This window comes from Ovis aries, chromosome Y (assembly GCF_016772045.2).
Source record: "Ovis aries strain OAR_USU_Benz2616 breed Rambouillet chromosome Y, ARS-UI_Ramb_v3.0, whole genome shotgun sequence".
Taxonomy (NCBI): domain Eukaryota; kingdom Metazoa; phylum Chordata; class Mammalia; order Artiodactyla; family Bovidae; genus Ovis; species Ovis aries.
The window spans coordinates 24,591,059-24,663,147 of record NC_082741.1 but is presented as its reverse complement, the minus strand read 5'-3'; positions in this window follow the sequence as shown (position 1 = coordinate 24,663,147).

Sequence of the window (72,089 nt, the reverse complement as noted above, 5' to 3'; positions counted from 1 at the left end):
ATGGCTTTCCTGAAGTATGTGAATTCTAACTTGTTTTTTCACCTCAGAGAGGTGTGTTGATGAAGTCACGATGCACAGAGAACATGGCCGTTCTCACAGATTCCCTTAATAAAATCATGATGTACTTAAGGAGCTGGGGGTATTTTTTCCATGGGAATAAATATTTTGATGAGGAACTCTTTAATTCTTTAGAAAATGTTAATTACCATAATCAAATTTGTTTGGAATATTTGTAGTCTTTCCTTTGGTATCAGAAGATACTGCAGCCCTGACAATAAGGCAGGGTTTTCCAACCAAAAGCCTGAAACAGAGCAGCTCACCACACTCTAAAAGCACATTAGAAAAGTGGTAATTTGCTATTCAAATCAGTGAGCATTATACCCAAGTGAAAGAATGGCTAAAAGAGCTTGAAGAACATCACTAGAGCCTGCTAAAGGAAATCAATATGGGATTAATGGTATGAAAGGTTAGAGTAGATGAAACTTGAATTATAGTAATGGAAAATATAGTAAAAGTTTCCTAGCATGTGGGCAGAATGAGAAGTCTCCTCAGAAACTAACACAAACAAAACAAATCTACACATTCTTTCAGAAAATCCAAATGGCTTCAGAATGAAATATAAAGGTGCAGGAGAGATAGCTAAGAGCTTAAGTGGATATATGGATACTCGAATTATTTGACCAACATGATGTTTCATAGGCTTTTCGGCATTCACACCACAAATGTGAACTCTGATGGCTGGGATACCCTTATCTCTCATCCTGCTGAACTATTGCCTAGAATATTTTTATTCTGTGATAGATTTCTTCTAATCAGTATCATTCTATCACGTTTTGAAAAATTAGTATTTTTGCACTTTCAACATGCAAATTATATTTGCTTGTTGCTAAATATATGTAACTAACTTCTCTGCTAAACTCACTGGTTTTTGTTTGTTTGTTTGTTTGTTTTTTGCCCTTTAAGGTCTTATTTATGAATTTATTTTTCCATTTTATTTATTTTTTTCTTTAATTTTTATTTTTACTTTATTTTTCTTTACAACACTGTATTGGTTTTCCCATACATTGACATGAATATTTGTTATTGTTAAAACTGCATTTATTTTGGCAGGGCCAGGTAGTCATGGATGTTCAAGGGCTTTCTGTAGCTGAGGCAAGTGGTATGGTGCACTTCACTATGCTGCATAACCTTCCCATTGTGATGTTTCTTTTGCTGGAGAACACTGGCTCTAGTTTCGGCACATGAGCTCCTGAGCTGTGGCCCATGAGCTTAGTTACACTTCAGCATGTGGGATCTTCCCAGACAAGAATCACTGGGAGGCTGACTATTAATCGATGGATCACTAGGATAGTTCAACACAGACTATATAGGCTGGAAGGTTGATACCGTACATATGAAAGCCAAGAAGTACTTAAGTAGATACTGTTTTTCTTTGGAGTATTCTCCTGGTGGCTCATTGGTAAAGAGTACACTTCCCAATGTAGATGACCCAGGGTTGAGAAATCCCTGAGTTGGGAAGATAGATCTTCTGGAAGAGAGAATGAAAACCAGACTCAGTATTCTTGCCTGGGAAAACCCACGGGCAGAGGAGCCTGGTGGTCTATGGTCCATGGAGATGAAGAGACGGAAATGACTTAGCAGCTAATCATGACCACCAACACCGTGTTGTTTGGCAGATAAAGTAGGTAGTTTGTTTAAATGTCCTTGGCCTGCAATGACTGAAAATTAGTCAGTGCTTTTGATTATTAAAAGTATGCATGAGTAAAAGGCATTTTTATTTTATTGTGTGTAAAAATCCCTTTCAATGTTGACTGTAAATTGTTATAATGTATTGCCAGAGAATTTAGCCAGTCATTATATACATTAATTTGGTTCTCTTTTGAAGCCATGTCTCACAACAGCAAGTGATTTCGATTATGTTCTTGCTTTGGTATCCGTCTTGAATTGGGTTTTATTTATTTATTTATTTGAAAGCAGCATTTCAGTAGGTTTCAATAATTTATTTAATCATTTCATAGTTTCTACGAGAACAACTAGCTTCTAAAAAGGGAAATGACACTCCATTTCTCTTCTGATCTTATAGGGAAAAGAGAGTAATAAAGTTCATTGCTTTATGGTGGTTTTTTTTTTTTTCAGGGTTAACATGCTCTTTCTAAGGAACACTTCCAAATTTCAAGGTTTTCAAGGATTTCTTAAAAATATATTTTGGTTTCTGGTCTGCTCATTCTCACAGTCGTGTCTGGTTCTTTGTGAGTGTCTGGAATATAGCCCGTCAAGCTCCTCTGTCCAAGGGGGTTCTTCAGGCAAGAATACTGGAGTGGGTTGTTAGGCCAGTCTTCCAGTGGCTCTCTCATAGCAGATGGATTGTTTGCTATCTAACCACCAGCGAAACCTAAAGAACCCTGGAGGGAGTGGCCTGTTGCTTCTCCAGAGCATCCTCCCAAACCAGAAATCAAACTGGGGTCTCCTGCATTGCATCAGATTCTTAGGCAGCTTACCTCCCAGGGAAGCCCTGGTTTCTGCTAAAAAGTGCCAATTGTCATTCCTTAGTATGTGGACTCACTGATCATATGTCATGATTAAATAGGAGACAACTTTCAGTACGAAGTTTGAAGAAAATTATGCCATAATGATAAAAATACCCAATAAATTATATATACTAAAATTAGGAGAAAAATAAAAATAAACTCAAGGACCATAGCCTGGGAAATGGTCTTCCGTACAGTTTAAAGAGGAGTGTTCTGAAGCTGTAGGGGCAGAGCCAGGACACAGAGAAAATTCTTTAAAGTTGAAAGTACATGAATGAAACATATCTCGTGGGAAAAGGATCCTGTTAACCACAAAATACAGGTCTGACAACAGTGATGTTAGTGTTTTCCTAGGCGAGAATCTGGAATCATTACACTTCTTAATTATCTTCACTAACTAGGAACACATAACTCCAAAGCACAGAAATGCACAATCTCATTTTCATATCCTGACTTCCCCAGAGGGTACACTGATGAAAGACAACTGCAACAGATTTTTACTTTCCCATTCCAGTGAATACCCAGTGACTCTCCTCCATGGTTAAAGCAGATGTACAATATGTGTTTCCCAGGTCAAAAATAGGCTGTCTAGCATAAAGTTCAAGCAAAACTATATCTAGCCAGAATGTTCACTAATACTTAGTAGGTGAAAAGGCCTTCCCTCAGTATGAAAATCAATTCTGAACATTTTATTTCTGAAGAGAAACTCTTTTCTGTTTCTTTGTTTACAGTCACTTTATTTATTTATATTGTACTTTACAATAGTGCATTGGTTTTGTCAGACACCAACATGAACCCTCCACGGGTGTAGACGTGTTCCCAATCCTAAACCCCCTCCCTCCGCCCTCCCCTTACCATCCCTCTGGGTCAACCCTGTGCAACAGTCCCAAGCATCCTCTCCTACACTGAAGCTAGACTGGTGATTCTTTTCTTATATGACATTATACATGTTTCAATGCCATTCTCGCAAATCATCCCACCCTCTCCTTTCCCACAGAGTCCAAACGACTGTTCTATTCATCTGTGTCTCTTTTGCTGTCTCGCATACAGGGCTATCGTTACCATCTTTCTAAATTCCCTATGTTTACAGTCACTTTAACTGTATTCCATCACTCCAAATTTGGATACACAGACTGGGGCCTCTACCTCTGCCACCAACAGTCCCTAGCTTCAGTTCCGTTCATTTCAGTTCCGTTCAGTCACTCAGTTGTGTCTGACTCTTTGTGACCCCATGAAATGCAGCACGCCAGGCCTCCCTGTCCATCACCAACTCCCGAAGTTCACTCAGACTCACGTCCATCGAGTCAGCGATGCCATCCAGCCATCTCATCCTCTGTCGTCTCCTTCTCCGCCTGCCCCCAATCCCTCCCAGCATCAGAGTTCTTTTCCAATGAGTCAACTCTTCACATGAGGTGGCCAAACTACTGGAGTTTCCGCTTTAGCATCATTCCTTCCAAAGAAGTCCCAGGGCTGATCTCCTTCAGAATGGACTGGTTGAATCTCCTCGCAGTCCAAGGCACTCTCAAGAGTCTTCTCCAGCACCATAGTTCAAAAGCATCAATTCTTCGGTGCTCAGCTTTCTACACAGTCCAACTCGCATCCATACATGACCGCAGGAAACACCATAGCCTTGACTAGACGGACCTTAGTCGGTAAAGTAATGTTTCTGCTTTTGAACGTGCTATCTAGGTTAGTCATAACTTTTCTTTCAAGGAGTAAGTGTCTTTTAATTTCATGGCTGCAGTCACCATCTGCAGGGATTTTGGAGCCCCAAAAGTAAACTCTGACACTGTTTCCACTGTTTCCCCATCTATTTCCCATGAAGTGATGGGACCAGAAGCCATGATCTTCATTTTCTGAAAGGTGAGCTTTAAGCCAACTTTTTCACTCTCGTCTTTCACTTGCATCAAGAGGCTTTTTAGTTCCTCTTCACTTTCTGCCATAAGGGTGGTGTCATCTGCGTATCGGAGGTTCTTGAAATTTCTCCCGGTAATCTTGATTCCAGCTTGTGTTTCGTCCAGTCTAACATTTCTCATGATGTACTATGCATAGACGTTAAATAAGCAGGGTGACATTATACAGCCTGATGTACTCCTTTTCCTATTTGGAACCAGTCTGTTTTTCCATGTCCAGTTCTAAATGTTGCTTTCTCAACTGCACATAGATTTCTCAAGAGGCAGGTCAGGCATGGTCACCAATAACAATGAAAACGCAAGTTGTTTCAGAGTTCTCTCATCATGCATTAAAACAGCTGAATATGTATGTTTAATGATGAAATTTGTACCAGTATTATTTACCATATTTTTATAGATGTTTTAAACATATGACAATACTCGACTAAAGTGAAAGTGGAGCCATTCAGTCGTGCCCGACCGACCCTTTGCGACTCCATGGACTGTAGCCTTACAGTCTCCTCCATCTATAGGATTCTTAGGCAGGAATACTGGAATGGGTTGCCATTTCCTTCTTCAGGGGATCTTCCTAACCCAGGATTAGAACCCAGGGCTCCATTTCAAGCAGACATTTTACCCTCTGAGCCACCATGGAAGCCCAATACTCTACTGATGTTGTAATGCATTCTAAAGCACATGAGAAAGATGAAATCAAAAAAGATTAGAAAAATGTTGAAACATCACTAAATGTTTTTACAATGCTTCTGTTCCAGTTTTGCTAGCATTTATTGGAGGCTATAATAATAGAACTACATTTTTATTTTTTGTATTTATGATGTTTTTGTCATCATCTTTTATGTATTTGGAGTTATGAATGATGTCAATGTTGAAATGAACATCTTAAAGACATCAGTTAAATCTTGGCTTAAAAACAAGCAAAAAAAAAAAGCACCAGTTTTATTTGAAAAAGTACCAGTTGCAAATCTGAAGGTATAAAATGGTTATATACAAAGAAAGAATCTAGTAATGAAATGTGTATTGGGTAGATGTCTATTTCGTGATGACTTTGTAGTTTATAGGTCGTTTGTAAAGCTGACAACATATTTCGTAGAAGTGCTGTCATCTCTCTAACGTTTTGTTTAGTTTTGCCGAAGATTCCTTGTGGCTAAATTAATACTGTGGAGATACAACTGACACTTACTTTCTTTGGTAAGAATGTAAAATGCACCAGTTGCATAGTATGTTATTTGAGACCTGAAGGTTGTCAGCACTGAGCTGGGGTTGAAGGCAAGGAATCTAACCAAAGGGAATACTTAAATACCAAGCCCCACAGAGGTAAGCCTGTCCTTAGAAGGAAAAGAGAATAGCTTTCTGGAGCTGTGACTAAGCAGGTTTAAGGTAATTACTGATCATTATGATCCCGTTGCCATTTCCTTTATTGTTTTGGGTTTGGGTTTAAACACCCTTTTTGTGTTTCCTGTGTGCAGAATATCCTTTAGCATTTGTTGGAGAGCTGGTTTAGCGGTGCTGAGTTCTCTCAGCTTTTGCTTGTCTGTAAAGCTTCTGATTTCTCCTTCGTGTTTGAATGAGATCCTTGCTGGGTACAGTAATCTGGGTTGTAGGTTATTCTCTTTCTTCACTTTAAGTATATCTTGCCATTCCTTCCTGGCCTGAAGAGTTTCTTTGGAAAGATCAGCTGTTACCATTATGGGAATCCCCTCATGTGTTATTTCCTGTTTTTCCCATGCTGCTTTTAATATTTGTTCTCGTGTTTGCTCTTTGTTAATTTGATTAATATGTGTCTTGGGGTGTTTTGCCTTGGGTTTATCCTGTTTGGGACTCTCTGGTTTTCTTGGGACTGGTGATTATTTCCATGCCCACTGTAGGGAGGTTTTCAACTATTGTCGCCTGGAGGATTTTCTCATGGTCTTTCTTTTGGTCTTCTTCTTCTGGGACTCCTATAATTCAAATGTTGGAGCGTTTCATATTGTCCTGGAGGTCTCTGAGATTGTCCTCATTTCTTTTAACTCATTTTTCTTGTTTCCTCTCTGATTCATTTATTTCTACCATTCTATTTCACTAATCATATCTTCTGCCTCTGTTACTCTACTATTTGTTGCCTCCAGAGTGTTTCTGATCTCATTTATTGAGTCATTCATTATCTATTGACTCGTTTTTATTCTTCTAGGTCCTTGTTAAACCTTTCTTGCATCTTCTCAATCCTTGTCTCCAGGCTATTTATCTGTGATTCCATTTTGATTTCAAGATTTTGGATCACTTTCAGTATCAATATCTGGAATCCTTTCTCAGGTAGATTCCCTATCTCTTCCTCTTTTGTTTGATTTGGTGGGCATTTCTCCTGTTCTTTACCTGCTGAGTATCCCTCTGTCTCTTCATCTTGGTTCTATTGCTGCGTTTGGGGTGGCCTTTCTATATTCTGGGAATTTGTGGAGTTCTCTTCATTATGGAGTTTCTCCACTGTGGGTGGGTTTGTATCAGTGGCTTGTCAAGATTTCTTGGTTCGGGAGGCTTGTGTTGGAGTTCTGGTGGGTGAGGCTGGATTTCTTCTCTCTGGAGTGCAATGGAGTGACCAGTAATGTGTTATGAGACGCCAATGGTTTTGGAGTAACTTTGAGCTGCCTGTATATTGAAGCTCAGGGCTGTGTTCCTGTGTCGCTGGAGAATTTGCATGGTGTGTCTGACTCTGGAACTTGTTGGCCCTTGGGTGGTGCTTGGTTTCAGTGTAGGTATGGAGGCATTTGATGAGCTGCTATCAATTAATGTTCCTGGAGTCAGGACTTGTCTGATGTTCTCAGGGTTTGGACTTAAGCCTCCTGCTTCTGGTTTTCAGTTTTATTTTTACAGTAGCCTCAAGACTTCTCCACCTATACAGCACCAATGATAAGATATCTAGGTTAAAGATGAAAGGTTTACCCACAGTGAGGGGCAACCAGAGAGGTTCACTGAGTTACATGGAGGAGAGAAGAGGGAGGGGTAGTTAGAGGTGACTGGAATGAGATGAGGTGGGATCAAAAGAGGAGAGAGAGAGAAAAAAATAAAAAGAGGAGAGAGCAAGCTAGCCAGCTATCACATCCTTATGTGTGCTCCAACGTCTGGACCACTCAGAGGTATTCACGGAGTTATACAGGGAAGAGGAGAGGGAGGAAGTAGACAGAGGTGGCCAGTAGGATAAAAGAGGGAAATGAAAAGCAGAGAGACAGATCCAGCCAGTGACCAGTTCCTGAAGTGTTCTCCACCGTCTGGAACACGGAGATTCACAGAATTGGGTAGAGAAGAGAAGGGGGAGGGAAGAGACAGAGGCCACCTGGTGGAGAAAAAGGAGTGTCCAAAGGAGGAGAGAGTGGTCAAGCCAGTAATCTCGCTCTCAGGTAAAATTGGGTAGTGAAGTTTGGGTTTTTAAATGTACAAAATTGACAACAAATACCAAAAAGCAAAGATTAAAAATCTAGAATAGAGGTTGGATGTTAAAAAATGCAATATTAAGGAAAAGAAGAAGAAGAAAAAAAAGCCACAAGAACTATTAAAACAACAACAACAACCACACAAAGACTATATACAGTGTTTGCTTTAAAAAATAGGTTTCTTTTTAAATAAGAGGAGGTTATAAGAATAAAAATTAAAGGATAAATACAGGACTTAAATATTTTTAAAAGTTAAAAAAAGAAGAAGAAGAAAAAGAAAAGAAGAAAAAACTACCACACAACAACATCAGCGAAAAAGAAAAAAAGAAAAAGAAATGGTCATAAAAATAGTAAAGATATTTCTGGCCCTTTCTCTGGTGTTGTGGGCAGTGTGGGGTTATTTCCAAGGCGGTTCACTCCATTAAATTTCTTCTGTTTGCTGGTCTCTTCAGTGTCTGATTTCTGTCCTCTTAAGGGGGGGGGGGCATGGTGGACACTTTTTATTTTTATTTTTTTTTTTGGCTCCGTTGTTCAGTTGCGCTGTGGGGAGGGAGGGATGCTGCAAACAAATAACACCTGCGTGTGCTTTCAGCGTCTCAGACCCACTGGGCCTGCCCCTGCTCACGATGCACACCGCTCATGCTCTACGTTGCTCCAGGGTCTGAGGCCGGCCCTAGGCTGCACGCACCTCCCAGGTCTAAGCCGAACTCAGGTTCGGTGCTCAGGTAAGCCCTCAGAGGCACAGATTCGGTTGGGACTGCCTTTTGTGTCCTTCTGACGTCCGAGTAGCTCAGGTGGGTGGTGAGCGCGGTCACGGTGACTTATCGCCTTTCCCATGTCCGCTGCTAGTTTTCTGGATGTACCACTGGTGCCCCTTGTGAGGTGGATGGTGACTGTCCAGAACCCCCAGAAGCCTTAGCAAAGAAGCCTGCTTGCAGTTTTGTAGGTAAAGTCTCTCCCGGGCTGTGATCACCCCCTTCCAGCCCATACGGTTCTGGCTGCCAGTCACCGGCGGGGAATGGTCTGTAACTGGCTATTTCTGTTCCATCCTTTGTTCTGTGTGTGGTTCTGGTGGTGTTTTATGTTCGGGCTTTTCACATGGTAGCTATCCCACAGTCTAGTTTGCTAGTGCAGGTTCTTTCGTTGTGGTTATGTGCGGGGCGTTCCTGCCTGATTCTTAAAAAGCACTGCAGCCCACGCCTCCTGCACCTCCCTGCCCTGCCCCCACTTGCTAGTGTCGGATGCAGGCGTCTGTGCTGCTTTTCTGCTGGGGGAGTTACTGTTGGGCTTGTAATCTGTTGGTTTTAATTATATATTTATGGTTCCTTCCTGCTACGTTGCCCTCTCTGCTTCCAAAGCTCGCCACAGACTCGGCAGGGAGAATGTTTCTTGGTGTTTGGAAACCCCTCTTCTTAAGATTCCCTTCCCGGAACGGGATTCCCTTCCCGGGATGGAGCTCCCTTCCTACCTCCTTTGTCTCTTTTCTCATCGATAGCTTTTTCCTGGCCATCACTTTCAGGCTGTATGTGTCCCTAGGTATGAGATGGTTTTCTTGCAGACAGTATATTCTTGTATGCATTCACCCAGTCTTTGCCTTTTCATTGGAGCATTTAGCCCATTTCTGTTTAAGGTAGTTGTTGATAAGTATGATCTTCTTACCATTTACTATATATTTTGTGGCTTTGTTTTTATAAGCTTTTCTGTTTCCTATCTAGAGAAGATCCTTCAGCATTTGCTGAAGTGCTGGTTTGGTGGTTCTGAACACTAACTGCTTTTGTTTGTCTGTAAAGCTCTTGTTTTGTCTTTTGAATGAGAATACTATCCTTGTTGGATAGAGTAATTTTGGCTTTAGGCTTTTGCCTTTCAGCAATTTAGGTACATCCTGCCATTCCCTTCTAAGCTGAAGAGTTTCTATTGTAAGATCAGCTGTTATCCTTATGGGGATTCCCTTCTATGTTATTTGTTGTCATTCCTTTGTTACCTTGAATATTTGTTCATTGTGTATATTTGTTTGTTTGTTTGTTTGTTTGTTTGTTTTGATTAATGTGTCTTTTGACATGTTGTGTCTTGGTTTTCCCCCTATGGGACACACTGGGATTTTTCATTTTAGTTGTCTGTTCTTTTTCCCATTTCAGGGAAGTTTTTAACTATTTCCTCCTCAAATATTTTCTCATGCCCTTTCCTTTTGTCTTCTTTCTCTGAGAAACCTATGATTTAAATATGGGGGCATTTAACCTTGTCCCATAGGTCTCTGTGATTGTCTTCATTTCTCTCTTGCTTTTTTTTTTTTTCCTGCTCTGCTTCATTTATTTCCCATATCCGAACTTCCAGCTCACTTAGTCTTTCTTCTGCCTCAGTTACAGTACTGTTCCTGTTGTCCAGAGTGATTTCTATCTCAGTTATGTCATCGCTCATTATTGATTGACTACTCATGATTTCTTCCAGGTCCATTTAAAACACCCCTTTCATCTTCTCAATCCATGCCTGAAGTCTATTTATCTGTCGATCCATTTGTTTCCAAGACATTGACTATTATTGTGCTGAACTGTTTTTGCTGTAGACTTCCTACCTCCTCCTCTTTCACTGGTTTGTTGATTTTCATTGTATTCCTTCATCTGCTGGATATGTCTCTGCCTTTTCATGTTGTTTCGATGACTGTCTTCGAGGTCTATTTTCTGCACACCGGAGGGCCATCATTGCTATTAATTGGGTGGTCTCCTCCAAGTGAATGTGGTGGGACCAGTGGCTTGTGTAAGTTTTCTTGTTGAGAGAACTTTTTCTTGTTGTTGTTAAAGAGGATGGCTGTTGATCTCACTTGTTCTGAGAGTCCATGCAGTGTCCATTAGGGACTTAGAAGGCTCTTTTACGGCTTCGATTCCAGATGAGCTACTTCAAATCCTCGAAGACGATGCTGTGAAAGTGATGTACTCAATAAGACAAGAAATTTGAAAATCTCAGCTGTGGCTCAGTTGGAAATGGTCAGTTGTCATTCCAGTCTCGAAAAAGGCAATGTCAACGAATGCTCAAACTACCATGCAATTTTACTCATCTCACATGCTAACAAAGAAATGCTCAAAATTCTCCAAGCCAGGCTTCAGCAATATGTGAACCATGAACTTCCAGATATTCAATCTTGTTTTAGAAAATACAGAGGAACCAAAGATCAAATTCCCAACATCTGCTGGATCTTCGCAAAAAAGCAAGCAAGTTCCAGAAAAACATCTAGTTCTGCTTTACTGAGTATGCCAAAGCCTTTGAGTGTACGGATCAAAATAAACTGTGGAAAATTCTGAAAGAGGCGGTAGTACCACACCAGCAGATCTGCCTCTTAAGAAGCCTGTATACAGTTCAGGAAGCAACAGTTAGAACTGGACATTGAATAACAGACTGGTTCCAAATAGGAAAAGCAGCACCTCAAGGGTATATATTGTCACCCTGCTTATTTAACTTCTATGCAGAGAAATGTGTGGCTGGAAGAAATGCAAACGGGAATCAAGACTGCCAGGAGAAATGTCAAAAACTTCAGATATGTAGATGACACCCCCCCCCCCCTTATGGCAGAAACTAAAGAGAGACTGAAGAGTCTCTTGATGAAAGTGAAAGAGGAAAGTGAAGAAGTGGGCTTAAAGCTCTACATGAGGAAACCTGAGATGGCATCCTGTCGCATCACTGCATGACAAATAGATGGGAAAACATTGGAAATGGTGGCAGACTGTTTTTTGGGGGGAGGGGGGGCTCCAAAATCACTGAAGATACTGACTGAAGCCATGAAATTAAAAGACACTTACTCTTCCTAGACAGCATAAAACAAGACCAGAGGCTGACTGTAGCTCAGATCATGAAATCTGTATTGCCAAATTCAGACTTAAATTGAAGAAAGGAGGAACAAACCACTAAACCATTCAGGAATGACCTATCTCAAATCCCTTATGATTACACAGTGTAAGTGAGAAATAAATGTAAGGGACTAGATCTGGTAGAATGCCTGATGAACTATGGACGGAGGTTCATGACATTGTAAAGGAGACAGGGATCAAAACCATTCCCAAGAAAAAAGAAATGCAAAAAGGCAAAATGGCTACCTGAGGAGGCCTTACAATTAGCTGTGAAATGAAGAGAAATGAAGGCAAAGGAGAGAAGGAAAGATATACCTATTTGAACACAGAGTTCCAAGGAGAGAGAAGAAAGCCTTCCTCGGTGATCAGTGCCAAGAAATAAAGCAAAGCAATAAAGCAAAGCAATGCAATGGGGAAGACTAACGATTTCTTCAAGAAAACCGGAGATACCAAGGGGGCATTTCATGCAAAGATGGGCACTATTAAGGACATAAATGGTATGGACCTAACAGAAGCAATAGGTATTAAGACGAGGTGGCAAAGAATACACAGAAGAACTGTACATCAAAGATCTTCACAACCCAAATAATCATGACGATGTGATCACTCACCTACATCCAGATACTTGGAATGTGAAGTCAAGTGGGCCTTAAGAAGCATCACTATGAACAAAGTGAGTGGAAGTGATAGAATTCCAGTTGAGCTATTTGAAATCCTAAACGATTATGCTGCGGAAGTGCTTCACTCAATATGTCAGCAAATTTAAAAAACTAAGCAGCGGCTCAGGACTGGGAAAGGTCAGTCTTCATTTCAATCCCAAACAAAGGCAATGCCAAAGAATGCTCAAACTACTGCACAATTGCACTCTTCTCACACACTAGTAGAGTAATGCACAAAAATATCCAAGCCAAGCTTCAGCAATACACGAACCATAAACTTCCAGATGTTCAAGCTGGTTTTGGACAAGTCAGAGGAACCAGAGATCAAATGAGTGTATGCACCACTACTTCTGATGATGCATGCAGCAACTACTGAGGTTGAAAGCACGAGTTTGCATTCTGCTTTTACTAAGAATTGAATTAGGACAGGTGCACTACTTAGCTTGCACTCTGGCACATACATTACAACTCTAGAGCATAAGTATCACAACCACGTGTGTCTGCACTCCGGACCTGGCATGCGGCAACGACTGAAAATGCAAGAAACTTTTCACAGTTACTGACCCCTGATTTGAAACCACTGCTGCCGCTGCGGCTAAGTCACTTCAGTCGTGTCCGACTCTGTGTGACCGCATAGATAGCAGCCCACCAGGCTCCCCTGTCCCTGGGATTCTTGGGGCAAGAATACTGGAGTGCGTTGCCACTTCCTTCTCCAATGCATGCATGCATGCTAAGTCGCTTTAATCTTATCCGACTCCATGCGAACCTATGGACAGTAGCCCACGACGCCCCTCTGTCCACGGGATTCTCCAGGCAAGAATATTGGGGTGAGTTGCCATTTCCTTCTCTTATGTCAAACCACACATGCTACAAACACTGAGCTTGCCCTCTGGAATACGCGCTTGTTGATACTGAGGCCGCCATCTAGAGAACGCTCGCAGGATCTACTTAGTTTCCAATGTGGATCACCCTTTCTGCCACCATTGAGACTATTAACAAGCTTTAGAACAAGTGCATTGCTGTCACTGGGACTGCACAGTAGAGCATACATCCCATCACTCCTAAACCCGGGTTCTTTAGGATATGGCCTACCACTACTGAGCCTGTCCCTAAAACATGCCTGTTGTAAACTCACATACACTTTTGGTGTATTACGCTCTGGATTCTGCATCCCTGCACTACTGAAATTGCCTTCCAGAACAAGAGTTCATCAGCGGCTGAACTTTCCTTCTGAAGCATGAACATCACAATCATTAGCTTGTTGCTTTATAGGTAAGTCAGGCCACTACTCGACCTGCACTGTAGTTCAGGTGTGCCTAAATAGTTACTGAACTTGCACTCTGAAGTTTCCTTCTGGACACAATTGAGCCAGAACTCCTGTAGACAGAGTGATTTTAAACACTGGAGGACATGGTAGGCCTCTCCTGAGCATGAGCTCAAGTGCAGGCATCCGGGCTCTGCTGAGAACATGCTCTAGTTGCACACATGCCAAAGTAACTGAACGTGCAGCTGGGGGTACAGATCTCATGAATACAGAGTGAGTGCATTTCATCATGGGTTTTGCACTTCTGAGGTTTACTCAGAAGCATATCTTCCATCGTGACTGCGTGTGCCTTCAAGAGCCAATGTTCTGACACTACAGAGACTGTGCTGTAGAGTAAGAATGCCTGAACTACACAACTGCACACTGAATCATGCATCCCAGCAGTATAAATCCTAGCACTACAGCACACCTGTCACTTCTGAGTTCTTACACTAAGCAGGCATGGAACAGCTAGTGAGCATGTGGTCTAGAGCATGTGTGTGGCCATTACTAATTTCAGACTCGGAAGCCTGTGTCTTGCCACTTGTAAGCTCAGGCCCCCAAATATTCATGTTTCAGCTACTGATATTGCACCCTGGTACACTCCTTTATCACTGATGAGCCTGCGTTACAGAGCATGAGTTCCACTACTACTAAACTTGCTCGATGGCCTGAGTGCTTAAACCTGTGAGCCTACACTCTGCAGCTGAAAATTGCCAATGACTTGTCTTGCCGTCTGTTGCATATTTTCCCCATGCTTCTTCCTGCATTCTGGAGCACCTACTCCAGGAGGCTGCTTTCTAAAACACATATCATCTCCACGAGTGAACCGTCATTCTAGATCAACTGTGTGACCACTAGTGACCTTGAATTCTGAAGTGTTATATTAACTTCCTTGAGGTTTTGCTCGAGAAGGTGTGTGTAACTATTACCCCAGTGACGTTTTATACCAGACATTTTGCAGCTAGTCACCCAGCACTCTAGACTGTGCAAGCTGTGAGTAGTGTACCTGTATATCTGTGGATGACGTGCCACCACTACCGACCTGGTGTATACTTCATATGTCCTGCCTCAAATGATCGTGCGTCACCATACACATATGCCACAACCCTTGCGCTTGCACTGTTGAGGGCTTGTCTTCCCTCTACTGAGCTTGTGTGGCAGAGCAGGTATATCACATTTTCTGAATTGGATCTCTGGATATGCAACCAAAAATAAAAACCCAGCTTTCAAGAGAACACGTCCTTCTGCAGTCTGCACTCTTGAGGAAGGGCACTGCAACTCCTGAGACAACACTCTGAAGCACATGTAGAGCAGGCATGCTGCATCTGCTGAACTTAGCTCTTCAGCATGCCTCTCAACAGTGAAACACACTTTAGGCATACCCCTCTTAATACAGACCCATGATCTAGAGCAGGCATGCTTCAAATCCTGAATCTTGGCTTTCGAGAACACGTGCTTCATCTCCTGAGATGGTGCTTTCGCGGATTCTCCCCCCCACTACTAAATCTGTGCTCTAGAGCGGGTGTGACACTTTGGAGCCTGCATGCCTCACTACTGCGTCTCTGCTCTAGCCTGGAAGTACTGAAACAGCTTAGCTCGCAATCCAGAGCACACGTTCTGCCACTAGTGTGCTTGCACTTTAGAGCAGGCTATCTGAAGCCATCCCATTGGCACTGGCAACATGTGTCCAGCCACTGCTGAATGCACACTAGAGCACAGTTCCTGCCACTATTGAGCGTGTACTCTACCACAAGATGTCTAAAACTGCTCAGTTGCATTGCGGAGCATACCTCTTTCCACAAGTGAACTTGCATTCTACAGGAAATGGTACACAAACACTGACCTTGTGCTCTAGAATTGGCACACCATACATAATTTTCTTAACATTTGAAGCATATGTCTGGCCAACACTAAATCCACGCTTTAGATCAGCTGTGCTAAAATCACTGAGCTTGCCCTCAAGAGTATATCTGAACTCACATTTTATAGCCACACCTACTACCACGGTAAATTCTGTGCTCTAAAACTCTCGTGAGATGAGAGAACAAGATGGTGGAGCTATAAGTGGATGTGGAGTACATCTCTCCATGGATACAGCAGGCATACACCTTCAGACACAGGAGAGTATTTAAAATGTTACCGGAAAGTAGACAGGAGTACCTGACAAGTGGAAAAGAATATCTAGAACCACGCAAAACTCAGTCGGGGGAAAGATCTGGGTGAAAAATCAGGAATGTTAGTAGGACTGGATCTGCCCTGAGTGGGGGAAGGAACTGAAGCTGAGGTCCAATCCCACATTGGGTCAATCGTCTGAATTGTAGAATAGACATTTAAAGCTGAGAGTGATACAGCTGATCTGTGGGAAGCTGGGTGCAATGAGAAGCAGAGGGTCCTTGCTGCAGCTGTACATACCCCGTACAAGGACATCCATCCCCTGAAAGGCCCCGTGGCTGGCAGCTGCAGTTTAGGGACTTTGGGGCAATTCATGGGGAGGGCTGCTGTTTCCTGGGGAGAGATGGAGAGAGGGGGTTTCAAGGAGGACACTGTCGTAGGGTATGCCTGTGGAGGAAAGCTAGGCAGCCATGAAAGCAGGGCAATAACACCGAGACACATGTCGGGGGTGGAGCAATCACCATAGCCTCTCTCTCCCACATGCTAGCATCAGCAGTTACTACATTAGTGAGGCTGACCCATCAAATGCTGAACACACTGAAATGCTGAGCAGGACACCACGCAGGGTCCTCCTTTAAGTGCCTGATGCACCATACTAGAGTAGAATCCCACTCAGGATGCTCCTTTAAGTGTTGGATGCACTGATTTACACAGGAGGACCCCAGCCAGGAAATTCGGTCTATGTGCTGACCCATTGAACGACAGAGAAGGATCCCAGGCAAGGAAGCCTTCTGAGTGGCCGAATAGGTGGAACTAGGGAGAAGACTGGCCAAAGACGCCTTCTTATCACCGGATACAAGGGCTCAAAAAAGAAAAAAAAAGGCTCTGATAGGGCCCTAACTCCTGTGGTGTAGTCAGTCTGTGTCCCTGCACCCTGCCCGTTTGACACCACCTGCGTCCCTCAAAGCCAAGCAGCTGCTCCACTTTCACAGTTAACTCTCATTGGAAAAAAGCTGCTACTGGTTAAAAAAACAAATTGTGCAACTATTTGCACAGGATTGCTTCAGTCCTGTCTAACTCTGTGTGGAACACATTTCACCACTACAGAGAAGAAGCTCTAAAATGCATATACTGGAACAACTGATTTTTTCCAGTCTTGTAGCCACTGCTGAGTTTTCCAAATTTGCTTGCATATTGAGTTCAGCACTTTCAAAGCACTCACTATCTATTAGGATTTGAAATCACTCAAGTGGAGTTCTCTATCTCCGCTAGCTTTGTTTCTGTTGATGCTTCTTGCGGCCCGCTTGACCTCACATTCCAGGATGTTTGGCTCTAGGTGAGTGATTAGATCATGATGATTATCTGGATCATGGAGATCTTTTCTGCATAGTTCTTCAATCTTTGCGGTATAGATTTTTGCTACCTCTTCTTAATATCTTCTGCTTCTGTTCAGTCCATACAATCTCTGTCCTTTACTGTATCCACCTTTGCATGAAATGTTCCCTTGGTATCTCTAATTTTCTTGAAGAGATCTCTACTCTTTCCCATTCTGCTGCTTTCCTCTATTTTTTGCACTCATCACCGAGGAAGGCTTTCTTATCGCTCTTTGCTATTCTTTGGTACACTCTATTCATATGGGTATATCTTCCCTTTTCTCCTTTGCCTGTTGTTTCTATTCCTTTCTCAGTTATTTGTAAGGCCTCCTCAGACAACCATTTTGCCTTTTTGCATTCATGTTCTTGGGGATGGTCTTCATCACTGCCTCCTCTACAATGTCATGAACCTCCAAATGTACTTCTTCAAACACTATATTATGCCTAATCCCTTAAATATTTTCTCATGTCCACTGTACCATCATAATGGATCTGATTTAGGTCAAACCTGAATCATCGAGTGGTCTTCCCTACTGTCTTCAACTTAAGTCTAAGTCTATAGCAAATACTGAGCTTCCACTCTGAACCTTCCTTCTTACAAGTATTTGTCCACCATTTTAGAGCACTTTTGCTGCATCTCTTTATCTTCACTCTGAAACATACGTACCGTCACTCCTGAAAGGATGCTCAAGTGCATGCATTGAACTCCTACTCAGCCTAAGCTCCACAGTAGTCATGCCGATCTACTAAGCTTGCATTGTGCCGCATGCATCTTTCACTATTTAGACTATGATACTGAGGTCATGCTGCAACTGCATAGTTGCAATCTCAAGCTTACCTTCTTCGACTTTCAGCTTTTATACCAGCACACATGTTCGGCCCCTCCTAAGCCCGCTTTCTGGAAGAGATATGAAACAATTGTTGAGGTTGTACTCTGGAGCATGTCCCTGCTATTTCTGAATGCATTCTTTTTGTATTTCTTCATATTTCTTTTAAAAAATGATTTAATTGGAATAGAATTACTGTGTATTACTGTGATGGTTTTTGACATATACATCAACATGAATCAGCCGCATGGATACATGCGTGCCCCTATCCTGAACACAACTCAAACCTCCCTTATTACCCCACGCTTCTGGGTTCATCCACAGCACCAGAGCTGGATGCATCTTTCATGCATTGAACTTGCACTGGTCATCTCTTTTATGTATGGTAATGTACCTGTTTCAATGCTAATTTCTCCAATCATCCCATCCTTGAACTCTCCCATTGAGTCTCAGAGTCTGTTCTTTATATGTGGATCTTTTTTACTGGCCTTCATGCAGAATCATTGTTACTGTCTTCCTAAATCCCATTTGTACGCATTAATAAACAATATTTGCCTTTCTCTTTCTAACTTTTTTTTTTACTCTGAATAATAGGCTGCAGATTGAACTGCCTTACCAAAAGTGACACAAATATGTGGTTTTCTGTAGCTAAGTAATATTATATTTGAATATATAGCACAACTTCCTTATATTTTCATCTGCTGATGTGCATCTAGATTACGTGCAAGTCATAGCTTTCAGAAAGAGAATTGTAATAAACATTGGCTTTTAATTCATGTCAGGTGTAATAGAAATGGGAAAACAATAAAACCCAAATGTAGAATGATTCAAATTCTACTCGATTATTGAATATTATGTCAGTTGAAATACTTCAAAATATGTTTCTTTGGCTGCATGTAACATATGAGGACTCTTTTATATCACTCACCTCTCTCCTTTTCATAAATATAGACCAATTTTCAAATGTTTGTCCAGTTTAATGACAAAATACTAACATAGACATATATATATATAATATATATAAAATAGAGATATATTTTCATATCATAAACTGTTGATAGCAAGCCTAGATTTTAGAATTAGTTCCACCTCCATGCTCCATCTCAACAGGAAAGAGCCAAAGTTGTTGCTGACTCAATCACTCCAAGAGCTGGGAAACCTGAAAAAGAAACGGAACCTGCACTGAGATTTTCTGTCATATTTATGATCGAGCTCTAAGTCCAAGACTTGTTTTCCTTTATTGTACTAAGCAGTCCCTTCTTAAGATTGAAAAGCCTGGAAATCGAGAGAGATAGGTAGGAGATTGTAGACCTCCTCATGTTCAAAAGGAATTTTAATCAGAGAAGCTAGAAAAGACAGAAACTAAGGAAAACAATCAAGTGATAGACAATAATAATGATTTAGCCACTAATCAAACTCAAGGGTCTTTAGTCCCTCCTCAAGGGCCAGCGTGGAGAAGGAAATGGCAACCCACTCTAGTGTTCTGCCTGGAGAATCCCAGGGATGGGGGAGCCTGGTGGGCTGCCATCTTTGGGATCGCACCGAGTCGGACACGACTGAAGCGAATTAGCAGCAGCAGCAGCAAGGACCATCGCTGACATTCGGAGCAATATCCTGTGAACAATTTTAGAGATGCTAAAGCCCAAACCAGGCTGAAATGTAAGTGCATAGTTGTAACTAGACGGTCAATGATGTGGACTCACAATATCCTCACTAATAGGCCATTAGTAGAATGTCCCAATATTGATCACAGACCCCATGTTCCACCCTCACTCAGCCATTAAAATAGTCCCCCTGAAAGTATTTGGGGATTTGTGTCTTTGAAGCACCAGCTGCTAAGACACCTTGCTTTGTCCTACAATAAGCACTCCCCCCTCCCCCCTCCACACTGAAACCCACAGTCAATTCATAAATTTGTTTGCACAGAAGCAAGTAGACCAAGTCTGCTAGGGTAACAGTACTGAATATTAAGAATGTGTGCATAGAAGGATGATAAATCACTTTTATTTCAGAAATAAAGTAGATTTATTGATGTGAGTTTTAGATAACGCTGTATGCGAGATAGCAAAAGAGACACAGATGTATAGAACAGTCTTTTGCACTCTGTGGGAGAGTGAGAGGGTGGGATGTTTTGGGAGAATGGCATTGAAACATGTATAATATCATATATGAAATGGGTCTCCAGCCCAGGTTCAATGCATGATACTGGATGCTTGGGGCTGGTGCACTGGGACGACCCAGAGGGATGGTACGGGTTGGCAGAAAGGAAGGGGTTCAGGAAAGAGAACATGTGTACACCTGTGGTGGACATATGTTAATGTACGGCAAAATCATTACAATAATGTAAAGTAATTACCCTACAATTAAAATAATAAATTTATTTTAAAAAAAAAGGAAATCTTCCAAAAAGCTACACACCTACATTGAAACCAAGCACGACCAAGAGCCAACAAGTTCCACAGGAAGACATACCATGCCAATTCTCCAGCAACACAGGAACAGAACCTGGAGCTTCAATACACAGGTTGCCCAAACAGCAAACCCATAGACATCTCAAACCTCACTACTGGACACTTCATTGCCCTCCAGAGAGAAGAGATGCAGCTCCACCCACCGGAACACTGACACAAGCTTCCCTAACCAGGAAACCTGACAAGCCCCTCGTCCAACCCCAGCCACAGGGAGGAACCTCCACAATAAAGAGGAACCACAAACTGCCAGAAAGAGAAAGACCATCCCAAACACAGGAACCCCACCCCGACCCAAAAAAAAAAAAAAAAAAGGCCAAATTGACTAATGAGATTTTTGCATGCTTCATGGTTTTGGTTACTATTTCTGCCAGCAGTCTGTATTTTAAGTTGATGCTGAAGTAAACACTTGGTTGAACATTACCCTTCAGTTGCTAGGAGACCAGTGACTTTGTCATGTCACAACTAACCTTCGATTGCTAGGAGACCAGTGATTTTGTGATGTCACAGCTGTTTGACTGGGAGGATCTCTGTGATTGTCCAGAGAGTTTCTCTCTGTAGGCCAGCCAAACATCATTTGAAGTTGCATTGTGTAAAAGCAGACAAATGAGAACATTATCTGAAGAAAGATTTCCCTGAGATGGCACATATTTCTTCAGAAATTCAAGATGGACCTCCTAAAGGTGAGTCCACTGGTTCAGAAACCTCCATTCGATCTTACTGGTATGATTATACAACTGGGGACTCAGTTTTGAGATCTATGATTGAAGAATATGCTTTTCAGCCTTTGGCTGAGGATCTGGTGATCAAAAGGCCACACTACACATATTCTGTCTCTGTAACAGATGATGTGAATAATTTTCTTTCACTCACATTTCCACAAAAACTTTGGAATATAGTGGAAAGTGATCAGTTTGAATCTATTTGGTGGGATGAGACAGGCACATGTAGAGTGATCAATGAAGAACTCTTCAGGAAAGAAGTCTTGGAAAGAAAGGAGCCTTTCAGAAAATTTGAAACCAAGAGCATGAAGAGGTTAATTCGACAGCTTAATCTTTATGGAGTTAACAAAAACCGACAAACTGTTCAAAGATCGGCTGCACTACCAGTCTTTCTAGAAGAAGAAAACAACATCTCTCTTTTGAGAAAGGTATTCCAAAATTTTCACTTTTTGGCAATGGGTCAGATTCAATCATGTGACCTAGAAAGCATGTTCATATATGTGGCTAAAACGGAGTTTAAACTTGAGATAACAAATTATTGAAAAAGTTGTATCTTTTTGAAGTTGAGAACAGCTGGAGGTTAGAATATTGGATGTTCAACAAACCTTCCTAGTGACTTGAACCAGATACAAGTTCTGAAGCTACTTAAAGTGGTATTTACTGTATATATACAACATATTTGTAGTTGAGCATATACCTTCTAACATGTTACCTGTTAAAACTACCAACAGAGGTATTTTCTTTGATGTTATTTCATTGCTTCCACTAAAGGAAACTTATAGTGATATGAAGGAATGAAATTAGTAAAGAATGAAAAATGAATATAATGGAGAAGTGGAGAAAAGGGAACCCTCCTACACTGTTGGTGGGAATGCAAACTAGTACAGCCACTATGGAGAACAGTGTGGAGATTCCTTAAGAAATTGCCAATAGAACTACCTTATGACCCAGCAATCCCACTGCTGGGCATCCACACTGAGGAAACCAGAATTGAAATAGACACATGTACCCCAATGTTCATCGCAGCTCTGTTTATAATAGCCAGGACATGGAAACAACCTAGATGTCCATCAGCAGATGAATGGATAAGAAAGCTGTGGTACATATACACAATGGAGTATTACTAGCCGTTAAAAAGAATTCATTTGAATCAGTTCTGATGAGATGGATGAAACTGGAGCCAATTATACAGAGTGAAGTAAGCCAGAAAGAAAAACACCAATACAGTATACTAACACATATATATGGAATTTAGGAAGATGGCAATGACGACCCTGTATGCAAGACAGGAAAAAAGACACAGATGTGTATAACGGACTTTTGGACTCAGAGGGAGAGGGAGAGGGTGGGATGATTTGGGAGAATGGGAATTCTAACATGTATACTATCATGTAAGAATTGAATCACCAGTCCATGTTTGACGTAGGGTGCAGCATGCTTGGGGCTGGTGCATGGGGATGACCCAGAGAGATGTTGAGGGGAGGGAGGTGGGAGGGGGGGTCATGTTTGGAAACGCATGTAAGAATTAAAGATATTAACATTAAAAAAAAAAAAAAACCACTGGGGGGGGGGGAAATAACATGAGTTGAGGAAAATAAAGAAAAGGTATATAAAAAAAAAAAAAAGAAAAGAAATATTGTAACAAAACCAAAACTTTATTCTCCCATATGACTACCAGGAGACTTCCAGCAGAACAGAGCAGTTAAAAAACACTCTGTAAAGGGCCAAAAAAGAAATATGTTAGGCTTTGCGAATATGACCATTGGCAATTAATTAAGTTTTCGGGCATAGAGGATAACCAAAGAAGCTGGCAAGTCCCTCTTCCACCTTTAAGGACTCCGAAAACTGAATTACACACAATTTTCACGTCAGAAAAGAAAAGTCTTTTCGGTTTTCCTCAGCCATTAAAAGTGTAAAGCTCTAAAATTAAAAAGAAGAAGAAGAAAAAGTAAAGCTCATTCTCAGCTCACAATAGACAGTGCAAAAACAGGGGCAGGCTGCCCTGCCTTGATTGAAATGGAATTCCAAGAGGAGGGGCGCCAAGATGCACTGTAAGGTCAAGTTCCTTAAGCAAAGAACTGGCTTAAGGGAGGTCACCCCTGAGGGCTGTGAGTGCCGGACACCATCACTGGACTCCCCTGGTAGACGCGGAGGCCGTTCTCAGCCCTGAGCCCTGGCGACTGTGCCATCTGTTTTTTCTTTCTTCGCATTTGGTGAGCTGAGCAATCTTGAGCCAAGATCCTTGACATTCAGATTCAGCCTGACCACGCCTACAGCGGCTGCTTTTATGGGGGGAGGGGGTGTGGGGCGGGCTCATCGCGCGCGCATGCGCCCAACTCGGCCTCGCGGCCAATCAGATGGCAGGCGCCGACACCTGGCAGCCAATCATCGGAAGCAGCCCGCAGGCCTGTAGGGGGAGCTGAGGCGGCGCCCCAGACCTGAGGAGGCCTCGTCCCCGCAGGCTCGACTCCTCGGGGTTAATCTTGGAACTGCCTAGGGCAGGTGAGCTGCCAGCAGTTCTGTCTCCTCCCTCAATGGGGACCGGTAAGGACTGGAGCGTGGTTCAGCCAAAGCAGTGCCTGACGGCTAAAGGGAGGGTTTCTCGGGTCCCCACTCGCACGAGGACTTGCTCGGCGGGGCGGCTGGTGAGGGCGGTGAGAGCTTGCGGCAGGATCCACAGGCTTCAGGCTCCTTTCGCCCTCTCCCCTGTCTAGTCTGGGCGGGCTCTGCCCTCCAGCAGCTTTCCTGCCCAGGGGCGGGACAAGCCAGCTCGCGGAAAGGGCCTCTTAGGCCCCTGGCCCCTGGCACCACCGCCAGCTCTCCTGTGGAACCTAATGTATTTAAACACAGATGCACAAATCTTCACGGCCCAACCCGGTTCTGCACCCAGGCACAGTCAGGCAGGAGCAGCAAAAAAACAAAAACAAAAACCAAAAAAACATCTATCTAGTAGCGTCTTCACTGCCCTGGTGCTTTAGTCGTTTTCCTGTTTCCTCTGCCTCTCTTCGGACTCCAGGGCTGCCCTGTCCCTGGGGGCCCCGAGATTCAGGCCTTTGGTCGGGAAGTTGGCAGATGAGGTATTTGTTTGTTTGTTACTGAGAGAAGGGAGGTGGGAGGAAGAAGCCCAGGGCAAAGGAGTTCAATCACTTGGTCTGGTTGAGTGTGAGACGCCTGGTCAGCATCCGTAGGGTAGGACCAGGGAGGGCCTGGGGGGATAGAATGTTCCCAGAACAGGGGACTCACCCTGGCCATTTCCTCTGCTTGTCCCCAGGATGTGACCGTGTGCTGCCTGGGAGGTCTCAAGCGCTCAGGATTTCAGTGGGCCCCTGAGGTAAGGTGACAGACATCTTTACAACAGGGACAAAGGTGTGGCTTTCTTACTTTGCGTTTTTCTCCTTTCATTCGTCGGCTGACACATTGCTGTTGAGAGAGAGTATTCCTGATTGGGGATTACGTGACCCTGATTGCGGGTGCTGACTTCAGGGCCATCATGGTTTCAGGTTTGCAGCTTTCTGAGTGGCAAGCTTAAAAACAGGCAGGGTGGCTTGCTTTCCCCTGCCTTCTTGAAAGAAAAAAAGTAAGAGCACCATGGGTCTTAAGCTGTGTAGAGCTGACTCCTACCACTTGGTGAGGCTAAAATGGGGCAATGCATATATCCTAAGTTTTTAGCTAGCAAAGCAAAGCAATGCAGGTGTGGGGGTTCCCTGGTGGCCTGGTGATTAGGATTCTGGGCTTTCACTACAGTGGTCTGGATTCAATCTCTGGTCAGGGAACTGGGACCCCACAAGCCAAACAGCATGGCCAAATGAATGAATGAATCCAGTGGTTCATTCAGAGAAAATACCCTGTGATTTAACATGTTCACGTCAGATTGCTTGCTCATTTCTGTACCCTTAAGGGCTTTTCTTCGTTAAGTAAGTGAACTCCACTGGATGGGGGTGAGGCACCATCTGAGTTCATTTCATGCGAGTAAACAAGATCATAGGAAGCTCTATGCCCAGCCACTTGTGCCTACAGCTGTGTTGCATACTTATCTTGCTGGTACAGCTTTGACATCACAGCATGTTTTGTTTTGGTCACAACATGTGGCTTCATAGGACATTAGTTCCCCAGCCAGGGATCCAACACAGGATCCTGGCAGTGAGAGTGCTGAGTCCTAACCAAACCACTGGACTACTAGGCAACTCCTGTGTTTCGGTGCTTTGGATTGGGTGAGTGTGTGTGTGTGTGTGTGTGTGTGTGTGTGTGTGTGTGTGTGTTGATTTTTGCTATATTTATAGGAGAACTGTTCGGTGTGTAAGTATGATGTGAATGGTATTAGAACTTAAAATGTTTGTGTTGTACATATGATCTCAAAATGGAATAGTTTGAAAGAACTTACCACTTGTTATCTCTTGGCCTAGGATCTCTCCTGAGGTAGTAGTCAAGCTTTTGTCTGGCTTGGCAACCTCTGAAGACTTAGCTTGTGGAATCTAAGCTCTCTCACTTGTCTGTACTCTTGAAGCCTCAGTTCCTCCTTCTGTGGGCCTCTCCTAGGGGCTTCTCTTGTGGAGGCTGCTGTCTTTTCTCAGAATGAGTGATTCAGGAAAGCGCTTGCACCCATGATAAAGTGCAGAGTCTTTTTTCAGATGTTACACATCTGCACTTGTGTATTTGCTTAGTCTCACAGGTCTACCCTGTGATAGATTGAGAGAGAACTACACAGGGGTGGGAATATTAGGAGATTGAATTCACTTGAAGGCTGGTTACCATACCCATTAATCCACTATGCCAGCCTTTTTTTTATATGATCTCGGCTCTGTCAATATAAGCAAGTTATTTGGCTTGTGTACCCTTCTTGTGTGCTGCTACAGCTGCTAAGCCACTTCAGTCATGTCCGACTCTGCAGTCTCATGGACAGCCACACACAAGGCTCTCCCTTATCTGGGATTCTCCAGGCAAGAACGCTGGAGTGGGTTGCCATTTCCTTCTCCAGTGCATGAGAGTGAAGTCGCTCAGTCGTGTCCGACCCTTCGAAACCACATGGACTGCGGCCTACCAGGTTCCTCCGTCTGTGGGATATTCCAGGCAAGAGTACTGGTTTGGGTTTCCATTGCCTTCTCCAGCTTGTGTGCTCTCTGGCCTGATGTACTCAATTTTGATCTACTCAGTTCTAGACCTACTCATTTCTTGATGTTCTAGCAAGTCTCCTCTTTGCCCTGGATTAAGGTTTCTGTTTCTCTGGATGGTTCCCATCAGCAAACAGACTGACTATAATGTGACCTGTCGTTAAAACTCCATCTTTTGGTAACAAATCCTGCTTCTGCTGCTTTTATTTCATATTTGCTTGTTACAGACCTCTGCAGAGTTGTTCCTAGACTTTGTTATCTCGAGTTCTCTCATTTTCCTATAAAGCCACTCTTGTCAAGGCCACAGGTGAATTTCAAATATTCAAATGTCTGTCTTAGGTAGGAGACCTGGCATCAATTCCTGGGTGGGGAAGATAGCCTTGAGAAGGAAATGGTAATCCACTCCAGCACTCTTGCCTGGAAAATCCCATGAATGGAGTAGCCTGGTAGGCTACAGTCCATGGGATTGCAAAGAGTCGGAAATGTCTATTCACATTATTTTCCTGGTTCTTAAATGCTTTTCTCTTTTTAATTGTTGTAGAAAACATCTAAGTTAAATTTTTACCATTTTAACCATTTTTGCATGCTAAGTATTTTGCACACTTTCATCAGCCTTTTGGAGAAAGAAATGGCAACCCACTGCAAATCTGATGGAGAAGGGATCGTCGTGAACTTTAGTCCCGGGGGATGCAAAGTTGGGCACAACTGAGTGACTAAGACATATACACACACATAGTCACAGTGTTGATTTGTTGTTGTTGTCATTGTTTTAGCTGTGTTGTGCTGCTTGAATGACAGTTCCCTGGTTGAGGATCATACCCAGGCCCCTGATAGGACACTGTGGAGTCCTAACCTCTGAACTACGAGGGAATTCCTTATCACATTGTTATGAAGCAGATCTCTACACCTTTACAGCTTGCAAAATCGAAACTCTGTACCCATCACTTGTCCCATTAAACGGCAACTCCTGTTTTCTTGCCCATTGACCTAGACCATGGACTCCATCGTTCTTTTTTGTTTCCTTTCTATTGCTTGACTGTGTTAGCTATTTCATGCAAGTAGAAACTTACAGTATTTGTCTTTTTGTCCGACTGGCTTATTGCATTTGGCTTGATGTCTGAAATGATCATGCATGTTGTAGCATGTGACAGAATTTTCTCTATATGGCTAAATAATATTTCATTGTGTGTATATATCACATTTGATGGACATTTCGATGCTTCCACCTCTTAGTTGTTGTGCTTCGTGCTGCTGTGAGCATGGCTCTGCAGATATCCCAAGACCCCATGTTAACTTCTTTTGAATTTATATCCTGAAGTGGAATTTCTGAATCATGTGTCAGCTCTAGTTCTTTAATTTTTCGAGGAGCCTTTAAACTGTTTTCTGTAGCAGTTGCACCATTTTAAAATCTATCCGTAACACACAAGGATCCAGTTTCTGTACGTGCTTGCCAACAGTTGCCCTTTCCTTTCCTTCATATGTAAACACACACATATGCACACACAATTTCTTTCATACCTTGTTCCATTATTGTTTATCACAAATTATGAATATAGTTCCTTGTGCTATACAGTACGCTCTTGTTTGTCTATTGTATATATTATGCTTTGCATCTGCTAATCACCAGCTCCCAATCTGTGCCTGCCATACCTTTCCCTCTTGGGAATCACATAGTCTGCTCTCTATGTCTGTGAGTCTGTTTCTCTTTCATAGATCAGTTTATTTGTGGCATATTTTAGAGTGCATGTAAGTGATACCATACGATATTTGTCTTTCTCTCTCTTTTTTTTAATATTTATTTTTACTATATTTTATTTTACAACACTGTGTTGGTTTTGCCATACATTGACATGAATCTGCCACAGGTGTACATGAGTTCCAAATACTCACCCCCCTCCCACCGCCCACCCCATATCATCTCTCTGGATCATCCCTGTGCACCAGCGCCAAGCATCCTGTATCCTGCATCGAACATAGACTGGCGACTATCTTACATGATAGTGTACGTATTTCAGTGCCATTCTCCCGTATTATCCCACCCTCTCCCGCTCCCTCAGAGTCCAAAAATCTGTTCTATACATCTGTGTCTCTTCTGCTGTCTCTCATACAGGGTTATCTTTACCATCTTTCTAAATTCCATATATATGTGTTAGTATACTGTGTTGGTGTTTTTTTTCTGGCTCACTTCACTGTGTATAATCGGCTCCAGTTTCATCCATCTCATTAGAATTGATTCGTATAAAGTCTGCAAGCAATAAATGCTGGAGAGGCTGTGGAGAAAAGGGAACCCTCTTACACTGTTGGTGGGAATGCAGTCTAGTACAGCCACTATGGAGAACACTGTTTATAATAGCCAGGACATGGAACAACCTAGATGTCCATCAACAGATAAATGGATCAGAAAGCTGTGGTACATATACCCAGTGGAGTATTACTCAGCCATTCAAAAGAATATATTGTCTTTCTCTTTCTGACTTCCTAAGTATTCTTTTGAATGCTAGTGTAGATTCAAGTATTTACTTAACAACATTTGTTGCTACTGTATAAAATGTGGTTGACTTTTAAAATATTTGTCTTCTATTCTGCAAGCTTTATATTAATTCTAATACTTGTGTTTCTTCAACATTTTCTATACTAAATTATCTTATCTCCAATATACTTTGACTTCTTCCTTTCCATTCTGAAGGCTGTTTTTTGTTTTTTATTGTTTTGTGTTTTTTCGTTGTTGTTTTTTTTTTTTTAACTACAGCAACAATTCTCTTTTGTTACCTGATTGCTCTGGTTATAGAACTGCCAGTATAATGTTGAGCCAAAGTGTGTAATAGACTTCCTTGTGTTGTTCCCAGTCTTAGAGGGAAAGCTTTCAGTTTTTCATTCTTTAGTATGATGTTAGCTGTGGGTCATTTTACAGGTGCCCTTTGATTGAGAAAGTTCTCTTCTGTTCTTAATTATTAAGTGTTCTTTTAACCCCGGTTATGAAAAGGTGCTAGATTCAGGGAAATGCCTTTTCTTCAGGCAGATGTGTTATTTGTTTTATTGTTTTAAAATGGCATAATGTTGATTGACTTTCCTATAATGAACCAACTTTGCATACCTCCCTAAATCGCATGTGATCATAGTGTACAGTCTTTTTTATATGCTGTTGGATTTTGTTTGCCAGTATTTTGTTGAGGACTCTTTCACCTGTATCCATAAGGGATATCAGGTGTGTGTGTGTGTGTGTGTGTGTGTGTGTGTGTGTGTGTCTGTGTGTGATGTCTCTGTCTGATATTGGTATGAGAGAAAGACTGGCATCATTTTGCCTGCTATGTGGGGAAGAGACGTGTGGCATAAAGATGAAGCATTGTTGGATTGAAGTTTAGCCAGGATTAGAGGGAGAAATTTAGGATATATCTGTGTGGAATTGGGGTGAGATTATCAGAGAGCTCATTCTCAGTTTCCTAGGCCTGAATTAAGTGCTTGACATTGACTTATGCTGTTTGTTAACTAGGTATAGATAGATTATACTTTGAATTTGCTACCTATTTTCTTTGTTAACATTTATGAAATTAGAATTTGTGGATCGGTTGTAATGTGCATTTAAGATCCATTTTCTTCCATTTTTACTACAAAACAAGATGCCATTGAATAGCTGATGCCTTTTTAAAAAGCTGTTAACCTTAAGTCTAAGAAATAAGCATGTTTGTCTTTAAGATACAGAAACACATTTAAAAGTTACAAATTTGCCCAAGAAGATGCAACTGGTGTGTGGTTAAATTAGAATTCCAACTTAATCACCTTTGACTCCAAAGTCCATGCTTCGAAACGCTGTAGAACAATGCTTTTGTAAAAATACTCATCCTTTACATGTGATTTCACGTAATGATCAGTGTGGCGTTTTGTTTTTTTTCCCCTCTTTATTTATTTAAGTAGAAGAGGTTAAAGTGAACATGCGACAAAGCAATGATTCTAGAGCCATGTAGACTTGTAGTCGTAGTTTTTTCAGCTGTCATTGAGTCTGGTTGACACTCAGTGTCTTTGTCTGTAAGATAAGGGTGTGTATAAGTACTCTAGAGTTTTGGAGATAATCAAATAGCCCATTTTTCTGTACTTAACTAATCTGTAGTATGTTTACACTTAGGTGGCAGTTTGTATAAAGGAAGCACTCGGACTTGTGGCTGCACCCTCTAAGAATAAAAAAGTATTAAAAATATGGAACTCCCACGTATGTTACGTGAAGAAGAACAAGAGCCAGAAGTACGGAAAAGGGAGGGAGAGACGAAAAAACTAGATGATGATGATGATGATGATGAAGTGATCTTGGTTGGAGTGGAACATGGAAATGAAGATGCTGACGTGATCTTTGTTGGGATGAGCTCAGCTTCAAAACCAGTCGTTTCAAACATACTGAACAGAGATACCCCAGGTTCTTATTCAAGGAGAAAAAGGTATGGTCACTTCAGGAGAGGTAACGCTCACAGATTACAGCCTGTTAGTCATGTGACTCCTACATCAGAAGCAAAGACTGTCTTGCCAGTGTCTGACTCTGACTCAAGATCAACAGGTAGTCCTATTATTATTGAACCTCCGTCTCAAGCTGATTATAAAAATCTTTCACCACAAATAGTGCCTGATGGCTTTTCGAAGGAGTTATGTTCTTCTTTGATTACCTTCACAAGGTCATTGCAGCATCGAGTAGAAACAGCAGTTTCTGCAGGAGATATGAATAAAAGTCCTCATGTATCAAAGCGAGTTTCCCCTTGTGAAACAAATCGCAGAAATCCCAGAAGGCCTAAACTCAGTGATGGCATTGTAGGGGAACATTCTTTAGGTTTCTCCCCGTCACGTTTTTTTCATACAGAGACCACTCAGCAAAGCACACCAGACCGTGTCCATACCTCACTAGGCCATGTTCAGTTGGAGAACCTTTTCCAAAGGACAGTGTTCATTGCAAGCCTGTAAGACCTTTAGGGGAAAGTGGACGGACAAAAACTGATTTTCCAAGTTTGGCAAGTCCAAACAAAATTGGTGATCCCACAGAAGGAAATCTGATTGTGTTACTTCGTGACTTCTACTATGGCGAGCATGAAGGAGTTGGGCAGCCAGAACCGAAGACCCACACGGCATTTAAATGCCTCAGCTGCTTGAAAGTTCTAAAATATGTCAAGCTTATGAATCACATGAAGCACCATTTGGAACTTGAGAGGCAGAGAGGTGACAGCTGGAAAACCCACACCACCTGCCAGCACTGCCTCCGCCAGTTTCCTACTCCCTTCCAGCTGCAGTGTCACATTGAAAGTGTCCACACGGCCCAGGAGCCCTCCGCAGTCTGTCACATCTGTGAGTTGTCCTTTGAGACAGATCAGGTTCTCTTAGAGCACATGAAAGACAATCATAAGCCTGGTGAAATGCCCTACGTATGCCAGGTTTGCAGTTACAGATCATCATTTTTTGCAGATGTGGATTCACATTTCAGAGCATACCATGGTAACACCAAGAATTTACTTTGCCCATTTTGTCTCAAAATTTTTCACACTGCAACAGCATACAGACGTCATCATCGAGGGCACTGGGAAAAGAGTTTTCACCAGTGTTGCAAATGTCGGCTACAGTTTTTAACTTCCAAAGAGGAGAGGGAGCACAAGACCCAGTGTCATCAAATGTTTAAGAAGCCTAAGCAGCTAGAAGGATTGTCTCCTGAAACAAAAATTGTTATTCAGGTATCACTGGAACCCCTTCAGCCAGGATTGGTGGAAGTTGCATCCATTACTGTGAACACATCTGATTTTGAATCATCACCCCCCAAATCTAAAAGGAGGAGGTCAAAAAAAGAAAAATAATAGTTAATTCTGCCTTCAGTAAGTCTGAAGCAAGTATTTCAGTCAAAGTTAAAAACCCCATTAAAAACAAAAAGATCAACTTATAGCATTATTCAATAATATCAAATATAGGGAAACCGATGGGTAATTTATGTGATTTTGTTTTAAATAGAGGAAGTACAGTTTTGCGTGATCTGCATATTGAGATGTTATTTAAAAATCTATGATCTGTTTTTCGTGTAATTGTCTTAACATGTAAAAAGGATGTGTGCATGTGTGTGTGAGAGAGAGAAAATGAGAGAAGTGGAGAAAGGAAAAGTAAGAACCTATTTTGGTATTTGATGTTACTTGTAAGTTCGAAAGCTCTCCTATACATATAATCTGTAGAGTGTTTTAGCAACGTAATTTTGAAGTGTTTTCATGCCTTGCAGATCTCAGTATCAGCTATATAGCCAGATTTGAATGTCACTCTCTGAAGTGCCTCTTGGGCTGATCTAAGATAACCTGGCTCTGAAAGTGTGCAGTGGAGGTTGATGGAGAAGCTACGATGTGAGTTTGGACCAGACACGGGATTTAATCAGAGAAGAGCTGTGGCTTCTTGTCCCAGCTGAGGAAGAGGCATACATTCACTGCAGGCACAGAGCCAAGGGAGAAGGAACACTGTCTCAGAGTGCTTTCACCTAGCCCAGGGACATCTCAAGGATACCAGCCGCTAAAATGCCTGTGTTTGGTGAGAGACCCTGGCAAGCATGAAGCAGGCCCTGTGTAGCACTGACTGCAGTTGGAGAAGCAGAGATAGTTAATAGAATGAGACCTGGTGCCTGTGGACCTCCTGTTGAGTGAGCAAAAGGGGGATTTGATTCATTCTGTCCCCTTTCCCATTTGGCTGGCCTGTAGTCACAGTGAGGTCGGCATATCTGTGTCAGACACAGTAGCAAAGCAAGTTAAAATTCCCAAAGGAAAAAGAGCCTTGACGTCCACTTTAATTTGCGCTGGACCCATAGTTGTAACTGAAAAGGATCAAACACAGGAAATCTGTTCAGCTTTTGAATTGGGCTAAATTGAGTTCTCTTACCCTTAAGCTACAATGGAGTTGTCCAAGAATCGTAAATATAGCGGACAAAAATAGTCCAGGGTGATTAAAGCCTTTTTGGAACTCTTCCTTCCAATTTCCAGTTACATGTGTCTTACCCGAGTTGACCATGTGAAGATTTCGGTTCTGTATCTTATCTTGCCTTGGACACAAATGTAGTACAGTTAACAGCTAATTCTTTGCGTGTGTAATTTCCCATTGTATCAAACTGATTGAGTTTCCGTCTTTCTTGACACAGTCTGATGTGCAAGAATTGTCTCATGTATTTCAGTAATTATCAGGTCATAGAGTTACCCTTCCTCTAATCTATCCAACCAACTAATCTGTGATTATACTTGTGGAAACCTTCTTTCTTGCAGTCTCCAAGGGCTCTTTCACAGACCTGTGGGGTACCCTCTAAGTATTGGTGCCTGAACATCAGCGCACTTGGCTGCCTCTGTAGGTTCTTACAGTTGAGTCTCCTCCTGGAGTTGAATGTCACCCCTTCTCCACTTCTGGCACGGATACCTAGCAATCTCTGTGCACCATTCCAGGAAGCTGGGATCCTGTCTGTAGACCTATGCCAGGAGCAATCTCTCCGTTTCCTCTTCCTTTCTCCTCCTCTTTGTCTCTCGCCACTCTCCCCAGTCCTCAATTTCTTTAAGTCCTCTAAGCTTTCACAAAATGCTGGAAAGAGATCATCACCAAGCGGTTAGCATCCTTCTCAGAACTGAAAAGGAAGGACTACAGATGATGAAGCTGTAGTGAATCTGTTGTCTCCATTTTAGGTAATTCGTGAGTATAAATTCAAATTCAAATAAATTGTGTTTATTTATTCAAAGCTTGATTGATTTATTTGCACTTTGAATATTTTACTAGGCCTTTCTGGTTAGTTTACTTGGGCCAAAGCGCTTTGCTAAGTGTCAGCTGAAACCACTTTTAGTTGTGTAAAGAGTGTGTGTGTGTTCTGGTCTCAGGTGAAAACTCTCTGTATAAATAAATATGCAGACTATTGCATTTGTATCTGTTTTCTTTGATTTGTATAGTAAAAGATATGATAATTTTAGTTACTTGTTTTTACTGTTGCTTAGTATTATCAACACTGTTGCTGTTAGTTGCTGTGAAGTATGCTCCTAAGGAGTACAAGTTTGTCAATAGGAATAGGACAGGGAGACCACTTTCTCCCTCACAAATTCATCAAAAGAACATTTCAGCGATGAGCAAATTCCAAAAAACAAGTTCTGAATGCTGGCAGAGGACTTCAGGCACCCGGAAAAGCAGATCATTGTCTTCAAAAACAGGTAGGAAAAAATATAAAAGATGAAAAAAGAGACAAAGGAGGTAGGAAGGGAGCTCCATCCTGGGAAGGGAATCCCGTTCTGGGCAGGGAATCTTAAGAAGGGAGGTTTCCAATGTGGCGAGCTTTGGAAGCACAGAGGGCAACTTATCAGGAAGGAAACATAAATACATAATTCAAACCAACAGATTACAAGCCCAACAGTAACTCCCCCAGCGGAAAAGCAGCACAGATGCCTGCATCCGACACTAGCAAGTGGGGGCAGAGCAGGGAGGCGCAGGAGGCACGGGCTGCAGTGCTTTTTAAGAATCAGGCAGGAACGCCCCACACATAACCACAATGAATGAACCTGCGCTAGCAAACCAGACTGTGGGATAGCTACCACGTGAAAAGCCCGAACATAAGACACCACCAGGACCGCACACAGAACAAAGGATGGAACAGAAATAGCTGGTTACAGACCATCCCCCGCTGGTGACAGGCAGCCAGAACCGTATGGGCTGGAAGGGGGTGATTGCAGCCCCGGAGAGACTTTACCTACAAAACTGTAAGCAGGCTTCTTTGCTAAGGCTTCTGGGGGTTCTGGACAGTCACCATCCACCTCTCAAGGGGCGCCAGTGGTACATCCAGAAAACTAGCAGCAGAGACGGGAAAGGCGATAAGTCACAGTGACCGCGCTCACCACACACCTGAGCTACTCGGACGTGGGAAGGACACAAAAGGCAGTCCCAACCGAACCTGCGCCTCTGAGGGCTTACCTGAGCACCGAACCTGAGTTCGGCTTAGACCTGGGAGGTGCGTGCAGCCTAAGGCCGGCCTCAGACCCTGGAGCAACGTAGAGCATGAGCGGTGTGCACCATGAGCAGGGGCAGGCCCAGTGCAACTGAGACACTGAAAGCACACACAGGTGTTAGTTCTTTGCAGCATCCCTCCCTCCCCACAGTGCAACTGAACAAGAGAGCCAAAAAAATAAAAAATAAAAAGTGTCCACCATGCCCCCCCCCCTTATTAGGACGGAAATCAGACACTGAAGATACCAGCAAACAGAAGAAATTAAATGGAGGGAACCGCCTTGGAAATAACCCCACAACACCAGAGAAAGGGCCAGAAATATCTTTACTATTTTTATGACCATTTCTTTTTCTTTTTTTTCTTTTTCGCTGATGTTGTTGTGTGGTAGTTTTTTCTTCTTTTCTTTTTCTTCTTCTTTTTTTAACTTTTAGAAATATTTAAGTCCTGTATTTATCCTTTAATTTTTATTCTTATAACCTACTCTTACTTAAAAAGAAACCTATTTTTTAAAGCAAACACTGTATATAGTCTTTGTGTGGTTGTTGTTGTTGTTTTAATAGTTCTTGTGGCTTTTTTTTTCTTCTTCTTCTTTCCTTAATATTGCATTTTTTAAAATCCAACCTCTATTCTAGATTTTTAATCTTTGCTTTTTGGTATTTGTTGTCAATTTTGTACATTTAAAAACCCAAACTTCACTACCCAATTTTACCTGAGAGCGAGATTACTGGCTTGACCACTCTCTCCTCCTTTGGACACTCCTTTTTCTCCACCAGGTGGCCTCTGTCTCTTCCCTCCCCCTTCTCTTCTCTACCCAATTCTGTGAATCTCCGTGTTCCAGACGGTGGAGAACACTTCAGGAACTGGTTACTGGCTGGATCTGTCTCTCCGCTTTCATTTCCCTCTTATAACCTCCTGGCCACCTCTGTCTACTTCCTCCCTCTCCTCTTCCCTGTATAACTCCGTGAATACCTCTGAGTGGTCCAGACGGTGGAGCACACATAAGGATGTGATTCCTGGCTAGCTTGCTCTCTCCTCTTTTTTTTTTTTTCTCTCTCCTCTTTTGACCCCACCTCATCTCATTCCAGTCACTTCTAACTACCCCCTCCCTCTTCTCTCCTCCATGTAACTCAGTGAACCTCTCCGGTTGCCCCTCACTGTGGGTAAACCTTTCATCTTTAACCTAGATGTGTTATCATCAGTGCTGTATAGGTGGAGAGGTCTTGAGGCTACTGTAGAAAGAAAACTGAAAACCAGAAGCAGGAGGCTTAAGTCCAAACCCTGAGAACATCAGACAAGTCCTGACTCCAGGGAACATTAATTGATAGCAGCTCATCAAATGCCTCCATACCTACACTGAAACCAAGCACCACCCAAGGGCCAACAAGTTCCAGAGTCAGACACACCATGCAAATTCTCCAGCGACACAGGAACACAGCCCTGAGCTTCAATATACAGGCAGCTCAAAGTTACTCCAAAACCATTGGCGTCTCATAACACATTACTGGTCACTCCATTGCACTCCAGAGAGAAGAAATCCAGCCTCACCCACCAGAACTCCAACACAAGCTTCCCGAACCAAGAAATCTTGACAAGCCACTGATACAACCCCACCCACAGTGGAGAAACTCCATAATGAAGAGAACTCCACAAATTCCCAGAATATAGAAAGGCCACCCCAAACGCAGCAATAGAACCAAGATGAAGAGACAGAGGGATACTCAGCAGATAAAGAACAGGAGAAATGCCCACCATATCAAACAAAAGAGGAAGAGATAGGGAATCTACCTGAGAAAGGATTCCAGATATTGATACTGAAAAGGATCCAAAATCTTGAAATCAAAATGGAATCACAGATAAATAGCCTGGAGACAAGGATTGAGAAGATGCAAGAAAGGTTTAACAAGGACCTAGAAGAATAACAACGAGTCAATAGATAATGAATGACTCAATAAATGAGATCAGAAACACTCTGGAGGCAACAAATAGTAGAATAACAGAGGCAGAAGATAGGATTAGTGAAATAGAATGGTAGAAATAAATGAATCAGAGAGGAAACAAGAAAAATGAGTTAAAAGAAATGAGGACAATCTCAGAGACCTCCAGGACAATATGAAACGCTCCAACATTCGAATTATAGGAGTCCCAGAAGAAGAAGACCAAAAGAAAGACCATGAGAAAATCCTCCAGGAGACAATAGTTGAAAACCTCCCTACAGTGGGCATGGAAATAATCACCCAGTCCCAAGAAAACCAGAGAGTCCCAAACAGGATAAACCCAAGGCAAAACACCCCAAGACACATATTAATCAAATTAACAAAGAGCAAACACGAGAACAAATATTAAAAGCAGCATGGGAAAAACAAGAAATAACACATGAGGGGATTCCCATAACGGTAACAGCTGATCTTTCCAAAGAAACTCTTCAGGCCAGGAAGGAATGGCAAGACATACTTAAAGTGAAGAAAGAGAATAACCTACAGCCCAGATTACTGTACCCAGCAAGGATCTCATTCAAATACGAAGGAGAAATCAAAAGCTTTACAGACACGCAAAAGCTGAGAGAACTCAGCACCACTAAACCAGCTCTCCAACAAATGCTAAAGGATATTCTGCACACAGGAAACACAAAAAGGGTGTTTAACCCCAAACCCAAAACAATAAAGGAAATGGCAACGGGATCATAATGATCAGTAATTACCTTAAACGTGCTAAGTCACAGCTCCAGAAAGCTATTCTCTTTTCCTTCTAAGGACAGGCTTACCTCTGTGGGGCTTGGTATTTAAGTATTCCCTTTGGTTAGATTCCTTGCCTTCAACCCCAGCTCAGTGCTGACAACCTTCAGGTGTCAAATAGCATACTATGCAACTGGTGCATTTTACATTCTTACCAAAGAAAGTAAGTGTCAGTTGTATCTCCACAGTATTAATTTAGCCACAAGGAATCTTCGGCAAAACTAAACAAAACGTTAGAGAGATGACAGCACTTCTACGAAATATGTTGTCAGCTTTACAAACGACCTATAAACTACAAATCATCACGAAATAGACATCTACTTAATACACATTTCATTACTAGATTCTTTCTTTGTATATAAGCATTTTATACTTTCAGATTTGCAACTGATACTTTTTCAAATAAAACTGGTGCTTTTTTTTGCTTGTTTTTAAGCCAAGATTTAACTGATGTCTTTAAGATGTTCATTTCAACATTGACATCATTCATAACTCCAAATACATAAAAGATGATGACAAAAACATCATAAATACAAAAAATAAAAATGTAGTTATATTATTATAGCCTCTGATAAATGATAGCAAAACTGGAACAGAAGCATTTTAAAAACATTTAGTGATGTTTCAACATTTTTCTAATCTTTTTTTATTTCATATTTCTCGTGTGCTTTAGAATGCATTACAACATCAGTAGAGTATTGGGCTTCCGTGGTGGCTCAGAGGGTAAAATGTCTGCTTGAAATGGAGCCCTGGGTTCTAATCCTGGGTTAGGAAGATCCCCTGAAGAAGGAAATGGCAACCCATTCCAGTATTCCTGCCTGAGTATACTATAGATGGAGGAGCCTGTAAGGCTACAGTCCATGGGGTCGCAAAGTGTCAGACACGAATGAATGGCTCCACTTTCACTTTAGTCGAGTATTGTCATATGTTTAAAAATCTATAAAAATATGGTAAATAATACCGGTACAAATTTCATCATTAAACATACATATTCAGCTGTTTTAATGCATGATGAGAGAACTCTGAAACAACTTGCGTTTTCATTGTTATTGGTGACCATGCCAGACCTGCCTCTTGAGAAATCTATGTGCAGTTGAGAAAGCAACATTTAGAACTGGACATGGAAAAACAGACTGGTTCCAAATAGGAAAAGGAGTACATCAGGCTGTATAATGTCACCCTGCTTATTTAACGTCTATGCATAGTACATCATGAGAAATGCTAGACTGGACGAAACACAAGCTGGAATCAAGATTGCCGGGAGAAATTTCAAGAACCTCCGATATGCAGATGACACCACCCTTATGGCAGAAAGTGAAGAGGAACTAAGAAGCCTCTTGATGCAAGTGAAAGAGAGTGAAAAAGTTGGCTTAAAGCTCACCTTTCAGAAAATGAAGATCATGGCTTCTGGTCCCATCACTTCATGGGAAATAGATGGGGAAACAGTGGAAACAGTGTCAGAGTTTATTTTTGGGGCTCCAAAATCCCTGCAGATGGTGACTGCAGCCATGAAATTAAAAGATGCTTACTCCTTGAAAGAAAAGTTATGACTAACCTAGATAGCACGTTCAAAAGCAGAAACATTACTTTACCGACTAAGGTCCGTCTAGTCAAGGCTATGGTGTTTCCTGCGGTCATGTATGGATGTGAGTTGGACTGTGAAGAAAGCTGAGCACCGAAGAATTGATGCTTTTGAACTATGGTGCTGGAGAAGACTCTTGAGAGTGCCTTGGACTGCGAGGAGATCCAACCAGTCCATTCTGAAGGAGATCAGCCCTGGGACTTCTTTGGAAGGAATGATGCTAAAGTGGAAACTCCAGTAGTTTGGCCACCTCATGTGAAGAGTTGACTCATTGGAAAAGAACTCTGATGCTGGGAGGGATTGGGGGCAGGCGGAGAAGGAGACGACAGAGGATGAGATGGCTGGATGACATCGCTGACTCGATGGACGTGAGTCTGAGTGAACTTCGGGAGTTGGTGACGTACATGGAGGCCTGGCGTGCTGCATTTCATGGGGTCACAAAGAGTCAGACACAACTGAGTGACTGAACGGAACTGAACTGAACAGAACTGAAGCTAGGGACTGTTGGTGGCAGAAGTAGAGGCCCTAGTCTGTGTATCCAAAGTTGGAGTGATGGAATACAGTTTAAAGTGACTGTAAACATAGGGAATTTAGAAAGATGGTAATGATAACCCTGTATGCGAAACAGCAAAAGAGACACAGATGAATAGAACAGTCGTTTGGACTCTGTGGGAAAGGGAGAGGGTGGGATGATTTGCGAGAATGGCATTGAAACATGTATAATGTCATATAAGAAAAGAATCACCAGTCTAGCTTCAGTGTAGGAGAGGATGCTTGGGACTGTTGCACGGGGTTGACCCAGAGGGATGGTAAGGGGAGGGCGGAGGGAGGGGGTTTAGGATTGGGAACACGTCTACACCCGTGGAGGGTTCATGTTGGTGTCTAACAAAACCAATGCACTATTGTAAAGTACAATATAAATAAATAAAGTGACTGTAAACAAAGAAACAGAAAAGAGTTTCTCTTCAGAAATAAAATGTTCAGAATTGATTTTCATACTGAGGGAAGGCCTTTTCACCTACTAAGTATTAGTGAACATTCTGGCTAGATATAGTTTTGCTTGAACTTTATGCTAGACAGCCTATTTTTGACCTGGGAAACACATATTGTACATCTGCTTTAACCATGGAGGAGAGTCACTGGGTATTCACTGGAATGGGAAAGTAAAAATCTGTTGCAGTTGTCTTTCATCAGTGTACCCTCTGGAGAAGTCAGGATATGAAAATGAGATTGTGCATTTCTGTGCTTTGGAGTTATGTGTTCCTAGTTAGTGAAGATAATTAAGAAGTGTAATGATTCCAGATTCTCGCCTAGGAAAACACTAACATCACTGTTGTCAGACCTGTATTTTGTGGTTAACAGGATCCTTTTCCCACGAGATATGTTTCATTCATGTACTTTCAACTTTAAAGAATTTTCTCTGTGTCCTGGCTCTGCCCCTACAGCTTCAGAACACTCCTCTTTAAACTGTACGGAAGACCATTTCCCAGGCTATGGTCCTTGAGTTTATTTTCATTTTTCTCCTAATTTTAGTATATATAATTTATTGGGTATTTTTATCATTATGGCATAATTTTCTTCAAACTTCGTACTGAAAGTTGTCTCCTATTTAATCATGACATGTGATCAGTGAGTCCACATACTAAGGAATGACAATTGGCACTTTTTAGCAGAAACCAGGGCTTCCCTGGGAGGTAAGCTGCCTAAGAATCTGATGCAATGCAGGAGACCCCAGTTTGATTTCTGGTTTGGGAGGATGCTCTGGAGAAGCAACAGGCCACTCCCTCCAGGGTTCTTCAGGTTTCCCTGGTAGTTTAGATAGCAAACAATCCATCTGCTATGAGAGAGCCACTGGAAGACTGGCCTAACAACCCACTCCAGTATTCTTGCCTGAAGAACCCCCATGGACAGAGGAGCTTGATGGGCTATATTCCAGACACTCACAAAGAACCAGACACGACTGTGAGAATGAGCAGACCAGAAACCAAAATATATTTTTAAGAAATCCTTGAAAACCTTGAAATTTGGAAGTGTTCCTTAGAAAGAGCATGTTAACCCTGAAAAAAAAAAAAGACAAACCATAAAGCAATGAACTTTATTACTCTCTTTTCCCTATAAGATCAGAAGAGAAATGGAGTGTCGTTTCCCTTTTTAGAAGCTAGTTTTTCTAGTAGAAACTATGAAATGATTAAATAAATTATTGAAAACTACTGAAATGCTGCTTTCAAATAAGTAAATAAATAAATGAATAAATAAATAAATAAGTAAAATCCAATTCAAGACGGATACCAAAGCAAGAATATAATCGATATCACTTGCTGTTGTGAGACATAGCTTCAAAAGAGAACCAAATTAATGTATATAATGACTGGCTAAATTCTCTGGCAATACGTTATAAAAACTTGCAGTCAACATTGAAAGGGATTTTTACACACAATAAAATAAAAATGCCTTTTACTTATGCACACTTCTAATAATCAAAAGCACTGACTACTTTTCAGACATTCCAGGCCAAGGACATTTAAACAAACTATCTACTTTATCTGCCAAAACAACACGGTGGTGGTGGTCATGATTAGCTGCTAAGTCATTTCCGTCTCTTCATCTCCATGGACCATAGACCACCAGGCTCCTCTGCCCGTGGGTTTTCCCAGCAAGAATACTGAGTCTGGTTTTCATTCTCTCTTCCGGAAGATCTATCTTCCCAAATCAGGGATTTCTCAACCCTGGGTCATCTACATTGGGAAGTGGACTCTTTACCAATGAGCCACCAGGAGAATACCCCAAAGAAAAACAGTATCTACTTAAGTACTTCCTGGCTTTCATATGTACAGTATCAAACTTCCAGCCTAAATAGTCTGTGTTGAACTACCATAGTGATCCATCGATTAATAGTCAGCCTCCCAGTGATTCTTGTCTGGGAAGATCCCACATGCTGAAGTGTAGCTAAGCTCATGGGCCACAACTCAGGAGCTCATGTGCCGAAACTAGAGCCAGTGTTCTCCAGCAAAAGAAACATCACAGTGGGAAGGCTATGCAGCATAGTGAAGTGCACCATACCACTTGCCTCAGCTAGAGAAAGCCCTTGAACATCCATGACTGCCTGGCCCTTACAAAATAAATGCAGTTTTAAAAATAACAAATATTCATGTCAATGTATGGGAAAACCAATACAGTGTTGTAAAGTAAAATAAAGTAAAAATTAAAAGTAAAGAAAAAAATAAATAAAATGGAAAAATAAATACATAAATAAGACCTTAAGGGGCAAAAAAAAAAAAAAAAAAAAAAACCAACCAGTGAGTTTAGCAGAGAAGTTAGTTACATATATTTAGCAACAAGCAAATATAATTTGCATGTTGAAAGTGCAAAAATACTAATTTTTCAAAACGTGATAGAATGATACTGATTATAAGAAATCTATCACAGAATAAAAATATTCTAGGCAATAGTTCAGCAGGATGAGAGGTAAGGGTATCCCAGCCATCAGAGTTCACATTTATGATGTGAATGCCGAAAAGCCTATGAAACATCATGTTGGTCATATAATTCGAGTATCCATATATCCACTTAAGCTCTTAGCTATCTCTTCTGCACCTTTATATTTCATTCTGAAGCCATTTGGATTTTCTGAAAGAATGTGTAGATTTGTTTTGTTTGTGTTAGTTTCTGAGGAGACTTCTCATTCTGCCCACATGCTAGGAAACTTTTACTATATTTTCCATTAATATAATTCAACTTTCATCTACTCTAACCTTTCATACCATTAATCCCATATTGATTTCTTTTAGCAGGCTCTAGTGATGTTCTTCAAGCTCTTTTAGCCATTCTTTCACTTGGGTATAATGCTCACTGATTTGAATAGCAAATTAATACTTTTCTAATGTGCTTTTAGAGCGTGGTGAGCTGCTCTGTTTCAGGCTTTTGGTTGGAAAACCCTGCCTTATTGTCAGGGCTGCAGTATCTTCTGATACCAAAGGAAAGACTACAAATATTCCAAACAAATTTGATTATGGTAATTAACATTTTCTAAAGAATTAAAGAGTTCCTCATCAAAATATTTATTCCCATGGAAAAAATAGCCCCAGCTCCTTAAGTACATCATGATTTTATTAAGGGAATCTGTGAGAACGGCCATGTTCTCTGTGCATCGTGACTTCATCAACACACCTCTCTGAGGTGAAAAAACAAGTTAGAATTCACATACTTCAGGAAAGCCATATTTAAATATGGAAAAACCTTGTTTCAATAAGAGGAAAAATGGCTGCATGAGAAGTGGATTGATATTGTTTCTCTATTTTTCTCTGAGCATCTTCCTGTAAGTTGTGTCTTCACTTCTTACTGAAATGGTTGATTCTGCTGTTGTTCAGTTGCTCAGGCATAGTAACTCTCTGCAACATAATAAGGCATGTTACGCTCCTTTTTATGCAGCACACCACGCCTCACTGTCCATCACTAACTCCCAGAGTTTGCTCAAAGTCATGTGCCTCAAATTAGTTGTACCATCCAACCATCTCATCGTCTGCTAGGCCCTTCTCCTTCTGCACTCAAGCTTTCCCAGCATCAGGGTCTTTTCCTATAGTTAGCTCTTTGCATCGGGTGGCGAAAGTACCAGAGTTTCAGCTTCAGCAAAAGTACTTCCAATGAATATTCAGGGCTGATTTCCATCAGGATTGACTGCTTTGATCTCCTTGCAGTCCAAGGGACTGGCAAGAGTCTTCTCCAACACCACAGTTCAAAATCATCAATGATTCCATGCGCAACTTCCCGTATAGTCCAACTCTCCCATCCATACATGAGTAATGGAAACTCCATAGGTATGACTTGATAGACTATTAATTGCAAAGTAATGCCTCTGCTTTTGCATATGCTCTTTAGGTGGTTGCAGCTTTTCTTCATAGGATCTAGCACCTTTTAATTCCACGGCTGCCCTCACCATCTGCAGTGATTTTGGAGCCCGAGAAAATAAAGTCTATCACTGTTTCCATTTTTCCTCATGATTTCCCTATTTCATGTGAAGTCACGGGGCCAGATGCCATGATCTTCATTTTTTCAACATTGAGTTTTAAGCAAGGTTCTTCACTCTCTTCTTTCTTTCCATCAATATGCTCTTTATTTATTCTCCACTTTCTGTCATATATGTGGTGTCAACTGCAAATCTGTGGTTATTGATAGTTCTCCAAGCAATCTTGATTCTAGTTGGGCTTCATCCAGCCTGGCATTTCACATGACGTGCTGAATATAAGTTAAATAAGCCACATGACAATATACAGCCTTGATGTGCTCCTTTCCCTATTTGAAGCTAGCGCATTGTTCTATGTCCAAGTGTTGCTTCTTGACATGCCTACAGATTTCTCAGCAGGCAGCTAAAGAGGTCTGGTATTTGCATCTTTCCAGGAATTTCCCATAGCTTGTTGTCATCCACACAGTCAAAACCTTTGGCATAGTCCAAATCAGATGTCGATGTTTTTCTTGAACTCCTTTGCTTTTTCTTTGATCCAATGGATGCTGACAATTTGATCTCTGGTTTCTCTGACTTTTCTAAATCCAGCTTTAGCATCTGGAAGTTCTCAGTTCATGTACTGCTGAAGCCTAGCTTGAAGAACTTTGAACATGACTTTGCTTACATGTGAGATGTGTGCAATTGTGTGTTAGTTTAAACAATCTTTGGCCTAGCTTTTCTTGAGGATTGGAGTTTAAACTAACCTTTCCAAGTTCGGCGGCCAGTGCCGAGGTTTTCAAATTCGCTGGCATATTGCGTGCAGGATTGGAATGTCATAATCTGGTAGGACTTGAAATTCCACAACTGGAAACACATTACCTCTAGTAACTTTGTTCATAGTTATGTACTAAGGGCTGCTTGATTTCACATTGCAGGATGTCTGGTTCTGGGTGAGTAAAGACACCTTCACGGTTATGTGGGTCATTAAGATCTTCTTCTTCTTCTTCTTTTTTTTTTTTAAGTTCAGTTCTTCTGTGTATTCTTGCCACCACTTCTTAATATATCTGCTTCTGTTAGGTCCATATATTTTGTCTCCTTTATTGTGCCCATCTTTGCATGAAATGTTCCCTTGGTATCTGTATCATTCTTGAGGTAATCTCTGTTCTTTGCCATCCTATTGTGTTTCTCTGTTTCTTTGCATTGATCCCTGAGGAAGGCTTTTCTTATCTCTCCTTGCTATTCTTAAGAAAACTGCATTCAAATGGATTATCTTTCTTTTTCTCCTATGCCTTTAGCTTCTCTTCTTTTCTTAGTTATTTGTAAGGCCTCCTCAGACAAACCTTTTGCCTTTTTGCATTTCTTTTTCTTGGGTAGGTTTTGTTCATTGTCTCATGCAGAATGTCATGACCCTTGGTCCATAGTTCTCCAAGCAGTCTGTCTATAAGATCTAATCCCTCAAATCTATTTGTCAAATCCACTGTGTAATCATAAGAGATTGATTTTGGCCATCCCAAATGGTCTAGCGGTTTTCCATACTTTCTTCAACTTAAATCTGAAGTTTTCTTTAAGGCATTCCTATTCTGAGACATGTCACTGCTCAGTCTTGGGTTTTTTTTTTTTTTTTTATGACTGCATAGAGCTTCTCTTTCTTCGGCTACAAAGAACAGAATCAGTCTGATTTCAGCATTGACCATCTCAAGAGTCATCTCTTGTGTTGTTGGAAGAGGGTGATTCCTATGAATGGTGAGTTCTCTTAGGGAATTCTGTTAGCGTTTGCATTACTTCATATGTACTCCAAGGTCCAACTTGCTTGTTATTCCAGGTATCTCTTGACTTCCTACTTTCTCTAGGAGGCAATGAACGTGGGCAGTATAAGCCCTCATTCCTCTGCCTTTTCTAAATCCATCGCATATATTTGGAAGTTCTTGGTTCAAATACTTTGAAGCCTAGCACAAAGGATTTTGAGCCTTATCTTGCTGAGTATGTGAAATGAGCACAAGAGTGCAGTACGTTGACAAATTTTCAGCATTACCCTTTGATGTGGGGATCAGTACGTTGTCATGTGTACACTAGAGCTTGCTCAGTAGTGGCATAATGTGTATTCCATAGTGCAAACTCAGAAGTTGGAACATGTATGGCATATAATGTTGACTCAGTAGAGGTAGGATGATACTTTCAGAGTGCAAGCTCAATAGTTGTGCTAAGCCTTCTGTAGAACACTGATTCAGCAATGGTAAGATGTGTGAACTAGAATTCAGGGTCAATAGTGTTGTCACATTTCCTCGAGAGTTTAGCCACTGCAGAAGTGGCATGTGTGCTTAGAATGGGGTCTTAATAGTGGTGAGATGCATGCTCTACATCTCAGTCTCAGTAGAAGAGAGGTGTGTTCTCTAGAGTGCAAGCTAGTAGTTACAAGACACTTGGTGTGCTGACCTGTAGTACACAAAGAAGCAGTGGAAGTTGTCACAGCACTGAAACACTGACTGGAGAAAAACTCCTCGGTGTGTTTGACCCACAGTAGACAAAGAAACGTTCCAAGAATGTTTTACCTATGAGTTACAGCATGGTGGTAATTATTGAGTGCATTCCAGCTAATGTAGATGGAGATGCACTTAAGCCATGTCATAAAACTGAACCAGTGATAGTTACAATCTCTTAGTCTTGCCTGAGCTATTTGGATGCAGAAACAGTTAAAAAATTCACAGCACTGAAACACTGGAATTCGACAAATTATTGGCTGTGTCTTCCAAGAATGGATGCTGAAGCACTTGAACTGTATCACGTAGCTGAAAGACTGGATGTTGATGAATACTGGGTGTATTTGACCTGGGGTAAGAAGGGGACTCATTTAACCGTATGACAGCCCTAAAACACAGGATGGAGAAAAATGTATGCATGTTTATGAACTGGTATGTACAGAAACAATTGAGACATATCACAGAACTCAACAGTTGATGGTGAACAACTTCTAGGTGTATTTGAACCAGAGTATACGAAACAAGACTTGAAGAATGTAACAGAACTGAAACAACTGATGGTGATAAACTATTGCATGCGTTCAGCATGGCGTAGAAGAAGAAGGACTTGAAACATGTCGCAGCACTGAAACACCAATGGTCATAAGCTACTGGGTATGTTTCAGCTCAAGTGGATTAGAGAACCATTTGAAGCATGTCGCACAACTGAAACATTGCATGCTTATGAACGACTGCATGTACTTGATATGGAGTGAATGAAGAAAGCACTTGAAGCATGTGACATCACTGAAGCACTGGCTGAGAATATGGACTATGTTTGAGCCGGAATGGACACAGAGGCTTCAGAATCATTTCATAGTACTGAACACTAGCACTAGATGGGGAAAAAGCTACTGAGTTCGTTTGACACAGGAATGGATGAAGAAGCAGTTGACATTATGTCACAGCAGTGAAACAAGATGGGTATAAACGGTGAGTGTATTGACGTTAGTGGGACCAAGAACATATTTAATCTTATCAAAGTCCTGAAACACTGGAGCATGGTGAACTGCTGGCTGTGTATGCCTCAGTGTGCACAGACAACATTTCAAATCATGTCACAGCACTGAAACGCTTGTATGGAGACGACAGACTGACTGTCTAGATCTGGGGTGGATGAGGAAGCTCTTTAAGCATGTCACTTCATGTATACACTAGATGGCGACAAACTACGGAGTTGGTGTATGGGTGCGCATGAAGAAGCCATTGGGTCGTGCTGCAAAGTAAAACACTGGCCGTTTATAACTACTAGAAATTTTACACCAGGATTAATGTAGAAGCATTTGAAGACTGTCAGTGTACTGTAGAAACGGATGGTGATAAAGGACTATGTTAACCTGGAGTGGGTGAGGAAGTACTCGAATCCAGGGGCAGCCATGGAACACTGTGTATTGATAAACTCCGGGATGTTTTATTTAGTCACTTCGTTAAGGAAGAATTGAACTTGGTCATATGTCACAGCACTGGACACTGGTTGGTACCACTTATTGACGATGACTGACCTGAGTGGGAAGAGAGCCTTTGAATTGTGCCACACCCACTGCACTAAAGAAATAGAGGAAACAATAGAATGCGAAAGACTAGGGATCTCCTCAAAAACTTAGAGATACCAAGCAACATTTCTTGCAAAGATGGGCTGAATAAAGGACAGAAGTCGTATGGGCCCAACAGAAGCAGAAGATATTAAGAAGAGGTAGCAAAAATACACAGAAGAACTGTACATAAAAGATAGTCATGACGCAGATAATCACGATGATGTGATCATTCACCTAGAACCAGACATCCCGGAATGTACACTCAAGTGGGTCTTAGGAAGCATCACTACAAAGAAAGCTAGTAGAGGGGATAGAATTCCAATTGAGCTAGTTCAAATCCCAAAGGACCATGCTATGAAAGGGTTGCACTTAACATGGCACCAAATGTGGAAAATTCAGCACTGGCCACAGGACTGGAAAGGGGCAGTTTTCACTCCAATCCCAAAGAAAGGCAATGCCAAAGAATTCTCCAACTAGTACACAGTTGCACTCATCTTATATGCTACTAAATTACTGGGCAAAATTATCCAAGCCATGCTTCAGCAATACAGCAACCAGGAACTTCCAGATATTCGAGTTGGTTTTCTAAAAGGAAGGGCAACCAAGATCAAATTGCCAACATCTGCTGCATCATTGAAAAACCAGGAGAGTTCCAAAAGAAGATCTACTTCTGTTTTATTGAGACTTTGACTATGTGGATCACAATAAACTTTGGGAAATTCTGAAAGAGATTTCAGGGAATACCAGACAACCTGACTTGCCTCTTGATAAACTTGTATGCAGGTCAGGAAGCAACAATTAGAACTGGAAATAGAACAACAGACTGGCTCCAAAAAGGAAAAGGAGTACCCCGAGGCTGTATAATTGCCACCTTGCTTATGTAACTTCTACACAGACTACATAATGAGAAACACTGGGCTGGAGGAATCTCAAGGTGGAAACAAGATTGACAGAGAAATATCAATCATCTGAAATATGCCGATGACACCAGCCTTATGGCAGAAAGTGAAGAACTAAAGAGCCTCTTGATAAAAGTGACACGAGAGAGTGAATAAGTTGGCTTAATGCTCAACATTCAAAAAAACAAAGATCATGGCATCGGATGCGGCCGCATCATGGCAAATAAGTGGGGAAACAGTGGAAACAGTAGATGACCTTATACTTCTGGGCTCCAAAATCGCTGCAGATGGTGACTGCAGCCATGAAATTAAAAGACACTTCGTCCTTAGAAGGAAACTTATGACCAACCTAGATGATTAATTATCATTATTGATTATTGCTGATGATTGATTATTATTGATTATTATATTCATATTGAAAAACAGAGGCTTTACTTTGTCAAGAAAGGTCCATCTAGTCAACGCTACGGTTTTCCCAGTAGTCATGTGTGGATGTAAGTTTTGGAATATAAAGAAGGCTGAGCACTGAAGAATTGATGCTTTTGAACTGGGTGTTTAAGAAGACTCTTGAGAGTCCCTTGGACTGCTAGGTGATCCAACCAGTCCATCCTAAAGGAAATCAGTCCTTAGTGTTCATTGGCAGGACTGATGTTGAAGCTGAAACTCCAATAATTTGGCCCCGTGATGTGAAGAGCTGGCTCATTTGAAAGCATCTTGTTGCTGGAAATGATTGAGGGCAGGAGGAGAAAGGGACGTCAGAAGGTGAGATGGATGGATGGTATCACCGACTCAATGGACATGGGTTTGGGTTACCCATGGGAGTTGATGATGGACAGGGAGGTCTGGCTTGCTGCGGTTCATGGGATAACAAAGAGCTGGACATGCATGAGTGACTCAACTGAACTGATCACCCCTTAAAGAGTGTTTTTTTTTTTCTTTCTTTTCCTTTTTCTTTTAAATAATCTTGGGCACATTTGACTGAAGCATGCCATGCAATGAAACGTTAAATGGTCAGTAACTACCAGCTGGGCTTAACATTGGATGGACGGAGAAGCACTGCAGGCATGTCACTGAACTTCAACACTGTATGGTGATAGCCTAGTGAATGCCTTTAAATGGGGAGAATGAACACACCATTGAAGTGGATCTTGGCATTGGAACTGGAGGTGGTGAATGTTATGGATGTGTTTGACTTGCGATAATGAGGAAGACTTGAGGAATGTCACACACAGTAAAACATTGGATGGTGTTAATGTTTGAGTGTGTTTGGCCTGGTGAGGATGGAAACGTCCTGGAATCTGCCATAAAATGGAAACACTCCATGGTCATAAGCTACTGCATGTGCTTCACCTAGAGAGGATGAAGAAGCACATGAAGCATGCTATAGGACTGAAACAGTGGATGGTGATAATCCACTGGGTATGTTTTGTCTGGGGTTGTGAAGAAGCACTTGAGGCAAGTCCTCGAACTGAGGCATGGGATGCTGATAAACTGTTGGGTACTTCTGAACAGTGGTGTGTGGCAAAATTCTTGAAATATGTTACAGTACGGAAACATTGGATGTTGCTAAACTCCTGGTGTGTTTGATCCAGGATAGGCAAGAAGCACTTGATGCATGTCAAAAACCTGAAACAGGTGATAAACATCAGGGTGTGTATCACCCAGAGTGCATGGGGAAGTATCTGAACCTTGTCACCAACATGAAACACTGGATGGTGACAAACTGTTGAGGGTGCTTGATTCAGGGTGGACAGGAAGCACATGATCCATTTCACAGAACTCAAACGTGGACGGGGCAAGAGACTTGGAATGTTTGACCCAGGGAGAAAAAGAAGCTCTGGAAGCATGCTGTAACCCTGAAACACTGGATAGTGAGAAACCACTTGGTGTGATGACCTGAGGGAATGAAGAAACCCAGAAGCATGTTGCACAACTGAAACATTGGATAACGACACACTACTGGGTGTCTTTGACCCCGTGTACACAAAGGAGCACTTGAAGCATGTCACAGAACTTGAACACTGGATGGTGAAAAACTCCTGGGAGTGTTTGACTGGGTGGATGACGACGCTCCTCAAGCATGTCTCTGCACTAAGACACTGGATGATGAGTGTGTTTTAGCGTCAGAAAATGAAGCACTTGACCTGTGTAACGGCACTAAAATAGAGTATGGCACTTATACCACTGGGTGATTAGTCCCAGGTGACAAGGAAACACCGGAAAGTGTCGCATGTTAATGCACTGAATACTCTACGGGGATAAAGTACTGAATGTGTTTGATCAGGGGTTGAGAAGAAGCAGGTAAAGCAGGTCCCTGGGGTGACACAAGGGATTCTGATACATGGGAGTGTAGGAATTCAAGTGGAATAAGAAGCACTGGAAGCATGTCACATCCATGAAACAATAAATGTTGCTAAACTACTGAGTGGGAATGAGAGCCTGGGAAAGACTAGAGATCTCTTCAGGAAAATAAGAGGTATCAAGGGAGTATTTCATGCACATATGTGTATAATAAAGGGCCGAAAATGTGTGAACCTAAAAGAAGTGGAAGATATTAAGGAGTGCTGGCATGATTACATAGAAGAACTATCCAAAAAGTTCCCGATGACCTAGATAACCATGATGGGGTGATCACTCGCCTACAGCTAGACATCTTGGAGTGGGAAATCCAGTGGCTCTTAGAAAGCATCACTACCAACAAAGATAGTGGAGGTGATGGAACACCAGCTGAGCTATTTCAAATTTTAAAAGATGATATTGTTGAAGTGCTGCACTCAGTATGCCAGAAAACTTGGGAAACTCAGCAGAGGCTGCAGGACTGGAAAAGGTCAGTTTTTCGTTTGAAATCCAAGGAAGGGCAACACCACATGATGTTCTAAATATCACACAACGGCCATTATTTTACGCACTAACTCCTTTGAACACAATTTATGAACAACTGAGATAGCTGGATGACGTCACTGACTCGATGGACGTGAGTCTGAGTGAACTAAGAGAGTTGGTGACGGACAGGGAGGCTTGGCTTGTGGCGATTCATGGGGTCGCAAAGAGTCGGACAGGCTGAACGGAATTGATCTGAGACAGCATATTAAAAAGCAGAGATGTTAATGTGCCAACAAAGCTCCACCTAGTTAAGATTATGATTTTTCCAGTAAGCATGTATGGATGTACCAGTGGAACTATAAAGAAAGCTGAGCACCAAAGAAGTGATGCTTTTGAACTGTGTTGTTGGAGGAGATTCTTGAGAGTCCCGTGAACTGCAAGGAGATCCAACCAGTCCATCCAAAAGGAGATCAACCACGAATATTCATTAGAAGGACTGAGGTTAAAGCTGAAACTCCAATACTTTGGCCAACTGATGTGAAGAGCTGACTCATTTGAAAAGACCCTGATGTTTGGCAAGATTGAAAGCAGGAGGAGAAGGAGACGACAGAGGATGAGACAGTTAGATGGTATCACTGACTCAAAGGACATGAATTTCAGTAAACTTCGGGGTTGGTGATGGACAGGAAGGCCTGATTTGCTGTAGTCCATGGGCTCACAAACAGTCATACACAACTGAGCAGCTGAAGTGAATCGAACAAAGACATGCTCACAATTCTCCTGGCAAGACTTTAACAGCACATTAACCTAGAAGCTGCAAATGTTCAAACTGGATTTAGAAAAGACAGAAACCAGAGGTCAAATTGGCAACATCCATTGGATCATGGAAAAAGCAAGAATATTATTGAAAAAAAAAAACTATTTCTGCTTTATTGAGTATGATAAAAATCCACTGTGTGGATCACAACAAACTGCAGAAAATTCTTAAAGACATGGAAATACCAGACTACCTACATGCCTCCTGAGAGACCTGTATCCAGGTCAAGAAACAACCAGTGAGAACCAGGTAAAGAAGAACAGATGGTTTGAAATTGGGAAAAACAAACAAACAAACAAACAAACTACTACATGTGTCACCCTGTTGATTTAACTTATATGCAGAGCACATCTTGGAAAATGCTGGGCTGGAGGAAACACAAGCTGAAATTAAGAGAAAAATAGAAATATCACTAACTTCAGATATGCAGATGACACCACCGATATAGCATCAAGCAAAGAATAACTAAAGAGCCTCTTGATGCAGGTGAAAGAGGAGAGTGAAAAAGCTGGCTTAAGACACAACATTCATAACACTAAGATCCTAGCATCGGGTCCTATATTTCATGGCAAATAGATGGGAAAACAATGGTAACAGTGAGAGACTTCTGTTTCCTTGGACTCCAAAATCATGGCAGGTGATGACTGCAGCTATGAAATTAAATGACACTTGTTTCTTGGAAGAAAAGCAGTGACAAACCTAGACTGCATGTTAAAGAGCAGAGGCATCCCTTTGCCAAGAAGCGTCCATATAGTCAGAGCTATATTTGTGTTTTTTTTAAGCAGTCATGTGACAATGTAAGTTAGACCATAAAGGAGGCTGAACATTAGGGAATTGATACTTTTGAACCACAGTCTTGGAGAAGACCCTTGTGAGTCCCTTGGGCTGCAAGGAAATCAATCCAGTCAACTGTAAAGGACATCAATCCTGAAAATTCACTAGAGGGGCTGATGCTGAGGCAGAAGCTCCAATATTATGGCTATCTGTTGTGAAGAGCCACGTCGTCGGCAAAGACTCTGATGCCGCCAAAGATTGGAGCAGAAGAAGGGGACGATGGAGGACCAGATACTTGGATGGCATCACCGACCCAGTGGATTTGAGTTTGAACAAGCTCCGGGAGATGGTCAAGGGCAAGAAGGCGTGACATACTGCAGTCCATGGGATTTGAAGAGTTGGAGATGACTGAATGACTGAACAACCTATAACAGCCAGCAACAACAAATCTACAGAGTGCCTTTGACCGTGAGTAGTTTCAGGAGATCTTGAAGCATGTCACAGATCTGAAACCCAAGATAGTGGCAAACCACTGAAGGTGTTTGACTTGGAGTTAGTGAAGCAGCCATTAGTATGTGCTACAACATTGAAACAATGAATGTCGATAACCTATATGGTGTATTTGTTGTGGAGTAAGTGAAGAACCACTTGACGTGGGTTTCATGACTGAAACACTGTATGTTCACACTTCAGATGGTCTGTGTTTGATCTTACTGGCATTAAATACACACAATATTATATCCCCATCCAGTGTGTAAGTTTAGATATGCTTCAAGTGGTTTTTAATCCACTCCAGAAGAAACTAATGTGACAGCTATCACAGTTTCAATGTTGTAGGGAAATTTCTCCCGGTAATCTTGATTCCAGCTTGTGTTTCGTCCAGTCTAGCATTTCTCATGATGTACTATGCATAAACGTTAAATAAGCAGGGTGACATTATACAGCCTGATGTACTCCTTTTCCTATTTGGAACCAGTCTGTTTTTCCATGTCCAGTTCTAAATGTTGCTTCCTGACCTGCACATAGATTTCTCAAGAGGCAGGTCTGGCATGGTCACCAATAACAATGAAAACGCAAGTTGTTTCAGAGTTCTCTCATCATGCATTAAAACAGCTGAATATGTATATTTAATGATGAAATTTGTACCGGTATTATTTACCATATTTTTATAGATTTTTAAACATATGACAATACTCGACTAAAGTGAAAGTGGAGCCGTTCAGTCGTGTCTGACCCTTTGGGACCCCATGGACTGTAGCCTTACAGGCTCCTCCATCTATAGGATTCTCAGGCAGGAATACTGCAATGGGTTGCCATTTCTTTCTTCAGGGGATCTTCCTAACCCAGGATTAGAACCCAGGGCTCCATTTCAAGCAGACATTTTACCCTCTGAGCCACCACGGAAGCCCAATACTCTACTGATGTTGTAATGCATTCTAAAGCACACGAGAAATATGAAATCAAAAAAGATTAGAAAAATGTTGAAACATCACTAAATGTTTTTACAATGCTTCTGTTCCAGTTTTGCTATCATTTATCAGAGGCTATAATAATATAACTACATTTTTATTTTTTGTATTTATGATGTTTTTGTCATCATCTTTTATGTATTTGGAGTTATGAATGATGTCAATGTTGAAATGAACATCTTAAAGACATCAGTTAAATCTTGGCTTAAAAACAAGCAAAAAAAAGCACCAGTTTCATTTGAAAAAGTATCAGTTGCAAATCTGAAAGTATAAAATGGTTATATACAAAGAAAGAATCTAATAATGAAATGTGTATTAAGTAGATGTCTATTTCGTGATGACTTTGTAGTTTATAGGTCGTTTGTAAAGCTGACAACATATTTCGTAGAAGTGCTGTCATCTCTCTAACGTTTTGTTTAGTTTTGCCGAAGATTCCTTGTGGCTAAATTAATACTGTGGAGATACAACTGACACTTACTTTCTTTGGTAAGAATGTAAAATGCACCAGTTGCATAGTATGCTATTTGACACCTGAAGGTTGTCAGCACTGAGCTGGGGTTGAAGGCAGGGAATCTAACCAAAGGGAATACTTAAATACCAAGCCCCACAGAGGTAAGCCTGTCCTTAGAAGGAAAAGAGAATAGCTTTCTGGAGCTGTGACTAAGCACGTTTAAGGTAATTACTGATCATTATGATCCCGTTGCCATTTCCTTTATTGTTTTGGGTTTGGGTTTAAACACTCTTTTTGTGTTTCCTGTGTACAGGATATCCTTTAGCATTTGTTGGAGAGCTGGTTTAGTGGTGCTGAGTTCTCTCAGCTTTTGCTTGTCTGTAAAGCTTTTGATTTCTCCTTCGTATTTGAATGAGATCCTTGCCGGGTACAGTAATCTGGGCTGTAAGTTATTCTCTTTCTTCACTTTAAGTATGTCTTGCCATTCCTTCCTGGCCTGAAGAGTTTCTTTGGAAAGATCAGCTGTTACCGTTATGGGAATCCCCTCATGTGTTATTTCCTGTTTTTCCCATGCTGCTTTTAATATTTGTTCTCGTGTTTGCTCTTTGTTAATTTGATTAATATGTGTCTTGGGGTGTTTTGCCTTGGGTTTATCCTGTTTGGGACTCTCTGGTTTTCTTGGGACTGGGTGATTATTTCCATGCCCACTGTAGGGAAGTTTTCAACTATTGTCTCCTGGAGGATTTTCTCATGGTCTTTCTTTTGGTCTTCTTCTTCTGGGACTCCTATAATTCGAATGTTGGAGCGTTTCATATTGTCCTGGAGGTCTCTGAGATTGTCCTCATTTCTTTTAATTCGTTTTTCTTGTTTCCTCTCTGATTCATTTATTTCTACCATTCTATTTCACTAATCCTATCTTCTGCCTCTGTTATTCTACTATTTGTTGCCTCCAGAGTGTTTCTGATCTCATTTATTGAGTCATTCATTATCTATTGACTCGTTGTTATTCTTCTAGGTCCTTGTTAAACCTTTCTTGCATCTTCTCAATCCTTGTCTCCAGGCTATTTATCTGTGATTCCATTTTGATTTCAAGATTTTGGATCCTTTTCAGTATCAATATCTGGAATCCTTTCTCAGGTAGATTCCCTATCTCTTCCTCTTTTGTTTGATTTGGTGGGCATTTCTCCTGTTCTTTACCTGCTGAGTATCCCTCTGTCTCTTCATCTTGGTTCTATTGCTGCGTTTGGGGTGGCCTTTCTATATTCTGGGAATTTGTGGCGTTCTCTTCATTATGGAGTTTCTCCACTGTGGGTGGGGTTGTATCAGTGGCTTGTCAAGATTTCTTGGTTCGGGAGGCTTGTGTTGGAGTTCTGGTGGGTGAGGCTGGATTTCTTCTCTCTGGAGTGCAATGGAGTGACCAGTAATGTGTTATGAGACGCCAATGGTTTTGGAGTAACTTTGAGCTGCCTGTATATTGAAGCTCAGGGCTGTGTTCCTGTGTCGCTGGAGAATTTGCATGGTGTGTCTGACTCTGGAACTTGTTGGCCCTTGGGTGGTGCTTGGTTTCAGTGTAGGTATGGAGGCATTTGATGAGCTGCTATCAATTAATGTTCCCTGGAGTCAGGACTTGTCTGATGTTCTCAGGGTTTGGACTTAAGCCTCCTGCTTCTGGTTTTCAGTTTTATTTTTACAGTAGCCTCAAGACCTCTCCACCTATACAGCACCGATGATAACACATCTAGGTTAAAGATGAAAGGTTTACCCACAGTGAGGGGCAACTGGAGTGGTTCACTGAGTTACATGGAGGAGAGAAGAGGGAGGGGGTAGTTAGAAGTGACTGGAATGAGATGAGGTGGGGTCAAAAGAGGAGAGAGAGAGAAAAAAAATAAGAGGAGAGAGCAAGCTAGCCAGCTATCACATCCTTATGTGTGCTCCACCGTCTGGAACACTCAGAGGTATTCACGGAGTTATACAGGGAAGAGGAGAGGGAGGAAGTAGACAGAGGTGGCCAGTAGGATAAAAGAGGGAAATGAAAAACGGAGAGACAGATTCAGCCAGTAATCAGTTCCTGAAGTGTTCTCCACCGTCTTGAACACGGAGATTCACAGAATTGGGTAGAGAAGAGAAGGGGGAGGGAAGAGACAGAGGCCACCTGGTGGAGAAAAAGGAGTGTCCAAAGGAGGAGAGAGTGGTCAATCCAGTAATCTCGCTCTCAGGTAAAATTGGGTAGTGAAGTTTGGGTTTTTAAATGTACAAAATTGACAACAAATACCAAAAAGCAAAGATTAAAAATCTAGAATAGAGGTTGGATTTTTAAAAATGCAATATTAAGGAAAAGAAGAAGAAGAAAAAAAAGCCACAAGAACTATTAAAACAACAACAACACCACACAAAGACTATATACAGTGTTTGCTTTAAAAAATAGGTTTCTTTTTAAGTAAGAGTAGGTTATAAGAATAAAAATTAAAGGATAAATAGAGGACTTAAATATTTCTAAAAGTTAAAAAAAGAAGAAGAAGAAAAAGAAAAGAAGAAAAATCTACCACACAACAACATCAGCGAAAAAGAAAAAAAGAAAAAGAAATGGTCATAAAAATAGTAACGATATTTCTGGCCCTTTCTCTGGTGTTGTGGGGTTATTTCCAAGGCGGTTCCCTCCATTTAATTTCTTCTGTTTGCTGGTATCTTCAGTGTCTGATTTCCGTCCTAATAAGGGGGGGGGGGAGGGCATGGTGGACACTTTTTATTTTTTATTTTTTTGGCTCTCTTGTTGAGTTGCACTGTGGGGAGGGAGGGATGCTGCAAAGAACTAACACCTGTGTGTGCTTTCAGTGTCTCAGGCCCACTGGGCCTGCCCCTGCTCATGGTGCACACCGCTCAGGCTCTACGTTGCTCCAGGGTCTGAGGCCGGCCTTAGGCTGCACGCACCTCCCAGGTCTAAGCCGAACTCAGGTTCGGTGCTCAGGTAAGCCCTCAGAGGCGCAGGTTCGGTTGGGACTGCCTTTTGTGTCCTTCCCACGTCCGAGTAGCTCAGGTGTGTGGTGAGCGCGGTCACTGTGACTTATCGCCTTTCCCGTGTCTGCTGCTAGTTTTCTGGATGTACCACTGGCGCCCCTTGTGAGGTGGATGGTGACTGTCCAGAACCCCCAGAAGCCTTAGCAAAGAAGCCTGCTTACAGTTTTGTAGGTAAAGTCTCTCCGGGGCTGCGATCACCCCCTTCCAGCCCATACGGTTCTGGCTGCCCGTCACCGGCGGGGAATGGTCTGTAACCGGCTATTTCTGTTCCATCCTTTGTTCTGTGTGCGGTCCTGGTGGTGTCTTATGTTCGGGCTTTTCACGTGGTAGCTGTCCCACAGTCTGGTTTGCTAGCGCAGGTTCGTTCATTGTGGTTATGTGCGGGGTGTTCCTGCCTGATTCTTAAAAAGCACTGCAGCCCATGCCTCCTGCGCCTCCCTGCCCTGCCCCCACTTGCTAGTGTCGGATGCAGGCGTCTGTGCTGCTTTTCCGCTGGGGGAGTTACTGTTGGGCTTGTAATCTGTTGGTTTGAATTATGTATTTATGTTTCTTTCCTGCTACGTTGCCCTCTGTGCTTCCAAAGCTCGCCACATTGGAAACCTCCCTTCTTAAGATTCCCTGCCCAGAACGGGATTCCCTTCCCAGGACGGAGCTCCCTTCCTACCTCCTTTGTCTCTTTTTTCATCTTTTATATTTTTTCCTACCTGTTTTTGAAGACAATGATCTGCTTTTCCGGGTGCCTGAAGTCCTCTGCCAGCATTCAGAAGTTGTTTTTTGGAATTTGCTCATCGCTGAAATGTTCTTTTGATGAATTTGTGAGGGAGAAAGTGGTCTCCCTGTCCTATTCCTCCGCCAGCTTTACCATATTTCTTAACCAAACAGAATTTGGCAGGGGGTGCGCAGGGGGGGCATGGCATAGCGTATGGTGAGAGTGAGGGGATACGGTCACACCAAATAGAATCTGGGGTCATAGTTCCCTAATGGGAATAGAGCTCATGCCCCTGCAGTGAAAGCACAGAGTCCTCCTCACTGAACTGCCTGGGAAGTCCCAGGAATTGATTTAATGAAAGATACCTAATTAGGATCTGGTGACATTTTACATTGTAGTGTGTTACCAGTGATTATGGTTCATATCATTTTATAGGTTTGTGATTTTACTAGCTTAAAATTTTGGGGGGTTTCTTTTTGTTTTAAAAGCTGAAAACTGTTTTTTAATTCCATGGAATTAAAAACAATCTGTAGAATATATTAAATAGTGGCGGCTTTTTTCTGCATGTGGATGTTTTGCTCCATTGAACTGAATGGTAGTAACATTTGTAGAAGAGACACAGAGTGTAAGGTATGTCTTTTTTATTAAGTGACATAACAACACCCATTGCGTGAGTTATTGGTTGGAGTTTTGAGACAGACTGTGTGGACTAACCTCCTTATTCCTGTTTTCAGCCCTTGAGTAATAATCAGAAGCTTTCTCTGAAGAAAGTGGGGCCAGCTGTCAGGCTCCTAAGTATCTACTGGCCAGCAGGGCTAGGAATAAATGCAGAAACTGGTAGATACGGGTTGGGGCAAGAGGCTACCTTGTCCCTTTTTTTTTTTTTTTTTTTTTTTTGCTGCCTGGAGAGATGCTTGTCCTGGTACAAGTGTGGCCAAAACTGTGTCTTTGTGGCCAGAGGATGTCTCTGAGCCTGCCTTGGGTTCTCCCAGGATGGAGGGACAGCAAGTTCTCCCCGGTTCCTTGGCCAGAGAAGACCGTGCCCCCACTTGCTCTATGACATCCCCCCACGACTCACTCCATATTAGGTTCTTCAGAACGGGTGTCCGGGACCCACCCCAACTCCTGGGCCTGGCGGGCCAGAGCCTGCTGTGGAATGAGGCCTTGGCAATGGTGGCCCTGGAGGCCATCTGTGCAGGTGCTGCTTGACCTGTGCCTCAAGGAGGACACCCTGAAACAGACCCTCAGCTACCTGCTGAAGAAGGCCAAACAGGAGGAGCCTGCTGCACCTGAGCTGCCAGAAGCTCAGCATCTCCACCATGCCCACGCAGAGCATCAGGAGGATCCTGAAGGTGGTACAGCTGGACTGAGTCGAGGACTTGGAGGTGAATTGCACCTGGAATCGGGCCACTTTGGGCAGGTTTGTGCTGCACCTGGGCCAGATGGGCAACCTGCCCCGGCTGCCGCTCTGGCGCATCCACGTGTTGCCGCACACAGCCCCCAAACAGGAGGAGCACTGCATCACCCAGCTCACGGCCCAGTTCCTGAACCTGCCCCACCTGTAGGAGCTCTAGCTGAACTCCATCTCCTTCCTCGAGAGCCGCCTGCACCGGGTGCTCAGGTAAGGCATGGCGCCAGCTCCGTAGACCAGAATGGGCCTCTCTCTTTCGTTACCGTCAGGACGTGTACTCTGTGCCTGCTGTGGACATTGCCAGGGTGCCCGGGTCACTCGAAAGTCCTCACGATGCTGCCGCTCTGTCCCCGAGCTTCTTGTCAGGTCATCTTCCTGACTAGGGTCAGAGGTGTGGCCTAGGTTAGATGCTGTCAAAGCGGACTTCTTTCTGGGAGTCCGCACGGTGGCGGTCAGGTGTGATGCCCTTGGGAATTCTTTCCGAGAGAATGATGTCTTAGCTGAGGCGATCACAAATAATTAAGCAAGGAGGACATTGGTCCATCAGGTGTGAGGTTTGAAGTCCGAAGCTCTGTTTCTCCCTCCCACCTGCCACATTTGTCCTGAGCTGTTTTAGGCTCCAGGTGAGCTGTGGAAAGTAGGTGATTCTCGAGATGACAAGGAGGGACCGTGAGGGGAAATTGCAGCTCCTAAGCAGTCCAGAGAAGATAAAAAGTTACATAAGCATCATTGCTGAAGTGGCTCCAATCTAAGTCCAAATTACAATTCTTGTTTTCCTCTAAGACTTCTGACTACATAGGAAATTCTCAATAGCAGGTTGTCGCTCTGCCTTGAACACAGTGATAAAAGCTGAGAGGATGCGGCCTAGTCTGTCTGTCTGAATGCGTTGCATTGATTCCCTCTTTGGTAGCTGAACTAAGTGTCCAGGAGTGAGCATCACTAGAGGAACCGTCTTCCAAGGGACCCTCACCCAGGCCCTGGACTGGAGCATTTTCCCCAGTGGATTCAGCAGATGCAAATCCTCCATCTCATACCCTGGCGGTGCCAAAATGGGTTCACTGTGCAAAATCAGCCCCAGAGTCCTGGGTGATATTCACCCGCAGTCCACCTGGAGCCTCTGGGACCCACCAGCCCATGCCCGTTTTCCCACTGCTCAGCCGTGTCTGACTCTTTGGGACTCCATGGATTGTAAGCTGCCAGGCTTCTCTGCCTATGGAATTCTTCAGCTGAGAATACTACAGTGGGTAACAGATCTCTTTTCCGGGAGACCTTCTCAACCCAGGGATTGAACTTGGGTCTCCTGCATTGCATGCACGACTGAGCAGCCAGGCAAGCCTCCAGTTGCTAAGAGACAACCCAACATCCCCGAATCCATTGTCCAAATGTGCGTTTATGTCGCTCATATCCCCACACGTTTTATTCTGTTTTTACATGAATAAACACTTTCACACACAAATATTAACTCAAAGGCTGCTGGAAATCTATTCCCGATCGTCCAAAAATGTCACTGATGAGTTCAATATTTCAGTGTTGAGTGTAACTTGGCATTTTTCTCCTTGGTGTCATTCATCTGTAACTTTTTTTTTTTTTAAATAAAACCTTATTCCTGAGGCATTTAGCTTAAGCCAAATGGTAAAGATAAAATTTCCTCCAAATCCTAGTTCTCTGCCAACCTGGCCATACTAAGGCTTTTAACTAATTCTCTTTTCCCACCAGAGCTCTTTACTGAGACCAAGTCCTCTAAGAGTCAGAGGAGATTTAGCAGCTAAACCAAACAACAGGACCCCTTCAGAGTGGTGGGCTCCAACTATACAACTTTTTGTGACCGAGAAGCTGCGACCGGCATGAACCACCAAAATTTTGCTATAGTAATGTCCTGGAAATTAGCACTGCCTTGGTTTGAGATTTCCTGGTGACTCAGGTGGTAAAGAGTCCACCTGCAATGCAGGAGGCTCAGAATTCAGTCCCTGAATCAGGAAGATCCCCTGGGAGAAGGGAGTGGCAATCCACTCCAGTATTCTTTCCTGGAGAGTTCCATAGAGGAGCCTGTTGGGTTACAGTACATGAAGTCATAAAGCATCAGATAGGACTGACTAACATGTTCACGTCACCTTTAATCCTGTAGGTAAACAGGTGGTGCAAGTCGTCGTTGGTTGAGTTTCTCAATGTGTCATGATCCCATGTTTTGGGCCCTCTCTGTCCCACGCTTGCATTGAAGCTACAAAACCATCCCTTTATGATTTCTTACTCAGGGAATTCGAACTGAGGGAAGAAGCAGCAAGAAGCCAGACACTCTGCACTGATTAGGTGAGGATGAAGGAGGAGAGTGAAAGAGCCAGCTTAAACCTACATACTCAAAACACTAAGATCATGGCATCTAGCCCCATTACTCCATGGTAAATAGAAGCAAAAAGGTGGAAGTACTGACAGATTTCCTCTTCTTGGGCTGTACAATCACTGCAATGGTGATTGCAACCATGAGATCAAAAGACGGTTGCTTCTTGGCAGGAAATCTATGACAAACCTAGACAGTGTGTTGAAACGCAGAGACGTTACTCTGCCAACAAAGGTCTGTAGAGTCAAGGCTATGGTCTTCCAAGTGGTCATGTACGGTTGTGAGAGCTGGACCACAAAGAAGGCAGAGTGCCAAAGAATTGTTGCCTTCGAGTTGCGGTGCTGGTGAACACTCCTGGAAGTCCTTTGGACAGCAAGGAGTTCAAACCAGTCAATCTTAAGGGAGATCAACCCTGAGTCCTTGTTAGAAGGGTTGATGCTGAAGCTGAAGGTCCACTATATTGGTCATGCGGTATAAGCCGCTGATTCACTGGGAAAGTCCCTGATGCTGGGCAAGATTGAGGGCAGAAGATGAGGGCAACAGAGAATAAGATGGCTGGATGGCATCACCAATGCACTAGACATGAAGTGGAGCAAACTTCAGGAAACGGTGAAGGACAGGGAGGTCTGGTGCGCTAAAGTCCCTGGGGTTGCGGATATAACCGAGCAAAAGAACAACAACAATTTCTTGAGATAAAGCTGTTCCAGGGAGAGTAGAAGAGGAAAAGATTTGTGAGAACAATGGAAGGGCCAAGCTCTCCCCTAGAGATGGAGGAAGTGGATAGAGGCTAGCCACCTGGATTATCGCTGTCTTGAATGGTGTGCCTTTTGGACACCTTGTAGAGCCCACTTCTCACACTGCCCTGTCCCAGGGGCCTGATCTCCTCCTGGGTACCAACTTCTCAGTTGGTGTGAGATGATCAGCCTTGTTGGTGGACACTCAGGCTGACCACATATCACTCCACGGCCACAAGCCCCAGGGAGCTTCCTCCTTGACCACAGCAATGGACCTGGACCGGAGTTGGCCTTGGGGTTGTCCACGGAACGAAAGGCAGGAATAGGTCATGTCTGTCTTTCTTTTTTGGTTTCTTTTGTTGGCCAGCCAAAGCAGCTTGCAGGATCTTAGTTCCCCAACTAAGGATAGAATCCATGCCCTCAGCAGTGAAAGTGCAGAGTCCTAACCACCCCAGGACTACCAGAGTGTTCCCAGTAGGTCATTTCCTGAGCCTGGTGGATGCCCTGGAAGCCTGATGTTGGCTGCCGAGAGCCAGGCTTCTATGGGCCAGGCTTTGATGAGGTCACCAAACGTTCCTTTCTCCCTGACCTCTGGGAGACCTGTGACCGTGGCCCGTATCATAGAAACTTCTGGAACTAGACAGAATGGATGACATACCCCTCTCCACTCATATTCCTTTCCTGGCTACCCAATGCCTTCCAATAAATTCTTCTGCCCTCAATCCATCTACAGAAAGCATGCTATCCTCCTTCCCGGAAACCTTCCCTGAAGAAGAGGTTGAAATCATGTCCTCTGCTTCTTCCTAACCTATCATGTAAAGGTTTTTCTGTACACTTGGTGACAAGCTTCTGCTTGACAGCTTTGGGTTTTCTTCCTTTTGTTGTTGTTTGTTTTTTTCTTGGGGGGGTGGGGGGGTTAAAACACATACTCTCCTTCACATCCAGGATGGTGTGAGCACAGGCCTCACTCTATTCTCAAGGTTCTGTCCCTCAGAGTCTAGGAGAGAAGTGAAACAAACAAAGAAACAAACAAAGGGGGCGGGGCAGAAAGAGATTTGTGTGGGGCGTTTAGCAGTAGTGGTCTGCAAGATGGGGTCCACAGGAGCAGGCTGCGTCCTGGAAGTTCTGGGTGGGCGACATTTGTTGATGTTTGGGAGTCAGCTGGAAGCCGAGTCATCACCTGCATACCCCCTACTGTCCTTGAGGTGAACCCTCTCTAGGGACTCCTGATTTAAAGAACACGTTAATGTTCTCAGGTGGCCACCAGAAATACACGAGACTTAAACAACAGGAAATTGTTTTCTCCCAGTTCTGGAGGCTAGAAATCCAGGATTAAGGTGTTGACAGTGTGGTGTCTCTGGAGGTCTCTTTCCTTGATGAGCAGGCACCCGCATTCTCGTGTCCTCCTGTCCCTTTATGTCCATGCATCCTTGATGTCTTGTGTGTCCTAATTTCCTCTTTATTTTCCAGCCATGCTGCTTTTCTTCTGGGTCTTAGTTTCCAGGCCAGGGATTGAACTTGGGCCCTTGGCAGTGAAAGATCTGAGCCTTAACCACTGGCCTTCCAGGGAATTTCCCCCTTTCTTTTTATATAGAGAACCATCAGCTTGGACTAGGGCCCACCCTAGTGACCTCGTTTTAACTTAATCACCTCATTAAAGGCAGAATCTACAAAGAGGATTACATTCCAAAGTGTTGGGGCTTAGATAGTCTACAGATTTTTTTAAAAAATTAATTTATTTGACGGCACCAGGTGTTAGTTGTGGTACGTGGGGTCTTCGGTCTTCCTGGTAGCACGTGGGATCTAGTTCCCTGACCACAGACAGAAGCCCAGCCCCCTGCACTGGGAGTGGAGAGTTTTAGCCACTGGACCTTTGGGAAAGTCCCTGCAACATATGGATTTTGCAGGACACAATGAAGCCCAAAACAGGGTTGATGGTAGGGTGATTTGCCTGGCTACACATTTGCACCCTATCTGCTCCTTAGAAATACCTGAGACCTTTAATAACGTTGACTCCCTGGTCCCATTCCTGGAGACACTGAGTCTGTGGGCAGGGAGTAAGCTTGACAGAATCAATCAGAACGTCCGTACTTTTCAAAAGCTCTCTAGTACTCACTGTTTAATATGGACACCTTAAGCAGCCTGGGCAACACCTGGAGCTTGGGAGAAACTCAGGCTCTCAGGCCCCACCCACAACTGTTGGATGAGAATGTGTTTTTGCACAAGACACATAGGCAATTCCTTAGATTCACTGACGGTGAAGAAGCACAGCCCAGGAGATTTGAAAGTGTGGCCCAAACGGAGATGTCTGCATCCAGATCTCTCAGCTTTGATTATATCCTGACTTCCTTCAATACGAAGGACCTCCAGAAGCCGCCAAAGAGGGTGTGGAGCTCCTAGAATCTCTGAAGGGTGGTGGGGAGGATGAAGCTCCCAGCTCAAGCTACATCTCTTTAGTTTATTGAATTGCCAATAACCTGCTCCTCCCAAGGCAGGTGCTCAGTGCGTCACATGAAGGAAAAAATGCATTCCTGACCCTCAACCCTTAGGGTCTCCTGAAGGTGTATATTCTTGGGCATTTTAAGCTTGTTCTTATTGTTGCTTGGGCTCCCATTGCGCCCCATCTGGTAAAGAATCTGCCTGCAATGCGGGAGACCTGGGTTTGATCCCTGGGTTGGGAAGATCCCCTGGAGACAGGAAAGGCTAGCCACGCCAGTATTCTAGCCTGCACGATTCCATGAACTGCATATGGTCCACGCGGTCACAAAGGGTTGGACACAACTGAGCACCTCTCACTTTCACTGTTGCGGCAGAGTTGCTAAGTTGTGTGTCTGAGTCTTTTGTGACCCCATAGACTGTAGCCTGCCAGGCTCCTCTGTCCATGGGATTTCTCAGGCAAGAATCCTGGCGTGGTTGCCATTTCTTCCTCCAGGAGAGCTTTCCGACCCAGAGACTGTACCCAGGTCTCCTGCATTAAGAGGTGGATTCTTTACTGCTGAGCCACCAGAGATCAACCTTTCCCAAAGTGTTGGATGACTTTACACCGTGGGATTCACTTCACTTCAGAATCAAGTGAGGTGAGCTTTGAATTTTCAGGTTTGCAGGCCCTCTCCTAGGGCAATTTGAATTTCTTAGGTGTGATATGCAGCCCTGGAATCTCTGTGTTTAATAATGTCCCAGGAGATTCTGAGATTTGAGCAATCTTCAGAAGCATATGAAAGTGAAAGTGTTAGTTATCCAGTTGTGTCTGACACTTTGCCAAACCATGGATAGTAGCTCACCAGGCTCCTCTGTCCATGGAATTCCCCAGGCAAGCATACTTGAGTGGAGAGCCATTTCCTTCTCTGGGAGATCTTCCTGACACAGGGATTAAACCCTGGTCTCCTGTACTGCAGGCAGATGTTTTACTCTCTGAGCCATCAGGGATGCCTAGAAGCATAAATCGGTAGTCAAAATGTTTCTTCCTCTCTCCTAACTTTTTGCAAACATTTTAAAACTGACACCCAAAATGTTTCTGTTGTAAGTGTAAACACTGCAAAGGATGTACCTTTTGGCATACAATCAAAATAAACCCTTTTAAGTAAATCAAACTAGGAATTGCCTGGCAAGCCAGCACTTCGTGTTCAATGCTTTCAGTCTGGTGACCGGGGTTCAGCCCCTGGTCAGGAAACTAAGCTCCTGCAGGAAGTCTCATGGTGCGTCCATAAATAAATAAAACTGTTAATATCATGCTTTCAAACATATCCAGAAGAATGTAAAGAGCATAGAGTTTTAAAAATATTCCGTTTTATTCACTTATTTGGCTTCTTCGGGGCTTAGCCGTGTCATGCAGGATCCTTTGTCCGTTCTACGGCCCTCTGGCATGTGGGATCTTACCCACCATGTATTAAACTCACATTCCCAGCATTGGAAGGCAGATCCTCAACCACTGGACCGCCAGGAAATCCCTAGCCCTGGGTTCTGATACTCACCGACATTGGAGGACATGGCAACCCACTCCAGCATTTTTCCCTGGTGCACTCACGGGTAGAGGAGGCTGGCTGGCTGCAGTCCATGGGGTCGCAAAAAGTCAGACACAGCTGAGCTCCTAGGCACAGCACCGGCCATCATGCTTCTGAAAAGAGTCTAAAACGAGCTCTTTCTAATGGTCAGTTTTTCTTCTTTTTTCCCTGGTTCATTGAGATGTAATGGACATACCTTCTGTAAGTTTAAGGGGAGAACATGTTGATTTGATGATAATGGTGTCTTTGATGGTGTATCTGATCACAGCATTTGAGATCACGTTCATTAGTGGACATCATTTTTGTTCGAATTCAGTGACTATTACCTTATAACGAATGGAAATACACGTATTTCTTCTCTGAAACCCTCTCTGAAACCCACGAATCTGTGTGCACAGGGCTGTAAAGGCAGTGGGAGGGAAAGCTTGAGATATAATCTAGGTGCTGCAAAGGAGGACAGAGAAGAGGGCGAGTCAGGGGGGAAGGGTGCAGGAGGGCGGTGAGGGTGTGACCTGTCACCCCTGACGTGGTTTAAGAACGCATGAGCCCCCGCCTAGAAAAAGCTCCTGGGGTTCAGCATGTAGATTCACAGTGAGGACCCTGGGAATCCAGCGGGTGCTGAGCCTTCAAGTGCAGATCACTTGGGAGTAAGCTTGCTTCCTGCCCTCCTCACCCTGCCTCCTCCCCAACCCACCCCCTTGCCCTCGGAAGAGGACAGGGGTTCGCTGTTTGCAGCTGGAGAATTTTTTGCCATTGGAAGAGAACTCCTGACTTTGTAGGTTCCTGACATCAGCCCATGCCCTGTTGGAATAGCTGTGTGGACCACCTTCCCTTGCCCTTGAGCTATTGAACCGCAAATATCTAAAGACTCAGATAAACTGGAGATAAGGTGGTGGGCCTCTGGATGCTGGAGATGCAAGTGGGGACTCTCACCACACTGAGACCTGGAAAATAGCCCCTGGGAGGGGCCCTGAAGCCCCACTCAGATTCTTTCCCCTCTCCAACATTTTGCTAGAAAGGTTTCTAGTTGAAAGATCCTATGGGGAAAAACTGGTTCAGAAACCTGATTGGAGCCTGGTTTGGGTACTATGGATTGGACTCGAATGGGCTTTAAAAGGCGTGGAATCTCCTGATGCCGCCTCACTGGGAAAAGGCTTTTGGAGGGCCAGGTAGGAGTTTCACGGACACTGGACACAGGAAGCGGTGCTGCTATTCCCAGAGAAATCTTTCTGGGACGTGGAGACAAAGACACTCCAGCTTCACCCTCCACTTGGTCTCAGAGTAGGAAGTGTTTAGCTGCACTGAGTCAACTGGACTTCAGGAGCTGGTGAGCCATGGGGTTTGGAATGCTTCCTTTTGTTCTCTGCAGCCATGAGTCTGCAAAATTTCTCTGCTAAGGGCTAGAGAGTAACCAGGCATTAAGGGCCATGAGGTCTCTCCCATTAGCAGGGTGAAAGAGCCTCAGGCAGAGGCAAATGATCACGTCTGTATTCCAATAAAACTTTCTTTGTGACACTGAAATTTAGATATCATATAATGCTCACATGTCACAAACCTTTCCTTTGTTTTTCCCAAAATTAAACCTCAATGTAAAAAAATTAAATGTTTTTAAAAATTAAAAGAAAAAAAAATCGGGAAGCAAGCCGATTTGTCAATCCCTGTCTAAACCACTTGCCTATATAATGCAGCTAGCATGCCATTAGTGACTTGAGACATGAATTTAGTAGGCTGGATTCTGCTTATGAAAAATAGAAACCTTCATTAAACCTAAGATGACATCAGCTGTAAGATACATTATTCCATTTACCTTTGGCCACACCCAGTGGCATGTGGGATCACAGGTCCCTGACCAGGGATTGAAGCTGTGTCCCTGGCCTGGAAGTGAGAAGTCTTAAATACTGGAATACCGGGGAGGTCCCACAGCACTATTTTTCATACCACTATAAAATATATATTTATATACATATGTCTGCGTGTGTGTTCAGTTGCTTCAGTCATGCTTGACTTTCTGCAACCCTATGGACTGTCACCCACGATTCTTCTCTGTCCATACGATTCTTCAGGCAGGAATACTGCAGTGGGTTGCCATGCCCTCCTCCAGGGGGTCTTCCTGACCCAGAGATGGAACCTGCATCTCTTAGGTCTTCTGCATTGGCAGGAGGGACCTTTACCGCTAGGGACATCATTTACACACAAGCAAAGAAACTATGATATGCTACTGATGAAATGTGATCTGGTATCACAAATGGCCAAATGTAAACTTTAGAATGGCCTTTAATGTCTATGAAACGTGTTAATGGCATGGAAGCTATCAACAAATGTATTATATGGAGAGAAACTGTGTTACAAACCTTTAATTTCAAGGAGCACCGCTGCCCCTGTCAGCATCCAGCTACCTACTGGCTGACTTTCTCTCTTGCCTGATAGTTTTAATCCATTCAGATTTGGAAGTCATCAAATGCTTGGAGAAATTGCTTCTCAGCCTTTTGGCTAAGATCAAGTGTAAGTACCTGGGGAGCCAGGAATGAGTGGGCCGAGCTTGAGGTACAGGTAAATGATTGTTTCATAACAGTTACTGTTTATTTCTGCAGCAGGCATGTAGCACTGACAGACACTCCATGTTGTTCTAGAAACCAAAATACAGCAGCCCAATAGCTCTGGAGGGGAAAATGGCATGTGAGTTTGGGGGAGGCTGTGATTTCTGACATCATGTTCAGGAAAGCCTGGCAGAGAAACTGTGGACCGAGGCAGCTCAGGAGTTGGATGCTGGTAATTGAGACAGCATCCAAGGCAGGGGGAGCAGTAGAAGTCTTGAGAAGTCCCGTCCCTCCCTCCTCGGTACCCTTGGGAGATTGGGTCTGGGAACCCTGCACCTGGAGACACCAAAATTAATGGGTGATCAAGTCCATTACATAAAATGGTACAGTCTTTGCATGTAACGTAAGGGGATACTCCCACAAGTTTTAAATCATCTCCACATTCCTTATAATACCTAATACAATGTTGATGCTGTGGAAGTAGTTTCAAGTACAGTGTAAATGCTCTCCCTCTCTGAGAGAGAGAGAGAAAGAGAGAGAGAGAGAGAGAGAGAGAGAGAGAGAGAGGGAGGGAGGGAGGGAGGGAGGGAGGGAGGGAGGGGGAGGGAGGGAGGGAGGGAGGGAGGGAGGGAAGGAGGGAGGGAGAGAGAGAGAGAGAGAGAGAGAGAGAGAGAGAGAGAGAGTTGCCAGCATGAGGCAGGTTCATGTCCTGCTATTAGAAATGGCTGGGATTTAAAAAAAAATATTTTGGATTCATGTATAGACTATGGTGCCTTCTGGACTCGGAGAGTGGAGGGAGTGAGAGGCACCCCCAAGGGACAGCTGGGGGCTCTTTTGGACATTTTCTGTCGGTCAGCATTTCTGAGTGAGATTGTAGATCTGTAAGCAAAATGGTGCCTACCAGCTCTCCTGCAGAGTTTAACAGGAGCACGGGGGCCACCATGGGGACTCAAGGCAAAAGTGGTGGCTGGAGAAGGAAGTTTAAAACGGTCATGTCATTTCACTGAGTTTGAGATGTTTCCTTATGTCTAAGGGTGCTAATAGTTATCTCAATGTTTCAGCCAGTGATTCAACCAGGTACTAATTTTGTCTTTTGAAAGAAATATAATCATCACCACTTATCGGCAGACAGTAAGTTTCAAGACCCCCAGGGGACATCGGTAACCTCACACAGTATCAAACTCTATGTACACAATGGTTCTTCTATACAAACACACCTGTGATGCAGTCTACTGTATAGAGGCACAGTAAGAGATAGCCACTGCCTAAAAAGAACAGGAAAGTGAAAGTGAAGTCGCTCAGTCGTGTGCAACTCTTTGCGACCCCATGGAGTGCCGCTTATTACGCTCCTCTGTCCATGGGATTTCCCAGGCAAGAATTCTGGGCTGGATTGCCATTTCCTTCTTCACAGGATCTTCCTGACCCAGGCATTGAACCTGGCTCTCCCGAATTGTAGGCAGACACTTTACCATCTGAGCCACCAGGGAAGGTGTAATAATAACATAGAACAATTATAACAATATACTTTTATAAAAGTGTTGTGAGTGTAGTCGCTATGTAAAATATACTACTGTACTAATTGAGCGATTTTTTTTCAC